Source organism: Apaloderma vittatum, unplaced genomic scaffold, assembly GCF_000703405.1.
Source record: "Apaloderma vittatum isolate BGI_N311 unplaced genomic scaffold, ASM70340v1 scaffold12561, whole genome shotgun sequence".
NCBI lineage: Eukaryota > Metazoa > Chordata > Aves > Trogoniformes > Trogonidae > Apaloderma > Apaloderma vittatum.
Genome location: NW_009700842.1, coordinates 1 through 58,640, shown reverse-complemented (window position 1 = coordinate 58,640; position 58,640 = coordinate 1). Strand labels below are relative to the sequence as shown.

The 58,640-nt window shown below is 43.3% G+C and overlaps 2 protein-coding genes across 4 annotated transcripts; one reads left to right on the top strand and one right to left on the bottom strand.

The window, feature by feature from the left end:
- The first annotated feature begins 13,527 nt into the window (after positions 1-13,527).
- On the top strand, positions 13,528-47,106 carry FAM65B (family with sequence similarity 65, member B). Of its 3 annotated transcripts, XM_009878902.1 has the most exons (22): positions 13,543-13,646; positions 14,862-15,017; positions 15,638-15,716; positions 15,910-15,933; positions 16,962-17,015; positions 19,834-19,983; positions 20,889-20,952; positions 24,961-25,004; positions 26,318-26,443; positions 27,633-27,781; positions 28,954-29,083; positions 29,643-29,789; positions 31,130-31,819; positions 34,413-34,597; positions 36,471-36,639; positions 38,022-38,157; positions 39,603-39,764; positions 40,127-40,285; positions 41,278-41,480; positions 42,783-42,866; positions 45,170-45,260; positions 46,657-47,106. In XM_009878902.1, exons 1-22 carry the CDS (start codon positions 13,546-13,548, stop codon positions 46,755-46,757), a joined length of 3,204 nt encoding a protein of 1,067 aa, XP_009877204.1. In that variant the 5' UTR covers positions 13,543-13,545; the 3' UTR covers positions 46,758-47,106. The 3 variants fall into 3 exon arrangements, with proteins under 3 accessions (XP_009877205.1, XP_009877206.1, XP_009877204.1); XM_009878903.1 differs by lacking the exon at positions 29,643-29,789 and having other exon boundaries at positions 13,528-13,646; XM_009878904.1 differs by lacking the exons at positions 29,643-29,789; positions 34,413-34,597; positions 36,471-36,639; ... (5 more) ...; positions 45,170-45,260; positions 46,657-47,106 and adding an exon at positions 34,963-35,037 and having other exon boundaries at positions 13,528-13,646.
- A 7,179-nt stretch (positions 47,107-54,285) lies between these two features.
- Positions 54,286-58,474, bottom strand: GMNN (geminin, DNA replication inhibitor). The gene is made up of 6 exons (XM_009878901.1): positions 58,418-58,474; positions 56,516-56,614; positions 56,006-56,144; positions 55,298-55,380; positions 55,107-55,217; positions 54,286-54,489 (listed from the first exon to the last, which is right to left on the bottom strand). Exons 1-6 carry the CDS (start codon positions 58,472-58,474, stop codon positions 54,286-54,288), a joined length of 693 nt encoding a protein of 230 aa, XP_009877203.1.
- Between the last annotated feature and the right edge of the window lie 166 nt (positions 58,475-58,640).

The following is a 58,640-nucleotide window of genomic DNA, read 5'->3' as shown; positions in this document are numbered from 1 at the left end:
CAGGAGGAACAAATTGAAGCTGACAGTTCCCTGGAACCAGTGCAACACATGAAGTAGTGACAATAATACATTTTATCTTCCAGCCCTTCTAAAGCATCAGAAGCTCTCTGATCTCTGATGCCTCCAGTAAGCTGACCTTGGCTGGCAGAGCCAGCCACCTCATTACTGCTGTCCCACTGCTCACAGCCTGCCCTCTCTCCCAGCCCTCAAACAGCCCTATTAGCTGCTTCCCAGGTCAGGCAGCCTGCTGGCATCCCCTTCAGTGACACCAGATCTATTTAAAATAATTACTTCTGCAAGAAACCATTTTTTTTTTTTTTAAATTAAAAAAATACATTTAGCTGCAACACCCAGAGATTTGTCAGACTTTTTTTTTTTTTTGTCCTGAAAATGTCACCATCGGGAAAACTTGAAGCCATCCATCAACCCCAAAAAGCAGTTGCAGCTAGTCATTACTGAGGTTCTGATTTTAGCTTGTGCCTTCACCTTTACAAAAGACTGGGCTAGACCGACCATATCTATGGCTATTTAAACCTTTCTGTTTGAGCTGACCAAAGGAAGGAGCTCATTTACAGTGAAATCTGTTGGAGATAGGCAAATAAGCACCTGCAAATAGTTGCAGGAGGTTTGTATTTAAACAGATGGGGCAAGGTTGAGCACCACAGCTTCCTCTCCCCAAATTATCTCCTTACTGTCTGAGCAGCCAGAACAGCTTGATTTGCCCCTCAGTGAGGTGTCTGTCCTCTCAGTTGAATTTATCTTGCACCTGCTAGAAGACTGAGGCAAAAGAGAGGAAAAAAAAATATGGTATGTAACGAATGCATCCTTTGAAGATGTCTCAGAGGGCTTAGGGTGTGGGGCTTGTGCTTGGGGCTGAGCTGGTGTTACTGGTTGTTGATAGTGCCTCAGGCAAGTAGTGAGGTCAATGTAGTTCTGTATGCAACGTGTGATGGATGTTTTCTAATGACATGAGGGAAACGGCCTTTTCCATAATTAAGGAACTTGACATCTTCTGTTGGTATTTCATTTTAAAATGTTTCGGTTTAAAACTTTAACTGTGGTACAGGAGTAGGGGAGTATGTTACAGTTTTGTGCAGTAACATCCCCACAAATAATCCTTGGCCAGGGAATCTCCTTGGGTATGCAGATGTCTTTTTCTCTGTTCATCCCTGCAAACACCACCAGATTACAATACCAGCAGCCATCCCTGTGCGCTTTCCCAACCATGCAGGCGTGTCTGTGGGTGGTGATGCTGTTTGAAAAGTGCCACTGCTCAATTAAGTGTATAATGTGTCAAGTCCTGCATGACTGATTGACCTTTCCTTGTCTTATTTAGTACATCTACAAAATACCTTTTTGTTAGTGCAAAGAAGGACTTGGGTTTTTGTGCAGAGATGCCTGTGGGATAGGAAGCAATTGGCTGTGAGGTGCTCTTTGAACCATGAAGCTTTTTCCTGAATTTAATGTGACACTCGCAGGCTACATCTACTTAGATATATACAAAATCTTACGAATAAGGATAGACATCCGCTAAAGTAAACAGAGATGAATGTTTAGTTTATTAGATGTTCAGATTAATAAAGCCAAGAGCTGGAAATGATCACTAAGTCATCTGCGCTACACAAAGCCAAACTGAAGCCACATTAAAAATGCTAAGACTTCAGCTGAGACTGGAGAATAATCAGCTTAAAATTCTGCCTGCATATACTAGGGTTTTGCTTTCTTTGAAATCAGAGAGAGATGGTGCTGTCATCTCCCCAGAAGGCAGCTGGGCCACAAAGCTTTGTTTCCATGCACGCAGGTGCTGGACTGGAAGTGCTTGCAGTATATTTGATTTCCATGCCCTACGCTGAAAGCAGAAGCTCCCTGAAGGTTAGATAGCTTTTCATCTGCAGTTATCCGGCAAGGGATTGCTTTTTCCCTATTCCTTCCCTGCTCTCCCTTTAGAAAGAAAATAATCCTCCTCCTTCCTGGTAGAGAAGATGGCACTGGTAGATCCAGTGTAACAGCTCCTGTGTGAGCATAAACCGAGTGGTATATGTGTGATTTCTCCAGCCACTGTATTTGTGGGCGTGTCGTGCTGCCACCAAGTGAGAAGGACAATTGCTTCCATTGGCAAAAGGACAAAATAGTTTTCCATCATAATATACAATGATTATGTCCTCCTTTTCCTACATCCAGCATAACAGTCCAGTACTATGATGGAATATGGAAAATGCAGACATCTCGATAGAGAAGGAAAGGAGAAAAGAGTGGGAGGACAGTGGAGGACAAGCTATGGGGTCATTGTTGTAAGCTTGTCATTAGTCTGTGATGGCCTTGGTGAGGTTTTTCTTTTAAATGGCAGACTGTGGAAAAGCAGGGCTGTGCTGAGATGCATGCTGGCTTAATTTGTGCAATGAAAAGGTATGAAAGATAATTATCTTGTAGTTCAGTGACAATAAACACTGTCAGATATGTTCAGTCGGTGCTCAGTTTATCCCTGATGTCACTGTGTCTAAAAGACTCAGATGGTAACTAATCCTATAGCATGGCTGAAATGTATGACATTTTAAATTTTTGATTTTTTTTTAAAGTGTTCACTACAGATAAAATTTACCAGTTTAACCTGACTAAATCTACTTACCATATATTCAGGGGTTTCCTGGATTTCATCAGGTTTGCACCAGCTGTGTCAACTACAGGCATTTGGGATTGTTTTCAGGCACAGACCAGCCTGTATCTGTGGCATTAAAGATCTCTCTTCTCCAAAAGAGCAAAGCACATGAAGACTTGGCCCATGCCACTTCCCGAATGATGCCCAGCAGTTGTGTGGGAGAGTGCTAACTGGCCCAAGCCAAATCTGTGCGAGCAGTTGTTCAGATGGTGTAACCTCCTTTGCCCCAAGGAGCAGAAAGCCCTTGCAGATTCAAGAGGAAATAGCTTTTCCATACTGACAATCATAACATCATAGAATGGTTTGGGTTGGAAGGGACCTTTAAAGATTTAAAGATCATCTTGTCCAAACTCCCTGCGGTGAGAAGGGACATCTGCAACTAGATCAGGTTGCTCAGAGCCCCGTCCAGCCTGACCTTGAATGTTTCCAGGGATGGGGCAACCTGTGCCAGTGTTTCACCACTCTCATTTTAAAAAATTTCTTCCTTATCTAGTCTAAATCTTCCCTCTTTCAGTTGAAAATCATTACCCTTTGTCCTGTTGCAATGGGCCTTGCTAAAAAGTTTGACCACATCTTTCCTGTTAGGCCCCATTTAAGTCCTGAAAGGCTGCTATAAGGTCTCCCCAGAGCTTTCTCTTCTGACTGAACAAGCCCAATGCTTTCAGCCTTTCTTCATAGGAGAGGTGCTCCAGCCCTCTGATTATCCTCATGCCCTCCTCTGGACTCACTCCAGCAGATTCCTTTATTTCTTATACTGGAAACCCCAGAGGTGGATGCAGTACTCTGGATGGGATCTCATGAGAGCAGAGGAGAGGGAAAGAATCACCTCTCTCAACCTGCTGGCCATGCTTTTTTTCAGGCAGCCCAGGATACAGTTGGTGCACATTGCTGACTCAGATTGATAGCTGCTGAAGTTAAACGTGGTTTCAGAAAGCAGTGGCAAAGAGAGCAGTTCTCCATAAAATTCTAGATACATTTTGAAGCGGTTCCTGTAAACACTTCTGTGTCTATAAAGCTGTGCTGCTTTTTTTGTGCTGGTGGGCTGCAGCTGCTTGGTGTAAAAGAGTAGTGTGGGACTGGAGCTGGGATACCTGTGCCTTCTGGCAGTCTGCACCTAGCCGTCACCTCCCTGGTTCTGCTCAGCGGCCTCGTTGGTTGTCAGATCCCTTCACCAGTAGCAGCATCATTAACACAAGCTTTTCCAAGAAGCAATCTCTACCTAGCACAGACTCCTCTTACTTCCTTATCCTGCATCAAATCTTTTTCAGCTGCTTTTTACAGCTCTTCTAGCAATCCTGGCTGGAGAAGGTGGTTGGTGGTTTAGGGAAAGCTTAGGCTGTTAGGTGATATGCACCATTGTCTCCTATACCTTCCAGGGTTTTTGAAGATTAGAATACTTTAGCCAGAAGTATAATAACTTCTGTTTAAAGTTCTAGAAGTCATATATGTAAGGTCTTCTCTAGCACAAATTTCAAGCTTTGAATTTAAACAAACTGAAGCCAAGAGACAAGAGAATTACGTCAAAACACACAGCCTCTCTTGGTTGTCCATGGGCAGTGTTCAGCTACCTCATGTATTAGCAGGCAGCTTCAGACACATTCTATAGCCAAATATAAATGAAGTAACACAGGACTTTTATGGCAGTGCTCTTGAAATGGCCACACTTGTGAGGTGTCGAAAAGATTAAATATCCGTTACTGCGCTGCTTGTAGCTGCGACAAGAACATCCAGCTTTAAAGATCTGTCCTAAAACATGTAGGTTGTATCTTCAATGATATTTTAGTGAGCTATGTGCCATTAAGACACCCCTTGAAATAGAACAATCGTATAAACATGGAAGGCTATTAAAGTCACCCTAATCCCACGTATTTAAAGAGGAGCAGCAAAGTGTTTGTATCTCATTAGCAACTGAAAGGATTTGACAACAAGGATGTTTTACTTTCCTTTCAGGGATGAAAAGCCCTTCTTATTTGTTTAATTTAGCTCTTATGCTTATATTAGAGCATACCTGGACTGGATACTAAGTACAGCTACAGTTTGTCTGTCTTGGCTGAAGCAAAACAAATAGTCTCCAGAGCAGTCTGCTGGTTACCTAAACCATCCTACGTGTGTCTACTTGATCCATTTACTTTCCTGCAGATGCAAAGAGCTAGTAGCCTCGGCTTGCTGAACTTACCTATGCTGCTGCTTTCTGCATTAAGTGAGAGTTGTAAACACCAGAAAAAAATGGTGCAAATTAATAAAGGAAACCAGCACTCTTAAGGATGATTTTATATTAAACACTGCTGGGTCATTGCTTTTCTCGCATGCCAATGAGAAGGTTTTCATGTTCGTTGCTTACGCAGTGTGAGAAGGTGAAGCCACTCTACTGCTTACACTTGACACACAAATGTAGGTCACTGCTTAGAGTCATCATGGAATTTGCCAGAGACTCCCACTAGAGTTGCATCTACTGACATCAGGGCTGACTTACCCCACTTGTTCTCAGACTTTACTCATGGGCCTGTCCCAATGTTACTGTTGGTCGGTAAGGGACAAGGGAGACCACCTTGGTCATTGTTTCCTAGGCCTCCCCTACTGATAATGCTTGCAAAAGTGTGGAATAGGTTGATTGCTTTTTGTGATCGAAGTTGAGAAACTGAAATTCTGCCCAACATGTGTGGTCAGCTGGGCAGTGTTCAGCAGCATATGCCACAAGACATAGAAAAGTATGCAGGTTGCTGCTAGACAGAGTAATTCCCACAGCCCGTTTTGCATCCTGCTAACCTTACTACTTCTCACAACATCGTTCCTTGTAGTTTATCTCCTAATGCAGGGATAGATAACAGAGCAGCACAAAGCCTTCCGCCTTTACTACTGCTGAAATGACGTGATTTGTTACGTGTGTAGGTCAGTCGTGCTGAGCTGCTGTTAAGGATTTAGCACAAGGTGGGTTTAAAGCGCAAGAAGATCGTTCTCAGTTGATTTGCAGAAGTGCTTTTTCTTTAGATTATTTGTGGGAACTTGAATGGCAGGGAGGCTTTGTTTTTAATTAAATCTTTAATTGCTATAAAGAATAATCAATGATGAGCAGAATTGAAGTTGACTTCTAATCAAGGATAATTCTGCATACCAGGGTGGGTTTGAAATGAATGAATGTCAAATCTAATTAGATGGCCGAATTCTGATCCCTCGGCCACGCTCATACGTACTGCTACAGACCAAATTTTGCTTATCTACCCTAATGCCAGCTGAATATGATTGCTCTGTTTCTGGTGCTGTAAGGACAGGGCATTAGGGGAGGCACTGCCTGGGCTCGTGTGCACACTCCCTCCAGCTGCCAGCACGCAACGAATGTTGGAGCTGAAAAAAAGGAGGTCAGCCACACGAACCCATCTGTTGTGCGCGGGAGCCATTTAGGATCAGATTTATTTTCCTTGGGTTCATTAACAGCGAAAATGACTCATTTGCATTTCCCCTTACTTAAGTTTTTGGCACATGCTATACTGAGGGTGAGGAGCAGTGCTGTAGGTGTTCCTTGAAAGGGAGGTTAAGCAGAGGAAAGGGCAGTTGGTACCGAGAGCTCTGGTTAAAGAGGAGCTACACAAAGGGCAGGAAGAAAGCTAATTGTGGTACAGACAGAAGGGGTGCTGCTCTTACCTTAGCCACTGCCAATTTCTGTGCTAGTGAGGTGATGAGAGTTAGAACCAAAGGCATGTTTTACTGTAAAAATAAAAGATGAAGTTAAGTCTCCAACACTGACTTTAGCACCTAGACTGGTGTGAAGGACAACCAATGCTTACGAATTTATGGAGCCATATAGTGGTGGGAGCATCACATATCATGCCCTATACTTTTACAGCCACATATTCTTTTCCATTTTGCTATTGGCCTGGATTGTTAGCTTTTTTCATACTATTACTATTGCTTTTTGCTTTATGTACTTCATCCAGTTTGGGTAGGAGGAGCAGAACAAAGAGCATGAGCTATCCCAGATGGCAATTTATGTTTCTGCTCAGGGTGTCTAGTAATGAGCTAGCAAATACTGTAGCATTTGAGTTGAAAATGTCTTTACCTACAACATAAAACATGTTCTTACAGAAAAGAGACCATAAAGTACAATTCTTGCTATTAGTATCAAGTCTTGAGAAAAATATTGTTGAAACAAAAGCTAAAATTTGGTATTGAAATACCCAAAGCTAACGTTTTCATTTATTAAAAACAGGTAACAATATCTTGTGCTCACTTGCAGGGGTATTTGCACAAAAAAGTAAAGCTCCTGGCTATGGGCTAAGTAGAGCTATAAAAGATGCATGAATTGCATAAACACTTCTTTGTGCATGGTAAAAACTGAATCCACCCAAACTGAAGGTATTGAAATATGACTAATGAAAGCAAGAATCACTGCAGGTGTCACTGACACAGATAAAGCTGTTGGTGAAAAGTGAGCACAAGCCTTTAGAGAGAGATCCTGCTGGACAGTCAGGGGTGATGCTTGGATGTCCATCATGAGGGAAGAGACCCACCTCAGGTCGCAGGATGAGCAGTGGTGTGTTAAACTAAGATTCTTGCTGCTGCCAGGGATGAGGCAGAAGTTTGTATCCTTGTTCTGGGGCAAGAATATGCAGATACCAACAGCTTTGATGCCCACCTAAGCATGACCTCGGTGCTTCCACGTCTCCCATTTGAAGGAGAGTGAGCTGTCTTGCCTGTAGCTCTTTCTCTGTGCAATACTCCTTTCAGCAACCATGCTGGTAGAGCTCATGTGGCTCTTTTTCTGTATGGTAAAATTAGCGTTTGAAGCTCACAGATCTGCTGGCCTTTCACTGTCTGATGTAGGCTTGGGAAGTTTGCTTGTCAGTATAGCCATATGCTGCTATTTAGGAATATCTCGTCGCCTTGGACTTTGATGCAACAAATGCACATGATTTTGTTCTGGCAACCCAGAATAGTTCTTCAGATGGAGCTCACATGTGTCTACAACTCTGGCAAATGCTACCCTGCACAAGGAAGGAGCAGCCCAGTCACTGGGAGCATAAAATATGCCGTGGAAATCCAGATTCATGTAATCCAGTGACCAGTAGAAGACACCCTTCTAGAGGTGCTTCCAGAAGATTCCATCCCACAGAAATGTTCCCGACACATCCAGGAAGCTGTGACCTAATGCCTTAGACTTTTGTCCTAAAAGTGCAAAAACTCTTGTGCAGGAATTAAATTTCTTGTGAAAGTTTTTATAATGCTCTTGAGCACTCTTACCCATATATTATTGTCAAATTTTTATATTAAAGTAACATCCACAAGAATGTCTACATTCTCATCCAAGATGCATACCTCTGTGTCTTCTAGGAGTCTAGGGAACATGGAAACTGTAAATTCCAGCTGTTTATTTGGGCCGCTGGCCATACTGGCCTCATTTTGCCAGGGTGATTCAATTAAGTCAAAAGGAAGAAGTTGGAAAATAAGTATTAAAGATTATTAGATTTTAGACTACAAAAGCAAGTGACACCAGCTGAAGGTATACTGAATGAGCTTAGCATTGAACTGAGCCTGAGTAATTCTAGAATTGAATATGATCTTTGGGTTTGAGTGCAAAGCAGTTGTCTGCGTGGGAGGTGGACATCACTTCCAAGGCATAATCAGTTTCTCCCCTTATTGGTTTTATTCCTTTGGAAATGCATGCTCCTAAATGTGACCTTAATGCAATTAAAAGTTTTCACCTTTGTAAGCTGACCCAGATAGTTTGATAAGCAGAATACAGTCCTTGATATAGATGAGAAAGGAACGTATTCTTTTCTTTCATTTAGGAAGATACTAGTTCATTTGTTAGACATACCCCAGGTTTGAGGGTAAGAAATGTTCCTAGCATGTGAAGCAGAATCAGTTGACTTCTGCAGCTGTCCACTTGCATCAGTTTAGAGGACCCTCTCGGCTTACCTTAACCTAAATAATTATCACCAATTTTTAATGGACAGCCTGCAGACCACAGATCAGCAGAAGAAACAACATACAAACCATCTCACTGTAGGGATTGCAACTCCTTGGATCCAGAAGGATCTTGAAAAATGTGTCACACAAAAAAAAAATAGGAAGAAAGGATTATCAAGGTTCTATTCAGTCATTGAGTTCTACCTCACGTTCCCATTTAATCAAGGATTATATGTAATCCCAAAGTGTCCTCGAAGCCTCTGTTCCACCAACCCTCAGCTGCAGACAGCTCCCTAACCCCCTGCAGGAAACACTGGACCCAGAGCCATCCTCCCAGCTGCTATCAGGAGAGAACAGGAGGAACAGGAGGGCACCATCACCACTGGTGCATTTATTGCAGCTTTACGCGGTGGCTAGCACGTGTTTAGCAAAAGCAACTTCCCCTCACCATGGGGTGAACAAAAAATATCGTCTACGGATTGGTCATGGGGAAAAAGCGAACAAAAAAGGGACTGTGCAAAAGTCAGTCTAGATTAGCAAGCGTGTTTCTGACTGAATTTCCCCTCTCTTAGCTTGGGTTGAAGTGCACGCTGTTTATCAAATATTTCTACATTATGGGAGGTGGAGGTCCATGCTGAGAGTGATGAAGCGAGGGCAGCCCTGTGGAAGTGATGGGCTTGATGGTCCCTTCCCCTCTCATTAGCTCAGGCTCAGCTGTTTCCAGACTGAAAGGAGAGCTGAAAGAGGGGACTTTTATTTCCCCAGGGACAGAGACATCGTCAATTATCTGCCATTCCCTTCTGCTAGAAGCTGTCAGTGAATAGGGCAGAGAAAGAGGACTGATAGGATTTCACCTTATCCCGTGACTCTCTGATGGGCTCATCATTCAACTGCTGTGCACTTAGTACAGGCAGTACTAATTATATTAATTGTGCCCCTACACAGCGCATGCTTATATTAGCAGTAAGCAAACGAGTAATTTTTGAGAATGAGAACATCAGTGGTTCATTAGGTGTATATAGATTTTAAAATGTAACTGTACTCACTGCATCCATGGCTAAGGTGAATCTGTCAAATCGCAAAACATTTAATACTATTGCAGATGTGCAATATGCTTTTTATTGTGAGGAAAATGTGTACTGTTATCTAGAAGACAGTAGCGTTATATCACATAACTACTAAATGCAGATTTAGACACCTGATCGCTACATCGGAGTAGCACCAAAATCTCCTTAGTATTGTTCATCTGTATGGATACCAGTGGGGTCAGCAAGAGATATGGGTAAGTGGTTTAGGGCTGAAATTATGCTAGTGACTATATCTACGTGTATAATCAGAATGCAGCTGTATTATTAAATTCACAGGTAGGTTTATTCAGTTGGTAGCACAGAGGCCTGTGAATGGTTTAAGAGGCAGGAAAATAAATCCTCCTGTACAAAGTATGTTATAATGATGTGACGAATGCTCTTCACTGAAAATGTATTTGCTAGATGTAGGTATCGTAAATAATCCATCGATGTGGTGCCTGTGTGCAGCCACTATGTGTGTCTTCATGAATCTGGGCTAAGAGGCTGCTGCTGCTAGTCAGAATCAGTGTGATTTTTGTGAGGTCAGTTGGAAGTATTTGAGATAATATAAGTCTAAGTTTAAATTTTAAGAACAGATTGTGTTTGTACAGTAGAGTTAGCTTTTAACCTGACAAACTGAAAAGTTACTGAGCAGAACTGTGAGATTTCAGTTCTGACTCTGTGCAGAAATTGAACATACATTAACCACATATATTTTATATAATACATGCAGAGAAAGCACAAGCCTATCTGGGCTCTGAATTCTGACCATTTTATGCAAAAGCAAAGCAAAAGTAGCTCCAGGCAGGTCTTCAATTTGCATTTCAATTGCAAAGTCTTAGCTACTAAAGCATTGCAAAGCCATCTGAGTGCTTGAGCAAAATAAAGAAAATAAATAAGTAAATTCCCCTTCAAAAATTGTTAATTTCTTAAGCTTCCTCAAAGGAAAACTGAAGCACTTCCAGTGTGTCTGCACAGTGTTGCATATGGACACAAAGATTTTATTCAGGGCGAAACCCATTCGTCTTTCATTCATATTAATATAGAAAATATTCATTGTGTGAACGATGTTAGTATTTTGACAGTAGTTTTTAATCTGAAGTAGTCATGTTTTTATAGCCAGTGTGGTCATGATTAGCACCCAACTTCAAGTTTGATTTTATTCCTCTTATTTTTTTTGAGGAATGGCTGATGTTTATACAGTTAAATCTCCTCTGCTTGTCAGTGTTGTTTATATTCTACCTTCAAAGGTCTCCAAGTGCTGTCAGGGTGCATGTTAATCATCCTGCCAAACGATGCAAGCGCTGAATGCTTGGTGATAGGTGCTTTATATATATATATGTATACATAAAGTGCCGAATGCTTGCAAAGGATTTTGCGCTCCTTGGCACTCTGGACCCAACTTTTAATGTAAATCATTGTATGCAAGTGGGAGCATACAGCACACAGCTAACCATCCTAAGGTTATTTGCAAAACTAAAGGGAACTTGCTGCAGAGACTGGTCCCAGAGTACTGTTTCTGCTTTGTCCCTCAGGAGCGGGTTCTTGGTGGGGTTTGAACTGTTAGACATCAGCTGGCATGGGTGGACGCCGAACCATCTACTGGGGTGTGAGGTTTGACACTGGAAGCTGCAAAGTGGATTCTGCCAAGTGCCAGATATCAGCAAGCTTGAGCAGAGCTCAGCCCTGCAGAGGTGTGCTGAGAGCCTTTGGGGCCAGGGGTGAGCATAGGGCCAAATTTGGGCTCTTGTTGACTCTGTGGCAGGAGCATGCTTATCCCTGTGCAAGTTAGCCAAAGTGCATCCTTGATGTGGTTTCTCCTGAGCTTGCAAGGGGTAGTTGCTCCCAAGCTCCTCCTGTTCCTACCCTCTCCCTTTCTGCCACTTCTCTCTGCCCAGCATGGGGGCTCACGGCCCTGGTCTGCCTGAGAGCAACTTCTCTGTCCCAAGGGTTTATCCTTGCTGTGGTTAAACTGGCTCAGCCCTGAGTAGGACTCGCTGCATCCAGGCATGGTGAGGGACACGAACGGTGGAGCACCATTATCTGCTGGTCACGGCAGAGGAGAAAACTGGCTTAAACTTTAGCCTAGGTTGTATCTCCCTTCTGAAACAGAAAGATGTATGTTGTTTTTGTTGTGCAATAGAGAAAACGTCACGCTAGCAATAACGCTGGCGGCGCTGGGAATGGAAGAAGTATTTCTGGCAGAGCTCTTGCAGAAATATTCCTGACAAAGCAGCTCCTCGGGCAATGCAGCCCTCTCCATGGATAAGCAGTAGCCAGAGTATTCAGCCAGCTTAGTGCTACAAATTAAACATAACTGGACGGCACACAATGTTTCCCCACATATTTGCTTTCCCCAGTGAGTGTTTGCTGTGTAGGTACCATGTAGCTCTTGTGCTTATCTTTCATAAATACACTGAGTTGCAAAAACATTGCAAATCTCTGGCCTCTACAAGCGGCTGCTTTTTTGTGCGCTTGTGATCATTCCTCATCCGCAGGGATGAGGTGGTGTTTTAAAATCACTGTCACCCCCTTAGTCCCGTAGGTTACATTTTAACAGAGCATCTCTGCCTTCAGGCAGCTCCAGCCCTTGACATGCTATCTCGCCTCAGCACCAAATGCACCCCTCAGCTCAGCTGTTGGAATGAACCCTGTGGGCTATGCTGGGTCCAGTTTTCAAAATAATGGAAAAAAATTTTTTAAAAATCTCTTTTTGTCAGGTTATTTTTAAGCTGGCTTAGTTTCTCAATCCGCTTCACAGTGCAACAGCATTAGCAGCATGGTGGGGGAAGGAGGGAGATAGTGAGAGGATGGGTGGTGTGGGACAGGAGAGCAGGTCCCTGGGAGCACCTAAGGACCAGTGCCCTCTTCTGCAGCATCCCCCTTCCCCTCCCACTCCCTGCTCTGCTGCCTGGCCTCAGCTGGCCATGACGCACCTCAGAGGGCTCAGTGCGGCTCTTGATCTCACCAGAGCAGCATAAAGCCAAGGCAGCACAAAAAGCTGCTTCATTGTCTGCTGAGGGCAGCAAGCACTGGGATTGGGATGTGGAAACCAACAGATAAAGGAGGAAATGAAGAGGGAGATATCCCCATCTCCCCTCATGGCAGCAGCAAGCTGATGGAGCTGTTGTGAACTACGGCACTTGTTTGCTATTTCTTTATGGGCAGCTTGAAACCACTTTGGTTTGGTGCAGATGCTGAGCTGGGCACTGGAAATGAGCACAGAGAGAGCAAGTGCTGAGCTCCCCTGAACACATGAAATGCAGAGCATGCAGTGCCTGGAGCATCATGGCAGAGAGCATCCCTCTCTCATCACAGCGTGCCGTGGCTGCGTGTACACCCACCACGTCTTCCTTCTCAGCAGCCAGGCTGGAGCAGCCACGGGGAAAACAAGCAAGGATCAAAGGGGAGCTGCAGGACTTGATTCATGCTGAATGAACTCTCTTTTAAAAATTTTATTATACATAATAACAGTTTGTGGTAATGGCAAATGCCCCCTAAGAGCTCAGCACTCCCAGAATAATCTCCAGGACACCTTGATGCAGCAGATGGGGACACCAGGGCTGGGGACAAGCATGCCAGGCATGGCAGAAATCAAGGATGGCGTTGGGATGATCATGCTGAAGCATCTGGTTTCTAGTCCCACATCCAGACCTTCTTCGTGTCTCTGGCACATTTTCAGTAGATCCTGGGCCGTAAGTCAAAAGGGAAAATGGGACCATTTTATTTTTTAGGTGGGATGATTTGGCCATGCAAGTTTCATGCCTTGGCTCATGGCCCCTCATGGGGTTCAGTTGACCCTTGCCATGGCTGATGGACACCAGGCAGTCCTGGCCTCACCACCCACCTCTCACCTTCCCTTTTCACTGACCTGCTTTCTGTTGTTTTTCAGGAATCTCTTCCAGGCTCCCTGAAATCATGTCAATAGGATCACATTCATTCTCTCCAGGAGGTCCTAATGGGATTATTAGAAGCCAGTCCTTCGCTGGCTTCAGCGGGCTTCAGGAGAGACGCTCCAGGCAAGTGTTGTGCTCTCTAAGGAGAATTTCCAAATCGGGCCCTAAAGGAGGGTGAGGGTGGAAAAGAAGCAAGAGAGGACTGCCTTCTCTCTCATTCTAGAACAAAGTCTTCCAGGCTAAAATTTCTCTATGTATTGTTTTTGTAATTAAGCTGTTACCCTCTGCCTTAGCTACCAAGTGCCTGTTTGCATCCATTAAGTCAGGGCTGCCTCACATGTCTCAAAGCTGTGAGAGAATTTCAGAGAATCATTTTAATTGACTGACCTATCCAGTGATCTTTTCAACATGCGAAATGTGCAGGAACATGATATACTTTCCACCGCCCCCAATTTAAGACTGTTGCTACCTAAAAGACATTTTTCTCATTGCCACATTGCTTTACATTCAAAACAGCTCTGTTTCTCTAGCAGGGCTGCCTTCATGTCCTGCTGGAAACAGGGAAGAAGCCTGGCTGCAGAGTCTTTCTGTGCATGGCCCTTTTTCTAGATGGGATTTAGGGCTCTGAGTCAGGCACTTAGCAAGTCATCCAGATGCCCCCAGAGGCTACTGTACAATTAATTTTAACTTGTGTAAAATCTCCAAGTGCCAGACCATCAGTTAGCAATTGGTGAGGAGGAACAGCAGGCAAAGGATCGCCTCGCATCATTAGCTCAAGTCAGTGATGATTATAGATGCTGACCTACCCCCAGCAGAATCACGAAAGAGGCACCCATATGCCGCACAACTACCCTCCCTTTGCCATATAGAGCTACCTATGGTCCATGCTCAAGACGAGCAGTGTGATGCCGTCCTCTAGACATGCTCTCAAAACTGAGCCCCAGTCAGCCTTAGGAGCTCCCAGGCTTTATGGGCTGCACTTTGTTTTTAGCACCTGAATGTAGCTCAGGCCTTTTCTGGCTGTGACTGGGCGACGCGAGGTAGGACAGGCATGGTATAAGACACAGAAATATCTGATGAACCTCTGACTCAGCCTGGTGCTTCCAGACCGACGTTCATATCTCAGTAAGGCAACTGGCACATCAAAAGCAGACAGTGCGTGTCTTGGGCTGCTCAGACCTCTTAACCTGTAAACAAATGCAATCCTTTAACTGGCAGGCACAGAAGCGGTTTCATTTCTGCTAGCAGAGATAATATCAGGAAGTTTCTTCAGGCTATGCTTCTTTGAGATCATTATGATTTATAGGGGTTTCCTCCTCTTTAATGTTCATTTTGCAGGTGTAATTCCTTTATTGAAAATTCCTCTGCACTCAAGAAGCCCCAAGCAAAGGTGAAGAAAATGCATAATTTGGGCCATAAGAACAGCACCACGCCCAAAGAGCCCCAGCCTAAAAGGATGGAAGAGGTCTACCGAGCCCTGAAGAATGGCCTGGAGTAAGAGCCTTTATCCTGTTTGTTGATTGAAGCTTTCTATGACACTTTAGAGCCAAGAGAAACATATCATAGAAACAGAGATCCTTAATGGAGGGGAAAAATACACCTCTTGGAGCCTGGAATTGTGACACTTACAGATCTGATAAATCTGGGAAATGGGACAGAGTCCCATTTCTGCTGCAATTGCTAGGAAACCTCTCAAAAGCTGGAATTTCAACATTTTTTTTCCTCCAAATTTCCTAAAGTCCTATCAGAGGCTTATATCACCTTTAAGATATCATCTCAGATGATAACAGGGCTTTTACCAGCCAGATACAAGGGCAGTGACTGGAAGGCACTAGACTGTAAACTACACAGCAGATTAGCTTACTTGAAACTGGTTGTTAAGTACAAGAAGAATACTGAGCTCTTATACACAGCTAAATAAGTAGCTCCTATTTATTCCCAGAAAGACAGCAGGGAGCTGCTTTTAGGACAGATCAGCGTAAATGAGTTTTTGTCTGAAAATGCATCCAGTGAGGAAAGCCATTTGTTGGGCAGATTTTCTTGTAGCGTGGTCAGCAGCCAGCTCGGTATGTGCTGCAGAGCTCATGCATCCCTTCTCTGGTTTGTGTTTACAGCGAGTATCTGGAAGTTCACCAGACAGAGCTGGATAAGTTGACTACTCAGTTAAAAGACATGAAAAGAAACTCACGCCTGGTACGTGTCATGCTTTTTCATTGTGTGGATGTGCAGTAACTTTCTTAGGGTGCTGGGGCAGCCAGGGGGTGGGAGTTTGCACTGATGCTCTTCTTCCCTTCAAGCCCTGATCTTGTTTGTGATTTCTGTTGACTGGCAAACGTTAGTTTCTCATGGTGCAAAATTAATCACAGTTTCACGTTTTCTGTTGCAGGGGGTACTGTACGACTTAGATAAGGTACGTTACTCCCTTTGACACCGTTTTGGCAAGGAAGTGTTAATATCTCTGCGGCGTATGTCACTGGCATGGGAAACCTCTCTTGGGCCAACACTGTTGAGGGAGAAGTTACCTGACAATTTGCACTTATGAAGGAAGACGTCCTGCTCCCCACCTCTTCCCAGGGGCTCTGGTACCTGTCAGGTACCTCCACCAGCCCACTGTACTCACTAGCTTGGCATCAAACTTACCCCATCAGCCCCTTCCTGGGGTTTGTTGAGTTAAACTGGCTTCAGGACAGGTACAGGAAAGGAGGCAAAACCCCTGCCAGAGGAGGAGAGAGGCAGAGGAGTAAGACCTTATTTCTGTCAGCTGCCAGCCATTAGATCCATTGCCTTGTGCAGCTTGGCCCTGCCAGCTCCAGGCGGGTGGGAGTCTGGCAGGGGCACGCCAGGCATGGCTGTGGGAGCTGGGTCAAGCCCTGGGGGCTCATCCCTGCTCCTGCCAGTTCTGGGGAAGGAAAAATAGAAAATAATTTTTCCCTGCAGGAAAAATTTTGGTGCAACAAAAGGAAAGCTTTCAAAGATGCTTGCTGAACAAATCTGGCTTTTTTTTTTTTTCCTTACCGCCAGTGCCAAGCTTGTGTTTGCTGTCAAAACCAGTTTGTTGAAAAAGAGAATGGGTTTTGAAATGCAGTACCAGATCAGTTTTAATACAGGTTTTCAAAGTACTGAAAATACTGTATTTTGGGCTGAAAAAGCTCTGAATTTTTTTTTTCTTTTTTTAAGAGTTCAACAAAGACAGAGAAATTGCATCAAAGAAAAACTCATCTTTTTGTTTATAAATATATTAGGTACAGAAGTCAGTGAGCTCCATTTTCAGCAGCAGATGGTAAGGTGGGACAGCTAATTCCAGATTCATGGGCAAGGAGACCCTGTGTGTTTTAAGGAGGAATTTCTCTGACTCATGGGGACTAACAGAGCTAGGGTGGAGGTGTCTTCCTGATTTATTTAAATGTGCCTTACCCTTTGCCTCTTTCCTTCTTTCAGCAAATCAAAGCGGTTGAAAGATACATGAGAAGGCTGGAGTTCCACATTAGCAAGGTAATGAGCACTCCTATCATCTTTCTTCTGCATCAGCCCCTATGTTACTAGGAAAACAAACAAACCCTTGGCCTCCTCTGCTGCGGGGAGGCTGCCTTGATGAAGCCTCTCCCAGATTCAGTATTTTTACCGCAATGGGCTGGTGGTCAGAGCCAAAAAAAGGGTTTCTGTGTGGTTTATAGCCCCTGGGGTCCAGCCATGCCCCAAGACACTCCCACCAGCTTTTAGGTAGAGAGAACACAGGGTGAGGCTCTTGCTGGGAAAAATCCATCTCATCGCATGCTTACTGTTAAACTGTAGATAGAAAAAGAGGTGCATCTGAAAGTAATTTAATTCAGCAGTTGTCTCTACCATACTCAGCAGCTAGATTGGATTTATTCCTGGATTTCACTGCTGACACTTTTACTGCATGGTTTAGGGCCTGCACCCACTTGATTTACATCAGTAAGAATATTTAGAAGAGGTACTTGTGATTTGTACTAATACGTTTTAGAGCTGGACAAATTCCACTGTGTGTATGCTCTTAGTTATAAACATATCTGCTAGCGATTAGATGCTTTTCTGAGCCTGACAAAAGAGTAAATTATTTTTGATGGATGAAATGTCTTTTGAGAGTCATTTGAAAAGTGTTCACGCAGCTTGAAGTGCTCCAATTGTGACAACCCATTCAAACCTTTTAATTTCAGTCTTCTCTTACTCTTGAAGCTGGGAAAAAAAAAAAAACAACAAAAGGTGATAGACTGAAATTTTGTTCCCTGAACTACCTTGTCTCTTGCTGGCAACATGAATGGCAAAATTAGAGCTTAAAGAACATTTCCATTCAAGTCCTTCCCACTTCACCCTGCTCAGAGTTAATGCTTTCTGGGATTATAATAGGACTGAAAAGCACCAAATGCAAGAGGTAACACTGGTCAGTATTACTCAAGCTTGCTGAGTGCATTGGTTCACTCTCTGTAACCCACAGCAACAGAGACAAAAGGAACTGAGTTGTGCTGCATTAAAACTTACTACCTTGGGCAGGTAAAGAAACATCTTTGTTTCTAATGATAGAGAAGGTCTTTTTCAGCAGAACAGAATTGGGGCCACGGCAATGCCTTCTGCCCTCTGCCTGCTGTAGAGGGAGCAAAGCAAGAAAAATGGGACGTGCAGCATGAGATCCCACGTATTTAGGAGGGCGGATGAGCAGTTCTAGTCGTGCTCACAGGGGCAGGACATCAGCGCCAGGTTAATGCTTCATGATGACAGCAGAAGTAAGCACCAAGTGACAGCTATTTATAGTAGCTGTCTTTAGCTTGCTAGTATGCAAGAGAAATAGGAGTGGCTATGACTCCAAGAAGCTTTTTTTGTAACTTTGAAATGGCAAAATGCTACCTGTGCCTCTGTTTCACTTTGCAAAGCAGTCCCGGTTTTGGTTAGAGATTCCTCAAGCCAGGGGCTTCAGCTGCCAGGAAGCCAAGTTGGCCTTGTAAAAGTCGACCTAAGGCTTTGGAAGCTATGGGGAAGACCAGTCCCATTCCAAACAAATAAGCAATAGCACTTTTTGTTAGAGGTTAAGCAGGCTTGGAAAATGGGATTTGGAACATGCCTGGATTGTCACATCAGGCTCATCTCTAATGCAGCAACACAAACTCGTAGGCTGAGGAAACGAAGGCACTGGATGCTTTCATAAGAATTTCATAAGAAATTCTGCTGTGAAAATCCACTGCTGAGCAACAAGCACCACAGGGGACAGGGCGATCACTTAATGTCAGAGATAACAAAGGAAAAAAATTATTCTGGGTAAAAGTCGAATATCATCCTGTCTTAGCAGGGACAGCTGCTTCTTTTCCTTTCCTTCTCCCCACCCTGATAAAGTCAAGTTAGAAAACCTTCACACCCTGTATCTGGCAGATTAAGTTTGTATAATTTTATATCACTATATGTAACTGGTATATGTATATATACACACACATATATACATACACACCAGCTATGCCACTGTAGACTCCTACTGAATTGCTCAGATGGTGTAAATGTATACATTCAGTGTGGAGATTAGAGAAGAAAGGGAAACCAAAGCGTGAGACACGTGTCAGTTGGTTGTGCTCTGAAGGTGAGACTTCAGACAGCGTGTGACTGGAGTTTGCAGAACTTCCAGAGTGCTTATGAAAAGTTGGGTGCCTAAAATGTGCTGGAGTTTAAGAAGATGACAGGAAAATTATGTCAGTGCCTAGTGGGCTGAAGTTCAAAAAACCTACTTAATTTGACATCCGCTGTTTCTAAGCCGTTGTGCTAATTCTGGCTATGACTCCTAGTTTCTGCAGGATGGGCAGTGAGAATTCAAAAAATCACTCCCTGCTTCCAATACTGCCTACTAATCAAATACGGCCATTTGCTAGCCTTGATCCATGGCTAGCATTAACAGTACAGAAGACATTGCTGGCCCTCTTAAATGTGCTGTTTAACATGTCCAGTCCCCTTTGGCAGCGCGGATCTTGCAGTTGCCTTTGAAAGAGCTTGTCCACGCTGATACATTTGAGAAGCTCATACCAATTGTACATAGCCCAGACAGTGGGGAAAGGGAGTAGCAATGGCTAAAGGCATGCAGGGGAAGCATATGAATTGCTGGCAGCATCTAGTGTTGCTGTAGTGAGATTTTTACAGTGGAAGTTGTTTTCATTTTGCATTTCTTTTTCATAGGCTGTAACAGTATCACAGCTTCGTTTGCTGAGTTTCCTCATAATGCGGATGACTTCATTGTTTGTTGGGTTTATTTTGTTGCATTCCTTTTGTTAGGTTTCGTGGTTATTTTTCAATTCACCTTTCTTACTCCCACTAGGTGGATGAGCTTTATGAGGCCTATTGTATCCAAAGACGTCTCTGTGATGGTGCCAGCAAAATGAAGCAAGCCTTTGCAATGTCTCCTGCCAGCAAGGCAGCTCGCGAGAGTTTGACCGAAATCAACAGGAGTTACAAGGAGTACACAGAGGTACATCCTCATCGGTTTAGTCTTTCACTCTTACACTGTTTGAAGGCCATGGGAACTTTGCCACTGATTTCAGGGAGAACTTCATCCAGATAAAAAAGCAAACTCAGCAAAGAATTATTATCTGTTTGTCTTCAGGTGACTACTTGATGACTTACAAAGACAGGTTACATGGGCCCAAAGAGTTCATTGAAATAATAATGTTTATGCTCTATGAAAGCAGCATAATACCCAGAAACTGCTGCACAAGTAAAAAGCACAAATCTGCCCTGAAACTGCAAATATTATATGTCCTTGCCACAGATTTTGGTATCTGTACACATGTGGGTTCTAGTCAACCCATGTGTGTACAGACACTTGCTGTATCCTGTCCAGTTTTACTTGCTGTGGTCAACATCTAAACAGGCACTAGATGAAAAAGGGTCTAGTAGTGTTGTAAATGTCCCAGCAGACAAGCTGTTACAACCTTCCTAAATCTAAAGGAAGAACTGGAGAGGGTCCAGTACCAGTCTCTCACAGCATTTTTTCTTAACGTAGCCCACATTTCTTGGGAGATTAAATGATGTAGGGAGCCGCTCTGGCAGGGAGCTGCTGCTGGCCCATGTCCTGGCTGGAGAGGACTGGGACAGTGACCAGGTCACGCTTTATGGGCCCTCTGCTAATGGGAGGATTAAGAGCGCAACAGAAGAGCACGGGGTCACATTCAGCCTCGGCGCGAGCAGGCATAGCTCAGCTGCCATATTTAGGGCCAGACCAAGCTAATCGGCAAGGATGGCTCTGGCAGATTGACTTCATTGCAAAATATTTTTCAGCTGCATAACAGAGTCTTTCAAACAGTCCTTAAAAAAGAAAAAAATTAAAGAAAAAAAAAGACAAAAGGTCACTCACTGTTCTCTCTTCCAATACAGAACATGTGTACCATAGAAGCAGAGCTGGAAAACCTATTGGGGGAGTTTTGCATCAAGATGAAAGGTAATTGCCTTTTCACCTTTCCCTTCTCTCTCCTAAAGAATAACAGTCACTGTGCACGTTAGGGAGGGCATCGAGACATGCCAGTGTGATGTGTATTTCTGATAGGTGTGGTTACCCCCACCACACCCATTGCTGAGCCTTCAGATCTCCAATTTAGACCCCCTACCCAGTGGAAAGGATCACAGAGCCAGGAACATCAAAGCTTACAGAGAGGCTTTTGGAGATACCACTTCTTGTTTCCAAGGCTAATTACCTCTCTCAAACACTCCTCTCAACAGCCAAAGCAATTCAGTTTCGAAGGCTGCTGTACCTTTTGCCTCTATTTCCATAATCCTTTAACAAGATGACTGGGAAATTATGTGAATGCCCAAAGAGCTGAAGTTCAAAATACTTTCTTTATTTGGCACCAGCTGTTTCTGAGTCCTTTACTTTGGCTGATTCCTGCTATTTTTGAATACATGTAAAAAAGCAAAGAGCTGGGGCTAGTTTACCATCGAAACACGTAGATAACTCAGTGGTGGCATTTGCCTTTCCGTTTTATGCCTTGCCTTTATGATGGTGGACTTTGTGGGTTTGAATACAATGGAATCAGTTTTTCCTGAGTCCTCAGTGACTCAGGTATTGCTAGCGCTGTTATCTCTTTAAGAGTCAATGTCTTAAAGCAGAGATTGGGAGGAGGGGATATCTTTTTTGGATCTTCAATCACTGGCATGAAAATAGTTCTCTAAAACAAAATCAGCATCGAAATATTCATGCATGCTTAATTCTTCACTTGAAATCTTGCCATTTAAAAACCCACAGTACTGCTGGTGGAGTTTTTAAAGCTCACAAGTCTTATACAGGGTTTGGATTCTGCCTGCCTTGTCACAGTTGTGAGTTAGTTGTGTCCCATGGTTGCACTGCATGAGATAAGATCTGGCTTAGATTAAGTTAAAATAGTTACTCTGTGCTCCCATTTTAGAGAAAGCAAGTGCAGCAGCTGTTCGAGTTCTCCTAGATCCAGCCCACAGCACCAAACTTCAGTTTTTAAAACCCCTCCAGTAATCTTCAGTACTGGAAAGGCAGTCAGAGATGCATAGATCTAAATTTACAAAATGGATGCACAGAGACTGTACAACACCAGCAGAACCGTGGCATGGACTCACTGAAGGAAACATGAGGTCAGGCAGCATAGAAAGGGAATTGCGTCAGGTGCCCCAGCATGTTTCTTTACTTGCTGTAAATGCAGTGCAATGCACAGTTCCTGACAGCTATTGCAGAAGGTGTCATGGTGTCACAAAGGACTGGGATGAAAAGACCTGGCCCCTTCTCTTTTGTATGTCCAAATACTCCAGCAAAGCACGGGGGCTCTGAAGAAGCAGAGCACAAACCACAAACAGCAGCTGCTTCTGAACGCAGTTCTTGTAACGTAAAGAAGCCCGAGATTAGAAAATGGCAAAGAGAAATGCCATTAAGTATTCTCTAATTAGGACATGTAAGATTTCTATTTAGATAGTTTCCCCTAGGAATAGGAATCCAATAAAATGATCCAGCCATTGCTTTTGCTAAAGCTCACAACAGCTCTAGCACAAAAGCCTGCAGATCACACAGCACGATTCCCCCTTATGTTATACTGCAGCATATCCAGCTGACTTTAGGATCTAATTTAAAATAAAAGCATTCCTATCCCCAAAGCTTATCTGTTCCTAGCCACTCCAGTGAAAGTTATTTTTATTTTGTGCCCTCTGTCACTTCCACTGAAAGCAAGCCAACCTACACAGTGCTGTCAGGAAGCAGGGGATCCACACTGTGTTTTTGTGACTGATTTTTTTTTTTAAAAGCCTAATAATTTTTCAACCTTGCCATCAGGCTTAGCTTACTGCTCAGGATTAATCAGCAGCTGAAATTAAATGGGGAAACCCAGTGTGGACATTTAAAGTTCCTGTATGGAATCTGTGTGTCCTGTACTTCCTGGGGAAGTGCCCCTATACCTGTTGGAAGAACCAGGACAGCAGGAGGTGAAACACTCATGCCTTTCACACAGGGAGAGCCATATGCTGGCCTGATGCTCTGGGGGCTCTGCCACATGGAGCTCAGCACCAGCAACCACAGTCCACATATCCAGCATCCTGTATGTGCTGCATGAACTTCAAGTGGCCCTGCCACCTTGCCAGAGCCACGTATTGACCCTATCCCCTAATTATTTGTGCTGACACTCCTGGAGCAATTTCCCAGAGCAGTGTTCTATCCCATCTGTGTTACAAGCCGTGATTTTACAAATGTCTGACATTTGAAATGGCACAATAGAGCCATCAGCACCTGCCAAGTGTTTAGTGTGCAAAAAGAGACTATGAAAGTACTCCTATGAAAGTACGTATCCCCTGTAATCAAGTCAGTGCTCAGCCTCCTCTTCATCAGGCTGAGGAGACTTGACTGGCCTGGTTGGTCCAGTCACCACTCACAGACCTCAACTCTGGACAATGACCATGTGGAGTTTTAGCTATGTTTTCTCATCCTCCCACCCCATCCACTGAGAAGAGAAGAGGCCTTTTTATTTTCCTCAGATGCTTTCAGTGATATGTCCCAGCAGAGATCAAATTCGCTTATAAAAGCATGGCTGGGGAGACAGAAGAAGCAGGGGAGTGCTAGTAAGCTTAAATTATTTATAAACAGTAAATAAAGTAGAAAGGAATTGGTAATATGAGCTCTGGGCAAGGGCCTCTCTGTTCTGCTGAACAGTAAGAAAACTCTTTTCTGGTCAAAGAAATGGAAGAGGAGAGGATCAGCAGCTCACAGGGACAGCCCATGACTCCATGCTGGGATCTATTTGCTCCTACAGTCCAGCTAGTTCAGCCTGGTAAATAAAGCCAACACTAGGGTTCATCATACTTGCCTTGATTTTAACACACCCATATATGTTCAGTCATGGCATTTTAGGGTAAATGCAGCCCAAAGACCCTGGCGAGTTTGTTTTCATTCCTTTCCCTGCCACAGCCTTTAGGTTTCATCGGGCTTTGCAACACTAGAAGCATAGTTTTAGTCTCACCCATGCAAAGCTGGGTAAACTTATACCAAAACAAGTGCAGTAGCTACCTATTGCGGAGATCTGTGAGAAAGGAAAGGTTCCCTCTTTGGTCAGGTTAATGAAAAACAACCAGTTGAATCCTGTAAAAAAACAGGACGCAAGGCCAGGAGAGGGACAGTAACTTCCCTGGGATTTCAGCGTGGTCCTTCAAGAAACTTTAATTTCATACGTAAAGTGCCAATATAGAAATAGCATCATTGTGTCTTACTATATTTTTTTTTAAAAAATAATTAAATAATGAAGAAAATATATACCAAAAGTGCTTTGCTGCACTGCTTCTCCCCCTCTGGGAAAAGATGGGATAAATCTTGTATTACAGGCATCAGCCATGTTTTGTGATCTACTTACTGTTGAAAGATCCTTGGATGGTAGGGAATTACAGTGTTATGGAAATGCCAAACAGAAGGAGCCCCTCTTGTGTTTCTGTTAGGATGTGCTAAAAAGGAATCTGTGTAACAATGCATAGCTTGATCTGATTAGTGTTAGAGCAGCTCACCTACACCTCATGTTAGTAAGGGCGTTACGCTGAGTTTCTGAAGCCAGATGACATCAGGCAGCTGTTTCTTCATTTTCTGTAATTGTTATATAAGAGGAAACTTTGAGCTCCTGTAGGAAAAAAAGCTGGAAAGTGCAAAGAAAGCACAATTTAATGAATTTTATACAACTACCCCCCAAGAAAAGACAAGAAAAGAGAAAGAAAATTAAGATGGGTTAACTGGGGTTAGTCTGGGTTTGGAGGATGCAGAGGCAGCAATAAGGGTGGTAGGGATTACAAACCTGTCTCGCCTGGGGTTGGTGGAGGGGCTGCGGGGGGCTGCCTGCCTGAGCACAGTCCTGTCACCCTCGGTCTTGCACCCCTGGTACCCCCTGCACCCCCTTGCCCGGCACTGCTGTGCGGGTCAGCCTGGGCCCTCCCTCAGCCCCTCCGTGTATTTCCTTCTCAGGTCTGGCTGGCTTCGCTCGGCTCTGCCCGGGAGATCAGTACGAGGTACGTCTGCGTGGGTTTACGGTTTGTTTAGTAACAAAGGAATTAAAAGCAAGGCAGATTTCTTGCTGCTTTTTACATCACAATGAATAAAATACAGCACCCCAAGAAACAGCTTCTATTTTTAATGTATATGTTCCGAAAAACATTGCAGTTCTCTTTATGCCTCCCTAGATCCAGAATACTGGGGGATGGCTATTCAAATAACTAACAGTTTTGTGGGGTTTTTTTAATTTTAAAATTATAAATTAAAAAACAAACAAGAAAAAACCCACAAAACACATGCAAAACAACCTTAAGTGTCTCCCAGAATAAGGGCATGCTTCTCACTGTCTTATTCATGACAAACATTTCTAATTTCCTTGGAAAAAAGCATATGCCTCATCTCATGCCCAAATTGAACAAGTCCTTGCCAGTATCCTTCACTGAACGTTTAGACTTTACTTAATCATAAAACAGAGTACAGAATAACCATTTCTTGAGACCCAGATGTTACTTGCTTTTGAGGCCATGTCAGAGTCTCTGGTCACTGCAGCATTCAGTTGAGAATATCAAGAGCAGGTTATTTAGAGATGGACTAAAATAAAAACATCGAGCTCTATCCAGAACAGAGCTAACTCTGCAAGAAATTTGCAGCAGCTTGATAATGGATCCTTCCCAGCTGTCTTGATCACTGATTCATTTGTTCCACTCCGGTTCCCCATACAAATCTCTCTTGCCCCTCTCACGCCTGCAAGCAGCATGTGCTTCCTCTGCGAGGCCAGTTAGTTGGTGCGGGTTTCTTCCAGCCAGCCCTGCAGCCCAAAATGGGCTTTGCTGCTCCTACCACTTCAAATTGTTTCAGTGCACGTGTAGGTCTCATTCATTTCCATCATCAGCCAGCCAAAGTCTCACAGCTGGGGAGGCCTCTGGTAGGGGATGGTCAAAAGCTCACTTATCCTCTCTCCTGCCTGGGGAGCAAGTTGTACAAGTTAGGAAGGCCACGAAGCCTTTCATCCTGCCCTCCCAAATCTCCTGCCCACCTCCGCTGCTTTCCCTGTAGACAAAGATAAAACTCCCGCAGCTTCTGTGTTATGAGTCATCGAGTTATGTGAAGGTGAAAGCTGGGGCAAGGAGCTCATTACCGAAAGGAGCGGTTATGAGAGCTGGGAGGCAGGATAGACCTTTTCTTTTTAGCTTGGTGGGAACCAGAAGGGCAGCATGTACACCACTAACCCTTCCAGTCTACTTCAGACCCTTTCCCCAATTCTTTTTCTGGTAGTTGTGCATCATGAGACCAGATTTCTCAAGAAAATAAGAGGATTCTTCTTTTTCAGATTTTCATGCGTTACGGTCGCCAGCGATGGAAACTTAAAGGCAAAATAGAAGTGAATGGCAAGCAAAGCTGGGATGGAGAAGAAATGGTTTTCCTTCCTCTCATTGTTGGATTGATCTCCATTAAGGTACACAATCCAGAATCACATGCCTTCTCAGGCACCATCAGCAAAAATGCAGCAGCAGATCATTACTCTCTTTGGAAATGAGCGTTCGTTAGTATTTCCAGCACACCTAATAGAATGAAATGCTATAGTATTGTCCAATCTAGATGTTACAAGACTAATCGGTTCAGGAGTCCTGTGGGAGAGGTTGTCCTAACTCCTCCCAGACCTTGCCTCACATCACTCTCCAGCAACTCGGATTATTTGCACCAAAGCAAGGCAACATTGGAAACCTGTTTGCTAGCAGTACTCAGGACAACAGCAGCAACAAAAAACCCCAAGCCAAAAATATCCCACTACTGTGAGCTTTATAATACTGCTCAGATAAGAGAGCAGCGTGCACTGATCTGGAGAAATACACAGGTCTCTCATTTGAAGGCATTCAGGGACAGTTGGGCATAAGCTGGACCAGTCCTGAGGTCCAGTCCCACCACCCTGCACCAGAACAGCAGTGCTACACAGTGAGGTAGCGACACTGTGAAGTTTCTGCTCACAGTGAGATGAGGGTGATAGAAAAACCACTCCAGCTTTTTGGCAGCTTCCTAGAGCACAGCAATTCCCAGAATTTCTTAATGAATGTCCCTCTGACTCCATGCGCTGTCCCCAGGGAAAGAACAACTTTTGCAACTCCTAGCAGTCAGCATTGATTTTTCCTCCCAAACTGGAGTCTTTCACCCTCTCATTGCCCTGGAGTTACACAAAACAAAACATAGAGTGCATCTCCCTTGGGAATTACCAAGTAGGCCAGCTACATCAGGAGATTGCGTGACATGAAGATTGTCAGTTGCTGAGAGCATATTAGACAGGAAAACATCCAGTATGCTCTCCTGTTCCTACTCTTCCCTTGGGCTCTGCTTATAGTCACTGCAAAAGACCAAACACAAGGTTGGATAGCCCCTTGGTCTGAGCCAGTATGATTGTTCTCTTCTGACACCCATAAAAACATAAAACATAGAAGCATGATCATATACAGCTGTGCATCTATTAAAAAAAAAATAAATTGAATTTTCGCCTTAGTTATGAAGATGCAAACCCACATATTTTAGAAGCCTTTTAGGAGAGGGTCCAAGACAGAAAATCGAAACTATTGCCTTGTAATTACAGATTGCAATGCCTTGTGTGATCCTGGATATGCTGTTCTTGTCTCTTATAGGTCACAGAAGTTAAAGGACTTGCTACTCACATCCTTGTGGGAAGTGTTACCTGTGAAACAAAGGACCTGTTTGCAGCTCGGCCTCAGGTGGTTGCAGTAGATATTAACGACCTTGGCACAATAAAGCTGAACCTTGAAATCACCTGGTAGTAAGTAGAACTGGTCGGTCGGTCACTGGGTCAAGCAACTGTAAAAAATTCAACCAAAGAGAAAAGGTCCGTCCGTGTGGTCTCTTCTCTTCCTTTTGCTCTCTGCTGCGGCAGATAGGAAGAGAACTGTAGCTCAAGTTTCAAAGATAAGAAATATTTCATGGTCAGCCACAGATTCCTTGTGTTACCTGTGGCAGATGGGGTTGTGCCTAGGTTCCTAGCTGCTAAATCATAGAATCATAGAATGGCCTAGGTTGGAAGGGACCTTAGAGATCATTTAAATAGTTGTGGTGAGTACTGATGTTACGAGGCATGTGAAACAGACAGCAGAGAGAAATCATAGAATTGCTTAAAAGTGTCTACTTCTTGCTCAAGCTCAAATAAAGGGCATAACTGAGTCCTCGTACATTCATTAATTTTTTTTTATATTAGTGTAAAATGCAATGAGGTTCCTCTGGATTTACGCTACCATAGCCAAATTCAAAAGTTGGCCCATCTTTAAAAACTGGCTTTTAAGGGCTTCGTACACCCTGAGGGCAGTGGGAAATCTGGCATTGTCCGTTGGAGACAGGGTGCTTGGGGACATGGTTTAGTGGTGGACTTGGCAGTGTTAGGTTTACAGCTAGACTCGATGTTCTTAAGCGTCTTTTCTATGATGCTATCTGCATTGGTCAAAATAGCTAAGCAGGTGTTAGGATTCAAACCCAGTTTTTTAATAAAATTGGTAACTGTCGTTTCTAAAGAAGCATTGATGCTTTTAGCTTTTGCAGTCATGTATGCCGTTTCTTGTAATGTAATAAACATGAAGCCTGCAGCAACAGCTACTGGTTTCCTTTATAATGCAACAGCTCTATTAATAGTAGAGCACCTTTCTCATTAGTATGTGTGACACTTAAATCCAAGAATACTTTCCATGTGAGAAGAATAACATCAGACTATGCTACATAACTGATTTCTGAGAGTAGAACACTTTCGTCAGAACTGAAAACCACACGTCTGAGCCTGCTGCCTAATTAACAACGTTTTCTTTTAAACGCTTCTGTTAGAAAACCTGCTACCTCTGGGTTTTGATGTGCTAATAAACCACCTTTTCAAAAGTCCTTTCTGTGGACCTCAAATTCCTTCTCACTCAGCCTAACAACCTTTTTTTTCCCCTGCTTGTGTGTCCATAGCCCCTTTGATGTTGAAGACTTGACCCCATCCAGTGGAAATGTGAGCAAGGCATCTGCTCTCCAGAGGAGAATGTCCATGTACAGCCAAGGCACTCCTGAAACACCAACCTTCAAGGACCACTCGTTCTTTGTAAGCTCTGTTTGGCTTCATGTTTATGTAATGAGAAGCCCTGGAGCGGTTCAAATGCTGCAAATCCTTCATTGCTTTACACGTCTCAAGCATTTTTTCCCTGGTTCCAGCAAGTTACCCTTGCAAATACTTACAAAGCAAGTGCATTCCTAGCTGCTAATCCACAAGAAGGTTTCTGTGATCCTAATGTCTTTGAAACCATGTGGCCACTTATTGCATACCTTTTCTTCTCACCTGACTGCTATAATACTTGAGTAAACTTTATAAAACATGTCTTTATTTTGTAATAGTAGTTAAACAACAATTACAGCGCTGGTATTTTTAACCATGATAATATTTGCCCCTGTACTGAAGATGTTCACAGGGTGCTCCTACTTTTTTTTTTGCATGAATTGAATTCTGAATGCTCTGATCAGGACTGTGTATAAAACTAAATAGGCTATCTGTACAGATATTAATTTTACAACAGCTGCATCCCATGCCTGTAATTTAGTACTCTGCTAAAAAGCATTCATTTCTCTTGCCCTTCCTGACACCCTCTTTGCTTTAACTGTTGAAGAAATGGCTACATCCCCCGCAAGACAGGCCAAAGTTGACAATCTTAGATGCTCTGCAGGATACTTTCTTTGACAAGCTTCGTCGCAGTCGCTCTTTTAGTGACCTGCCATCGCTCAGGCTAAGCCCAAAAGCAGGGCTAGAGCTATATGTGAGTCCTGTTTTTTGTTTGGTGAAGGATTTTTTCAGTCCCCATGTGGCATCTCCATTCCCACGCATGCTTCGTGTGCTGCTCTCTGTTGCAACTCACTCATTTTGCTGACTGATTAGAGGGGAGAACATGACTGTGAGCCCATGCTGCTCACATTAAATCAAAATTTCTTGGTTTCTGCAGGGATAATAATCAGAAGGCAACTATCTGTGGGTGGAGAGCAGGGCAGGAATACAAGCCAGCATGGTATTCTTAAATTCGCCTGCTACACTGATTGATGTTATACATTTGCCTAGTAACATGACTTTCAGGTGCTAAAAGCATACTCACATCGAGGGAAAGAAGAAATGAATCTTTGAGTATAATTATGTTTAGGGAGAAGAGCTGCTAACAGCGCTGGGAAAAAAAGATGCAAGTTTTGGACACTTTAACCTTATGCACCTTACCAATATGTGAATGCCTACAGTTCTTTCCAGCAAATTGTCAGCAAAATAGTAGTTGCCTTTCATCTGCACTGTGTATTTCTGTGAGCTGGCTACACAACAAAGCAAGATTTGTAGGCTGGATAGGCAGGTTGTGTCTCCTATAGTGATTTTTCCTCATAGGTCAGTCAAAGAGATGGACATACATATACGCTGTAATAATTTTTGGGCCCATATACACTGGTTTTGCTTCCTACACGATCAATGTCCTGGCCAATACACCACCACACTATTCATTTGAAACTCATGTTGAACAGGACTCCTGTGTAACTCAGTGTTCAGTGGTTATTAGAGATATCCATGCCACATGCAGAACTTACTTTCAACAGAGAAGAAATAACATACTACCATTAAAATGCCATGACACTAGAGAAACTTTTGGAGCAAAAACTTATTAAATTTTAGAGATTGCTACTTTAGTAGTCAGAAAATAGATACAATAGAAATCTATAACTAGTAGAAAAGTGCAAATAAGGTGGCTTAATTATAACCCCACTAAAAAGAGACATGCTGCAGGAACTAGAGCAATGCACTGGAAATGCTTTCTGAGGGAAATGGGTAGGATGAGAAGAATTCCTGTGTTGGCTCTGGGACTTGCTTCCTAGAGCTCTCTGCTTACTAGAAAGATGCTGAGCCCAAGTTTTCCAGCAGTTTTTCTGTTGAAATCAGGAGCCATGCCAGATGAAAGCAGAAGTTGGATTTGAAATATTTTTCCCATCTCTCAAGTCTTGAATGCTTTTCTTTAATCTTTTTCCTTGCATTTTTCTTTCCTGGGTACATACTGTGTTGTTTGTTGTTTTTTTTTCTTTCCAGTGCTGCATGAAAAACATTTTCTCTCTTTCTCTATTGTCTTTTCAGTCGAATTTGCCAGATGACGTCTTTGAGAATGGAACGGTGACCACCGACAAGCGTCCTCTGTCTTTCACTTTTGGTGACCTGCCTTACGAAAACCGTGTGCCCCCTGCCAACACCACAGAGTCATCTTCTGCCCACGTCAGCTCCAGCCCTGACATCACTGTGACCCCCACCCAGCACCGAGCTCTCAAGTCCTCCAAGAGCTCAGGCCTGGACTGTAGCAGCAGTGACTCCCGCAGAGACTCTGTTGCTGAGCCGAAGGACCTGCCATCCCAGGGAGAGGGGGCGGTGGTTGAGAACAAGCCCATCCCAAGAGCAGCTCCTGAAGTTTGCCAAAAAACCTCTGATGCTGAGAGTGATCGTGTCTTTATAGAAACAAGCGTCCCGGTGTCTCTCCTGCAGGACACGGATGAAGGTTCAGAGCTCAAGCCCGTGGAGCTGGATACCTACGAGGGCAACATCACGAAGCAGCTGGTAAAAAGGCTTACATCAGCAGAGGCACCCATGACCCCGGAGAGGCTGCCATGTGAGGGATCAATTAGTGGGGAATCAGAAGGATATAAGTCTTATCTTGATGGAAGCATTGAAGAAGCCTTGCAAGGGCTTCTCTTAGCTCTTGAGCCGCATAAAGAGCAGTATAAAGAGTTTCAGGACCTGGACCAACAAGTGATGCATCTAGATGACATCCTAAAAGTGAGTACATATTTGGAAAATACTACCCTAACGAAAATCTGAGGGGGTAGAATCTCTTCCCCTTCCTCGCAAACATCAAAGCAGGGGGTTTGGAGATCAGTAAAATTCCACAGTAGCAGTAGATTTGCTCCTGCTTGGAGCATCCCTTCTTAGTGTTGCATTTCTAAACTTTTGTTGGCAGTGTGCTTACGGTAGCCTTGTACCCCCAAGCAATGGATATTTTAATGTGCTCAAAACATTAGGTAAAGAGAAAAAGGTGCAATGGCAGAGGGGTAATGAAATTATACCCTTCTCTGAAGAAAGCACTTGCGAGCTCATTGCTTGTGCCGTACTGGAGATCAGATTATAGCCAACCTTCTGCCTTCAAAATCTATGGGTCACATCCTCAGCAGGTGTACTTTGGCATACTACCTCTGACCTCTGTGGAGCTGTGCAAAGCTACATCAGCTGAGGATCAGACCTTGTAGCCATAAAAGCTAAATTTTTGAAATTGCCAAAGAGGTTTAGAAGCACAAATCTCACTGAAGGTTGCCACCCAAATGGCTTCTTCCAAGCCTTTTCCTTTTTCCCTCATCCATTTTAAAATGAGAGACATCCTGTCATTACACCACAATGGACAGAAAATGTTGAAAAAGTAGAAAGAAGAAGAGGGGTTGCTTGTGTTTTTTAATACATTTACTGCTGATCACTGTGACTTGTATATTATTCCCCTCTGAATAATACCTCGTGACGCATTACTGTGCAAAGAGTATTATATGGGAAATAATCATTTCAAATGCTTCATATTCATATGCAAGTTGGTCTACTAGTCGTTTAATCCTCATCTTTCAAAAATATGGCTGAGGAGGAAGGAGGGAACCATTTATTCTTCAGCATTATCTTTTTATGAAGAAGCTTTAACATCCTTGTTTCCGTTGGTATTTGCAGCTGCACGGTACTTTCCCAAGTTAAGTGCTTTTTTGGACAGCCTGCAGCCCCTGTTCCTTGCGCTATTTCCCGAGCAGGTTCATGCAGGCAAAGCTACCATTACGATTCTTTTTTTAACTTTGTGGCTGCTCTGCAGCTTGTACAAAGAGGACTACTATCCATACTGCAGAGGGGCAGCGGAGACTGTTTATTTGCACTCCTTTTATCAGAAGTTACAAAGGGACAGACATGGGATGGGCACGAGAAAGGATGGACGTGTGCAGATGGGATTCCTGCACACTCGAGGTAGACACCTCTTCCAGATCTGCACGTGTCTGCGTGTTGCCTGTTGATCAACTCACAGACCCCCATGGCGTTGCCAGCAGGCATGCTAGGCTCCCCGTGCAAAAGGGTTGAGCTGGAATCCAGCTGTGGCTGAAGAAATCTCTCTTGGCCGTATTAGGTGGGTAGAGAAAAGGAGAAGCCCACCTGTCACTATTTGCTTTCACCTGAAGAAGCTGCGCTACCAGGTCTGACAGAAACGGTGGCTAAAACCATTGATGCTGCCGCAGATGTGTTGGGAAGTGTGTCTGATCAGCTAATGACTGTACGATCAGTTTAAGGAGTCAAGCATCATCCTAAGTGCTAACATATGACTATTATAGCATTGATATTGCATGCAGACAAATTGGAAGCAGAACTCTGAGCCCCCCCAGCTCTAGAGGAGCTGGTGTTGAGTCTGAGCACGGAGGCCAATGCATTTCTTTTTAGAAGCTGAGGCAAAGTCCTGGCTTCTGCCTGGGACTGAAAGATGTTGCTTGTGTAATGTCACTGGTGGCTCCTGGCTGTTTCTGATCAAATAGTCCCATAGTGCTAAAGCTGCTGGAAGTCACTGCACGAACCAGAGGAGGTGATCCCTCAAGTTACATCTGATCCTGCAAGGTGACCCTGGAAGCAACTCTGTGGGCATGCCTGCATGAATCGCCACGTGGGACTGGGGCCTTTCATGCTTCCTACAGCAACAGGAAGGTTTCCATCGCATTTCTCCCCAGCAGTGAGACTTCTCCCCAGCCCTCGCACTGTTAATTTCTGAGTTACAGTACTGCCTTCCTCTGTCACCTAGGAATCTGATGACTGACTGGCTTTCTCTTGATAACTGTGTGGCTTCAAAGGCCAAAAGTACTCTCATCCCAAAAATAGACGGGACCAAATTCAGTCCTGGCTAAGGTCCACTGGAGTTACATCTGGAACAAATCCAATAGTGCCGTTGGATATGTATAAATTGGCTTCTGTAGCTAGAACAGCAATTACAGAACGTGCCTTCCCCTTTCAACTTACAACACGCTACTTACCATCTCTCCTTTTGCAGAATGCTGAAAGCTGCATCACTTGGATTCAGGGTGTACTTCTCACTTCTGCGAATCACATCTAATTTTGCCTTTGAGGTTTTCCTCTGGGGAAGAGAAAAGGGGTAGGATGGGGAGGAGGAATGGAAGGGTTTATCCAGTTCTCAGGCTTTGATTGTGTATGCTATGAATATGAAGGTTTGAAATGAAACACCCAATAAAATGATGTTTTGAAAATAAAATTAAGAATTTGAAAGTTTTAAGCTTTATCATTTTTTTCTTCTTTTCTTTCCGTAGTAGCTAATATCTGGGGTTTTCATTGGTTCGTTCTGCCTTTGCAGTGCAAGCCAGCAGTAAGCCGAAGCAGGTCCTCCAGTTTAAGTCTAACAGTTGAAAGTGCTTTAGAAAGCTTTGATTTCCTGAACACCTCTGACTTTGATGATGAGGATGGTGGTGGTGTGGAGGTTTGTAATGGTGGAGGAGGTGCAGACTCAGTGTTTTCAGATACTGAGATTGAGAAGAATAGGTAAGTTTGTAGTAACTGCCAGCTGTGCTTACGCCAAACTGACACCCCAACTCTTTGTCGCTAACAGGGGATCCCGGTGCACACGTTATTCAAGGAAGACTGATTAATTGTTGATGAGGTTATAGGGTTAGAGGCTTCCCCGTGGCTGCTGCATACAAAATCTTTAGCTTCCAGGATGATTGTTTTCCCCCTATTCAAATACTATACACAATCTGTCCTCCAAAGGAGAAGGGTAAATTGAATTAAGCTGACATCAATACTGGCAGAGCCTCTTCCTTGACATAGGTTTGGACCTGGTTTTCCTTTGATGTAATTACTAATTCCTCTGTGGTTTTTCCCCCCCTCCCTTTGTCTTTTCTCTCTAGCCGAATGAGTCTTTGCAGTGGATTAAGCTTGTCAGTAACAATAACACAGGGCCAGATTTAAGCAGCATGGTGTAGGTTTCCTTTGGAATGTAAGAGTGATGACTGGTACTCTGTTCATGGCCCTGCGTGTTACCTGCCCTTCTTTCATCACTTTTGGTCTTTCTGAGAAAAAAAAAAAAAAAAAAAAAAAAAAGCGCTGTGGTGTTTGTGCCGTGATCTGCCATTGTTGTGTGACCTTAAGGTGCTGTGCTTCAGTCATTAGACCCTAAAAGCATGTTTGCATCCTCAGAGCTGACACGATGCCCAGCAGGCACGTAAGCGGCACTGGAGCTGGAAAAAAAGAAAAGAGCCTGGTTCCTTCACACCCCATGCTTTCCAACCAGGGAGCTATACCTCTCAGCTTATCATGGCCTGTTTGAAACAATTTCGAGTGCAAACACGCGACCAACATGCAATTCCCATCATCTCCCTGCATATCCCCATTCCATGGTGGGAATTAAAATCTGGAAAATTGTGTTGCTTGCTAAACTGGCACTCTGACCTCAGTTGAGTCGGTATTAATTTAAGGATCTGGCTTTAACCAGGCACTTTGTCTTAAATTTAACTTAAGCAGCAAAAATTTAAGTTAATTACAAGCTAACTTAGAAAGCAATGAAAATCTTTTAAGTTAAAATAGAAATTAAAATTTCTTTTTTTCCCCTCTGGCTTATCCCCAGACAGCATAGATTCCTGCCTCCATTTTTACATGTGTAAGTGTGTGACTCAGTGTAAAGATTGCAAGTGTTGAAATTTCTGAACTCGCAGCCAAACACACTTGCCATCTGGGGACTGACCTCGGGCTTTGCATTTAAACACAGGGAGGACCATTTGTACAACCAGACAATGTTGGAAATAACAATTTAAAACACAGTGGGACTAGCTTTGCACATGTCCTGGTTTGAGCTAAATAGAACCAATTCTGTCCAGAAGCAATTGGCCAAGTAAGCTGTACACATTGTGCCTAAAACAGCATATGAAAACATCATGTCTCTTACTCCAGCAGTGGTTTTTCCTTTCCTTCTGCAAGGAGAATTAAATTTGGCAGCAGGAGGTCTCGGAAATCACAGAGCTCTTCTTAGAGGCTCGGTGCTTGGGGTGGCACAAACTGGAATGGTTGTGCTTAACCCAGAGTGACTGGGGAGACGATTCACCAGCAGATGGGAGAAAACCATCACTGCCAAGCGACCATAGCTGCAGGTTTAAAAAGGCTTTGCTGTTGAGGGTGTTGCATTGCTCAAGGCGGAACCAGCCAGGGGAGAGAGACCTGTCCCCTCGGTGGGTACAGCCCTAACGGAGCAGCACTGCTCCTTTGCGATATGATGTGTTCATCACGAGGTTTCTGGCTGCTTTCAGCTCTTCTGCCGTGCTCATTGCTCATCGCCCTGAGCAAGCGTGTGTGTGTGTGTGTGTGTGTGTGTGTCTGCCACAGCACGGTCGGCCCCACAGTGATCTCCCTCGTCCCTCCCCAGTTACAGGACGGAGCACCCCGAAGCCAGAGGCCACCTGAGTGAAGCTCTCACCGAGGACACGGGTGTGGGCACCAGCGTGGCCGGCAGCCCTCTGCCTCTCACCACGGGCAACGACAGCCTCGATATAACCATAGTTAAGCACTTGCAGTATTGCACACAGCTCATTCAGGTACTGGGCCCTGCTCATTTGGGAAATACTATTTTAAGTTTTCTTTTCCTGGAGGGAGTGGGAGTGCAGGGCTGAGATGGCCACCACGCTGGGGTGGGAAGGTGACACCCTTCACCCCCAGTGAGAAAAGCCTCCGTCGTTTCTGTCCTGGTCTGTCTTGGAGCAGACCTGACATCCAAACTATGGGGCGCTTTGCAGGACCAAACAGGCAGCAGAGCAGATGATGGGGGCAGCGCCTGCTCTGGGCTGCATATGTCTGCTGGCTTGGCTGTGGGAGTCCTCAAAGAGATCAGTCCCTGGCTAAGGCAGCCCATGTCTTCAGAGGTAAAACAGAAGCCCCCAGCCCCGCTGTTAAACTGAGCGCCAAGCAAGGCTGCCGCATTCAAGAGCAGGAGTGAATTTCTGCATGGGAGCTACAGAGCCTGAAACACACACGCTTCAAGGCATCAGAACAACCCCCCAGGACACAGAAATTTTGTTTGTGCTCACAACTACCTAGCACAACCTTTTAGAGGGCTCTTTTGAGAGCCCAAGCACACCTCCAGCAAGCCACTAGGAAGAAAGGACATCAGGGTTTTCCTGATGAATCAAAACATACTGCAGCTTCCTCATTGCAGTTATTTGACTCTTCCATCTTATATATGATTGGCTTTATTTTCCCAAAGCCCCAGTGAAACAGTTCAGAGTGATCCTGATTCTGGCACCTTTAGTGCTGACTTGGACACTCTGCTGACTCACAAATATGAGAAAAAAGGGAGGTTTTTTGGCTTAAATACAAGACCACACAGTAAATATGCAGTTGTGGGAGGCAAGCTTGAACTCTTTCCACATAGTGAGTAGATTTGATATGAACTATATTTACATGGACTGCTGAAGAAAATGCAGATGTCAGCAGCAGGGAGTATTAGCAAGGCAAAAGTGCCAAATCAATAAACATATCTGGGTAGTTGATCAGAGCTGAAATGGAGTGGAGAAAGAGCGACCTGTGGTCTGCCTCCAGGCAGGTATGTCCTGAAAGTCCACAGCCTATGTTGTATGAAAGTCAGACTAATAATAATAATCACAGATCCCTTTAGCTTTGCAGAGTATATAAATCAGAAATCACATACGCAGATGGCTGCTTGGATATTCAATTGCCTATATCTGGATGTAGATGTTAAAGATATAAGCAACAATGACAATGAACCAGGACCATAAAATATGCCAGAGACAAAAAACTTTCAAAGTTAAGGAGATCCCATGATACCAGGCAATGAATTTGCCATTGCACTTCTTCAGGTGCTGGCTGTTTTGGAGATTTTTGTTTTCTTGTGAGGGTTAGTTGTTTGAGGTTTTTTTTGTTCAATGACTCCTTCTCCTTCCTTCCCATTTGTCTTCACCAGCAAATTGTGTTCTCCAGTAAAACACCATTTGTGGCAAGAGACCTCCTGGATAAGCTGTCCAGGCAGATCCTAGTGATGGAGAATATCGCAGAAATCAGCACTGAGAACTTGGGAAACATCACCTCCCTTACTGATGGTAAGAGACAAGTTAGAGGGTTTCTTATGAAAAGGGTTTGGTCTGGGCACACGTGCCTGCTGAAATAATCACTGTGCAGAGCTTGTCATCACTGCAGGATATGCCACCATAGTAAGGTTGATTCACAGTGACCAGAAGATGTAGGCATCACCAGAGTTGGTCAGGGGCCTTATTCTAGCTTTAGCACTGGTATCAAGAAATAAGCAGGTGAGAAGAAAAAGGACTTATTCTTATCCTCCTTGATGTGCAGAACATGCACAGAGGTCATTGCTGCAGCACGGTGGGGATGCTGCCACCTCTGAAGAGCCAAACTCTTCCTCCACTTCTCTTTCCAGAAGAAAGGCAGGATCCACATTATACTATCAGGCATACAACTCCTCAAACATATTACCAGTTTTATTTTAGTAATTCTCTATAGAGAATTACTATTTTTCTTGTTGTTGCAGCTATTTTAATACGTTGGAAGAGTTTGATGAACACATAGTTACTCTTGCGAGCACTCTGGCAGGATAGGTAAATACAATATGGTGTATTTACTTTATCAGAAAACTAACGCAAAATTGAGTGATTTACCTAAGGCCACAGAGCAGTGCTAGAAGAGGGACCAGTTGCAGTATTCCCCTCGTATTTCATGGTATTTAAAATGCTGAGACAGCAGCACCCAGAACTGGATTCAGGAGCAAATTTTCTCATGTCCTACCATGGGAAACAGAAAAGACACATTACAAACTTGGGGTGACTACATGATCACACTCTGTGAAGTGCAATCTAACCAATAATAAATCTAACTAACAATAAAGATGTTAGACAATATACAGATATTATACAAGTATACAAATATATTCAAAGATATAACAGAATATGTTAATGTGGAACCCATGACTCCAAGCTGACAACTAGATCCCAAGTGGAAAAAAGTTCCAGACTGGACTCAGCAGCAGACAGGAGCACCAGAATCCAGAGGATAGTCAAAAAAACCCCCCAAATCCAGAAAAGGAGCTATGCTGCTCCCATCCAGAGAGGCGGGGGAAGACAATCTGTGCTGATGATTGGTGCTTCTCTGCAGTGTGAAAACAGGAGACAAGAATACCAGCAGTACAGGGAGAGATGATGAACAGCTGATGACAATCCTCCCAGCACAGCAGGCACAAAAAAGCCCCCAGCCTCTTCTGAGGTGCCTTTATGTACGGAGCACCATGGGAGGGAACACTGTGGTTGGTCCGTTTGGGTTACCTGACCTATCCTCTCCTGCCCATAGGCACAGCTGCCTTCACAGGTGTGAAGGTAATGGTATAGGCATACTATTTGGCAAGTCTGCCAAGTAGTAGTTGTTTGTCAGTGGTCTAGGGTGATATTTCCTCTACTCTTACTATCTCTTTTTCTTCTAGTATGCCAGTGCTTCTAGCATGGCTTTATTTCATTGATCATTTTGTATTCTGTGTCAGCAATTCCAGAGTTCCACAAGAAGCTGTCGCTGCTGGCGTTCTGGATGAAGTGTACTGGTCCTTCAGGAGTGTATCACACATCTGCAGATAAGATGATGAAGCAGCTGGATATCAATTTTGCTACCACTGTGAATGAGGAGTGTCCAGGACTTGCAGAAACAGGTACTAACTGCTGCAAAAATATTGTGTTGGCCATTAAAATGGAGAACAGTTGTGTACTGGGCTTTACTCAGCCTTCATTGCTTTGTTTTCCAACCCCTTGGAGGTCTGTTTGAGCATGGCTTTGTGGTCTCATTTGAAAACTAATGCTCAACTCTTGAAACAGTTTTGGCCTCAGATAAGCAGATCAGAATAGGAAAAAAAGGTGAGACCATCAGAAAGAGAATATTGTTTTAAGGTTTATGAGCTAACTGGAAATAAGTCTAATCCCAAATACAGGTTTGTAAGTGATTGACTGAAGTAGGAATCCTAGCACCTAAAATTTTACATCTATAATGTGTCTCTTTGTTGGTGGCTGCCTGCAGTCTTCAGAATCCTGGTGTCTCAGATCCTGGACCGGACGGAGCCTGTCCTCTACTCCACCATGTCCTCCGAGATCATCACTGTCTTTCAGTATTACAACTACTTTGCCAGCCACAGTGTTAATGACCTTGGAAGCTATTTGCTGCAACTCGCAAAAGAAGGTGGGCTACAAACTCTAGTGGCTAACAGGGGAATACATCAGTGTCCTTCTGACAGGGAAGTACATCAGCACAACAGAGCTGACCCTGAGGTTGATTTTACAAAAGGGGAGAAAGGAGACAAAGAAGAGCCTTGTATACTAAGTCTGAATGCACCTGAACAGTTGTACATATCAAGGGAAAGGAGCTGATACAGATACAACCTCAGTCATTTCCAATTACATATCTTAATGGGAAAAAACTATGTTGGAAGAGTTAATTTTTAGGAAATGTCTGATGGTGGTGGGCTGGACCCAAGGACTGGGAGGTTTTCTGTGCCTGCAGATCGGATGATGTTCTGGTCTTTCACCATCCTTTAGGGATAGACCTGAAGTGCTGAGCTCTTCTCAGCAGCCAGGGAAAAGCAGTCGCTCCACAGAGTGTGCTAGAGTGCAATCCCTGGCCAGCTAAGTCTTCTCTTCTATTTGAGAGGGAGTTTGAGGAACCTTACCTAGTTTTCATTTTTGTTTGAGCATACTTTGTGGAGCTTTTGCTCAAAAATGTGAAAGGAAAAAGGCATTTCAGCCAACTTCTGAAACACGTTAGCCCTGGCTCATGGTGGCAGACATTAATCTGACTAGGAAAAGCCCTCACAAAGGTGCCCTGGAAGTCAATACAGTGGCAGAGGCTATTGGGTTTCACTTTTTATGGGGAGGATTTATGTCTTCCAGCAGAATATGAAGGTTTGAGAGGTAGGCTCGTAGTTCTGAATAGGTGTAAGTGCTGCAGTTGTCCCATCTATTCATCTCCTCCTTTGGAGGAGTGTCCGAAAAAATGGCCCGACTTGAAGCCCAGATAATTCCTCACGCAGACACACGGCTCTGTTGCAGTTGTTCAGATGGGATTGTTTCATGTCTTTTGTGTGTATAATATAAATTGTGGATTGCTAGCAAGGAGCAATCTGAAATATCAAGATGCTAGAATAAGTCACAGGGACCTTTCTCTTGCACTTCTAGCCTCTGTGGTACAGGTGCTGCAGTCAGTGAAAGATGGAAAAGTGCAGCAAAATGTGGCCAAAATAAACTCCAATAACCTTCCACCACAGCAAGAAGTTTTGAGAGCTTTGGCTTTACTTCTTAATGAAAATAAAAATGAAGTCAGTGAGACTGTGGCATCACTTTTGACAGCTACCACAGAAAACAGGCACTTCAGGGAGAAGGTAAGTGGCAACAAATCACCTATTGCATAAGAGACCTCTATCATCATGACATTTTTTCTGCCTGTGTGTCTCAAATATCTACATGCATAAAATATTTGCTCCAAGCTTGATTTAAACTGATCCAGAGGGGTTTCCTGTCTATTTTTTTTGTAAATATGCAGACCTGTATCTGTTGTTATCCCAGTCTGCTTCTACCTGTCAGTAAAATAAACAGGTACTAGCCAAAACTCTGCAAATACTTACCTAGTGGTGTACTCTCCACACTTCAGCATTTCTGCTGGCTTGTTTCAGACTTGGCTTCAGTCCAAGGCTTCAAGGCTACAGTTCCCAGCATCATCAACATGCAGAGGTTCAGGTCTAAGATTTCTTTTCTTTTCTTTTTTTTTTTTTTTCCAAAGGAGAGTGGCATCTATTGGACCCCCCACCATTATTGGAGGGGATGGACTGCCTTGGGCAAGCACAGCTCAGCTGCAGGATCTATCACAGAAATTAAAGAGAAAGGAGAGGGGAATAAGAAAATTAGGGACTGGCTTCTACCCTTTCATGGCAGACATTTCCTTACTATCCTTCTTGTTCCCTGTCAGGGGGGAGCAAAAGAAAAGGCAGTTGGAAGAGGAAGCATGGCAGAAGGGAGGGAGAGGCTCTCTGTCAATCGAGTCCACTCATTGCTTGCCCTCCCACTTCATCTTCCATTTTCGCAGCCCCTCAGTATCTCATACCATCCTTCTCTGTCCCCAGCTTCATGGAGGCAGCATCTCAGGGGAAATCTAACCTCCTCCTGCAGCAGGCATGTGTAGCTGATACCTGGTTCACTGCCTGCAGGAAGGACCTCAAAGTGCCTTGTATGAGGGTGTTACGCAGCCTTACACTGCAGAGGAGTTTGTTGTGCAGCCGACTGATGTTTGCTGCTTGCACTGGTTTTGCTGGCACACCAGTAGCTGTGGGCCAAGCAGTTAACTGGTCTAGTAGCTCATGCTGACCTTTAATAGTTATTTGCAGTCCCCCTGGAGTCCATCGCAGCCTCTTCATTATTATCTTTATCATCAGAGAGACCATCTCTGGAGGCAGCTCTTGAGCTATTTAGTCTCCAAGGCCCATTTAAAGGTCTTTGGTGATTTATGCTGAAAGGCCCTCAAGGGTGCCAGATTGTGCTTCTCACTTTAACATGAACTTTTCCTCACCGAACGCTGGCCTGAGACTACCACTACCCTTTTGGTAGGGTCGCAAGGCCTCCATGTTCCACCCTTTTGCTCCACACAGGCACACACATTTTTATCACTACTCTTCTTTATCTGTTTTCAGGCCTTGATTTACTACTGTGAAGCACTAACCCAGCCCAACCTCCAGCTGCAGAAAGCAGCTTGCTTGGCTCTAAGATACCTCAAGGTAAGAGACAAAGAATTCACTATGGCACTTGGCTTTACTTTAAAGAAAGGACATCTTATAGGTACAAACAGCAAAATAGAAATTGCAATAGCAGCAGCTGTAGTGTTTTTGTTTTGCATTATTGCACTGCATCCTTTTACAGGTACTGTGCTGTTTGGGAGCAGTTTAGAAGTTTTATTGCAAAAGCAGACGGTCTCTGCAATGATGACAGAGTTTCTCTCTTGCGTATCATCTTTTCCTCTCTCTCATATTGACTTTAGGAGACTTACTTCCACATCTCAGAGAAAAAAGATGTTAATCTATAGAGTACTAACTGAGAGGGGAAAAAAAACCCCACCCTTTCCCAGGGTAAAATTAGTTGTAATGCATGTAGGTTGCAGTGAAAGAAGAGAAAGGGAGAGACAGGTCACAGCTCGTTTTGTGACAGAAAAATGGTATGTCTGGACACTACAGCTTCAGCTAGCATCTGGCACCATGTCTGCACTCCCTCCCATGACAGGAAGGAAAAATGCACTTTTGTTCTGACTGTATAGAGCCATGGGAAACAGCGTCTGCCCAAGCCCGACTAGTACAGGACACTGAGGCAAAATATGTTTTCTGTGAGACAGACTGACTGCGGACTGACTCTTTCTCAAAACTGTCCCCCGCAGAAGACAGCTCTAAAGTGTAACTTCATGCCAGCCAGAACTGATACCACCCAGTCCCTAATCCAGTATTGTTTAAATATGAAAAAACTGTTTTCCCTTAAACGAGACATTAGCAGGCATCCCTGAGAGGCAGTGGTGAGAGGCATTCCGCTTCTGCTGTGTGTGGGGTGCAGTAGGGTTTTTGATCTTTCAGGAAAAGGCAGAGTAGGAACCAGTGGAGGGAACTGGAGTTAGACAAGAGCTTGCCCTGTGTCAAGCACAGGCAGCCAAGTTGAAGATGAGGTGGTGAGAATTAATAGCTCTGGTAGCCATGCCCTCATGCAGAACATCGTACACCAGACCTGTGCCCCTCAGATCAACAAGGCTTATACAAATACTGACTCTGGCTCAGTGTCTCTTCCATGTGTCATGCCAGGGCAGTGCCTGCCTTTCCTTTCTCATCTCTCGTTGTATTAAATGGCCTGCCAGAGACATTATGAGACCTGCTCTCCCTAAAGGCCTGACATTTTTGTAGCAGAGAACAGGATCATTCCTTGCTTTCTTCCCAAAAATAGCAGAGGCAAGGCAAAAATGTGGAAATGTTGGTGAGTGTGGGTGTGGGCAAGGAGCCTGCAGTGAGGTGACTGGGCTGGCCAGCCAGCATACCCTGCTGTGCCCCATAGGTAAGCTGGCAAGAACAACCTTCTCAAACCTACCAGGTTTGAGAAGCTCAGTGTGAAACTCATTCCCTTGATGCCTGTCTGCCATTTGTTTTCCTGCCATACCCTTACCTTGGCACTTCATGGCCTTGTCCCATGGCCTGTCACCCAGCCTACAGTCAGACACAGACGATCAGCCAGGTCTGTGCATGTAGCATATTGGGTAGGAAGCCTAGAAAGGGTCCCTACTGACAGCAGAAAATATTCATTCTCCTACATGCTCTCCCTCAGGGAAACCCCATTCCTCATATCACACACAGAATCACAGAATGTCAGGGGTTGGAAGGGACCTCAAAAGATCATCTAGTCCAACCCCCCTGCCAGAGCAGGATCACCTACAGTAGGTCACAGAGGAACGTGTCCAGGCGGGTTTTAAATGTCTCCAAAGAAGGAGACTCCACAACCTCCCTGGGCAGCCTGTGCCAGTGCTCTGTCACCCTCACAGTGAAAAAGGTTTTTCTAATATTTTTGTGGAACCTCCTATGTTCCAGCTTGTAGCCATTACCCCTTGTCCTGTCATTGGACGTCACTGAGAAGAGCCTGGCTCCGTCCTTCTGATATTCAGCCTTTACATATTTACAAACATTAATGAGGTCACCCCTCAGCCTCCTCCGAGATAGAGAGACCCAGCTCCTTCAGCCTTTCCTCACAAGGGAGATGTTCCGCTCCCTTCATCATCTCTGTGGCTCTGTGCTGGACTCTCTCCAGCAGTTCCCTGTCCTTGAGCTGAGGGGCCCAGAACTGAACACAAGATTCCAGACGAGGCTTCTCCAGGGCAGAGTAGAGGCACAGGAGGACCTCTCTCAACCTACTAGCTACTCCACTAGCTACTCCACCAAGGTTCTTCACTTACTTGGAGTAGGAAGGCCAATGCAGAGGATGGTCACTATTTCCACACAAGGTCGTGAAATAAAACCACAGTGCATGGTGCTAATGCAGTTCTTTTTGCACTTCCCAGGCTACTGAGAGTATTAAAATGCTGGTCACACTCTGCCAGTCTGACAATGAAGAGATCAGAAAAGTGGCGTCTGAAACCCTGCTCTCACTTGGTGAGTTGGCTGTTTTAGGGCACTATTTACTTTTCTTTTTTAACAAAGCAGCATATAAGACATCTGAGTTATACAAACGTGAGCCCCTAAATTAAAACAAAACTTTACCTGGAGAGTCAGATGAGTTAAAAAATATATATATTCCTAAAAATAATCCAGTCTGAAAATCATGAAAATGAGCCAAAAAGAGAGAACCTGAATTGTGTGAGTCTGGAGGGGGAAGTAGAAATGTAAAAATAGCGAAGGAGAAGTTGACAAACAGAAATAACTCGTTATGAATTTGAAACCTAAGCACCCTTGAGGAGGCAGGACCGACACACTGCCTGCTGCTTTCCATACACCCTCCTTTTGGGGATCCCCTCCTATCATCCCTGTAATGCCACAGTCACACTCTCAAGAGCCAGTAGCACTGCTGAGTGTTCAATGAATCTAGATTATCTTTATATGCTTCTTTGGAGAGACCCTAGCCTGAAAGTCCTTCACACTGTACCTCAGACACCTTGCATTGAGCTTCATTTGTCCTTGAGACAAGAGATACCCTCTTGAACCTGTAATCTGTCTGCATAGCACCATGTGGTTTCAGGTCACCAGTACTTCATGGCACAGAAAAATTATATTTTTCTGGCCTCTAGGCAAGGCACGGATTTCTAATGCACAGATGCATGTCCAGCTGTGATTTTAGTTATGCAAACTCTCCAAATATACTCTCTCTCATCACCAGTTTGGCAGGAATTCACTCTGCTGTTGGACATGTTGCTGCTCAGTTTTTAAAACAGCTAGCCCAGGGACACTTTTTGAAAATGCAGGGAGATTGTACTGCCATTCTTCTAGAGAGTGCACAGAGACCATTTTGGTTCCTAGTGGCCAGTTCAACATGTTGGGCAGAATGCTGTCTTCAGGTGCATATAGATCACAGTACCCAGAGAAAAGGGTCTTGAGACACACAGGGAGTTAAATTCAGCAAATATACCGTTTCCTCTTTTTCAGTGGTATGTAAGTAAGGATGTGGCTACACGCAGTTTTAAGTGTCAGGAAGTGAGTGAACTTTTATGTTGTCCAAAGTAAACATCATCTGTTTTGACTATATCACAGCTGCAGCTGAGACCTTCACAAGCACCACAGGTCATTTAATAAGAGAAGTGTACAGATAACTGTCATCTAATCATACAGGCCACGTCTGGTTCTGTTTTGCTCTAGAGAAAGCCAGCAAATTCCAAAAGAAAAAAAAAGAAAAAAAGAAGTGAACATTCAGAGCATGCTTAACTTGCCTTCAACAAGAAATTTTAAATAAAGAAGTTACCAGCAGTACTTCCCAACAGCAGAGAATCCAGCATTTTAAATGTTGTACAGCAATGATATAATAATACATTATTATGCTTTAACATTTTGCATTCAGGTGAAGATGGGAGACTGGCATACGAACAGCTAGACAAATTTCCCAGGGAATTTGTTAAAGTTGGAAGTCGCCGTGGAGCTGAAGCTGCCACAGCTTTTTAGGTGGAAAAGAACCTGCCTACATTTAACAGGCATTAAAGTAGGATGGAGCTGCACTTCAGTATGGGAAGCAGAAGGAAGACTTTGAAGCATTCAGTGAGAACGTCCCAAAAATGTAGCATTTTGCAGAGTTTTTAAAGAAAAGCAAAAATCTAAAATCCAGCTCAAGAGTTCCTATTGGCTCCTCTTTGCAGCTCATGATGGAACAGTTGGATGCTGAAGAACAATACTTTCTTGATTCACAACAAATAATGTAATTGCAGTTATTCAGCCTCAACAAACTTCTGTGAGTTTTAAGAATTTGGCATCTTCATATATTTTACCGAGTATTACATTTACTTCCTGGAAGTTGTGAAAGCTTGCGATGTGCGATCCTGTATCTGAGGAGGAGGCTGCCTGAGCAGGACTGCAAAGGAGCTTTCTCTCCGACCCCGAGCTAAACATGTGCTGCCACGCAGTGTCCCCAGCAGCACTCCAGCGGCGGCGAACACCACTTGGCTTTCTCAGTTTTGTCTCAGTAATGAAATATAGAGCAAGTTTCTTCAAGTTTTGCCTCCAGAAACAGCATGATGTAAAACCCTGGGAGGTGTCACTTTGGTGACTCATTCTGAATGCCTCTGCTGGTCTTTTATTTCCTTTCTCTTGCCCTCCAGCAATGAGCCATCATTAACCCAGAGATTTGTGAGGGGGATCAAACAATCACATAGGCTTCTGAAAACTAAATGAAAGGTGAAGCCCGTTTATTTATTCTGAGAAGAAGGAGTGAATACAGCTAATTGCACTGAGTCCCCAAAGCCATTTGGTCCTGTAAGTTGCAGGCAGGATTGGATTTCATACGCTCTAATTAGTGGATCACAGCTTCTATAGAGTGATTTTTCAATATAAAGAACAAGAACAAACTAAAGTAGGCCTCAGAGGCGTAATAAACAGAGGGCGCAGTGAATGCATTTCCCGCTGCCTCCCACTGCAAGGATGAAAGGCAGCGAGGGCTTCGAACTGTTGATTATGAGCCTTAAGTTAACAGAGGAGGTGAATAGAATTTAACAGAAGAGTGTTCCTGTACTGTGTTCATTATGCATGAAATGCTATTTAGATGTCAATTAAAGTATCTGAATTTGCATAGACTACGTAGGAAAGATTGCAAACAATTTACATCAAAAGGAAGCCTTGTGAGCCAAACACATTGGCAGGCAGGGGTGGTTGTGGGGTTTTTTTACTGTGAATGTTACAACAGTGTACATATCTGTATATTTATAAATATATATCTTCTTCCTTTAATTAAAAAAAGTACATTTTGTACAGTTCAAAATGCTTACCCGTTTACTGTTTATAGACTCTTTGCAGAGGTGAAATAACCCTGTTACGGTTTTTATACCATGCCTCTCCCATCAGCTGAATTCTTCCAAGGTGTCCCGTTTGTACTGACCTGTGCTTTTTTTTAAAAAAAACTTTTTGTTTGCTTTTAGTTTTGTGGCATTTGTACTCACCATATTTCCTATCACATTTAAGTTATAATAAAGATTATTTTTTAATTACTAAGCACATCAGTCCATATGTATATTCACTCTTTCTAGCAGCAGCCTCTCCACTGTGAGGCTTCTACAACCTTCAAATATCATGCAAGTCAGGTCCCAGGGCCACAGCTCTAACTAAGCTACCTACTTGCAGCTCGATCTGGGGCAAACTGTTAAGGAGCTGTTTAACCATATTAAAGGATTTTTGTCTTTTCGAGCCAGGTCACTAGGACAAGACTTTACAACAATCATCTCAAAAAGCTTAGCTAAATTATATGAAGTCAGATTTCTTACAGTGGAGAAATCATTTGTTTCATACCATATCAACTTCATTAAGACTCAGAAGAACATTACTGTAAGATCTTATAAAAACATCTAGATTACAGCAAGTGAACGATACCATTAGGGAGGACTACTGCCTGAGGGCAGAGAATGCAACTTCTCGTGCAGTGGGAGAAAATACTAGCTTGTGTTTTAATAGGCACAGCTCTCAGCATTTTCATCTTTCTGCTGGCCAAGGGGGTCAAGTGATAAAGTATTTTAGTAACTGAAATAAACAGGCAAACCACAAAAGCAGGAAAAGTAGAGAAGGGATGAAACTATGCTGGAAACAACAGCTCTTAGTTGTACCTCTGTGACGTAAACCAAAGCATGTTTTCTAAAAAGACAGTTTTAAACTGGAGTGCTATTCTGGAAGCAAGGAGAGGACTGTGCCCTCCCAGTGTTCCTTCTCTGATTGCTTTAATGTGTGCATGCAGGGCCTTGCTCCCATCCCAAAGCATCAACAAGAGGCACACGCTATTTAAAAAGGTGAGAAGATTCCTATATTCCCATATCTGTCAAAAGCTCCTGCCTGTAATACATACCATCTGGCAAAAGCTTGCTAGAAGTTTGCATGTCACAGCACAGAACACGGTTTTGTTAGAGCAAAAGCTAACATGTCATCGGGCTGTGGGTGCCACATTCTGAACTGTCACTTAAAAATGAGGAAGAAGAGCTTACTTTCAAGGAAGTGCTAGCACTCTACATTTCTAGCCACTCCTGATTTAAGTTCAGACCAAGCCAGCTTTTTGTGTCATTCAAGATACTTATCCAGAAGGGCTCCACAAGGACTCACATAAAATATGCTGAAGAGGCTCCAAGGACTGTTACCAAACTTTTGCCAATTACTTCTTCCCTTCTGTGAAGACAGACTCAGCTCGGACAGAGGATGCTCCTTTTCCTCTTTACAAAGATTCAGGCTTACGGTGCCTGCCAAGCAGAGCGCCAAAGCTGCAGAGAGCACAGGGATACAGGTATTGTGCCAAAAGGAGCCTCTGTCTACTTCCATCTCATTGTAGTTTGTGGCCACCCTTTGAGAGGTGTATTAACCTCAGGCTGATCTGCTACACCATTATAACCATTAAAACCCATGTATGCAGCTCATATGAACCAGGTAGGAGCAGATCCTGCTCTCAGCAATGCCAATGAGGAAATTCACAGGAATTTTAGTGGGAACTGTTAGGCCAGATATAGTTCCTATTGTGGTATTCGAGATTGACAAGCTTGAACCTGGCATGTATAGAGGCTAAATTTCAGCTTGACCATTAATACTGTTTTAGAAAACTAAATAAAACAAAGAATCATGTTCTAACATGATTAATGACAACATATATAAAAAAAAATCACATCATTTAAGAACAAAAGCAAACAAAACCCCCTAAGATTCTCCCCTCAGGATAACAAACCTTAAAACTTCCAAAACCAGAAGGTAAATAGAAAGGAACAAACCATATATTTGTCTCATATCTTACATGATTTTTATGCTCACAGAGCTGAAAATGCTGCCCTTTCTACCACGTTAATGCAAGAGCTCTCCTTTGTGGAGCAGGAAAAACCAGTAGCACAGAGGTGCATATCACAGGACACTTACTCACTTGTAGAGAAGGAACCAGCAGGCAGTAATTATAAAACGTCTTTGGTAGCACTGCAGCAGGTTGACTTAAACAAGTTTAAAGGTCTGGGCCACACCAGAAAAGTACGTGAGGGAAGAGCTCCTGTACCAAAATAACTCAGCAGCAGGGCAAGCTGAAGAGATATTGAGCTCACCAGGAAAAACTTGCTCAGGAAAGGGATTCATTTGCCTGGTGGTTTTGTTGGTGGCTTATTCTTACCTCATGCTTTTTGTGAACTGTGATGGTTTTCACTACTCCCGTCACATGGTTATCATCTCTCTGCATTCTGCCTGGCAGATAGAAACACGGTAGTGTCTCGATAGGGCTCTAACAATGGCAGCCACGCTAATTAGGCTGCCCCAAGTTTCACACTAACATCAATAAAACTCCCCCTCTACCTAGAATACCTCCAGAAAAGCTTTACTCTATGCTGCAGCCCATTACATGCTGATTATTGCCAACTAAGCATTCAAACTTAGACGTCAACCTGATTGCCAGACTCTTAAGTATGGGCCTCTGTTTTGCTGATCTGCAGTGGGATTATTCTGATGACAGCACCCCCCTTCAAATGGCTGTGGTGCCCTGGCAGTATCATCATGCCCAAGAGTTTGAGCTTGAACACAGCTGATCACATTCATTAACCGACAGTTGTTGGCAGATTAACAAAGCAACAGCAAATTAAAAGTTTCTCAGAACACCATTACAATTTGCTGAACCACTGCGTTATTACAAGAATGGAAAGAGAGGTTAACAATACACAGTAAGCATTGTCTGCAAAGAAAACGTTGATGATAACAATGCAATTCAGTCTCAACAAGAGAGCACTGGAAACACACAGCCTTGGCAGATTTGCAAGCCTGCTGCTTGAAATCTCAAATCCAGTTCTGAAAACAACCTCAGACGGCCCTTAAGGAAAAGTGAATGAATACACATCCTGCTTCCTCACAAGAAATCGATGCCCAACTTCATTGCTTATGCACAAGCTGCAACCCATGACAGTGCTGCAGGCCCTCACATAAGCAATGCAATGCCAAGCACCAAGCGCCTTTCAGTTGCCCAGCCAAGTAGTTATTATGGTCTAATTCACTTCTCCATGCATTGTCCTGAACACAATAGGTGTTTAAACTAAAGTTGTTATTTTTGCTAAGCCAATTAGAAGCTCTTCCTTGCACAAAACCATCCACAGTTTGCTTGCCTCTGCTAGTCCCTGCACAGCTGTTCTTTTTGGAACATCTGACACCTGCAAATGGCCCCTCTCCCCGCACTTCAGACCCACACATCTGAAGTTAAATCCTTTTAGGACACACACCCTTCATGGAAGAAGTGCTGGGACACAGCAGATGCATCCCCCACTTCTGAGCAGCCTCAGGATCCTTCAGGGGCAGATAAGATCATGGCCAGAGCCTGTGCAGTGAAAAGGAGGCAGCATGATGGTCAAGTTGGTGCACAGCATTTATGGCTTCTAGGAAGGAACAGCATTCTGCAGTTAGGTTCCAGAACTGATAATTTTATTCTGCACATTCCCTGTAATTCAGCTGGGTATGAAATTCCTTTGCCTTTAGTTTATTGTTGATTTTCAGCTATTACATGGCTGCTTCAGTTGTAAATGAGTCTCCCTATATACTTAAACAAAAATAAAAGGTCAGATGGTTGCAAGAGAACCAATTACACAAATCTCTGTATAATTTCTACACATTTGACAAGCCTTTCATATGTGCATACTAAGTTCCTAGACTTACTCTGTAACATGTATCTATTGCATGCATGTTTTAAAAAACACTCAGGAATTTTCAGGACAATAAATGAAACTTGACCCTTTTAGAACATTTTTAGACAGCAATTACTGCAGCATCACAGAACTTCTGACACTGCTTTCACACATTAGTATTTGATGTGACAAGCACAGGGATATGTCTGATCAAGGTCCAATACATCTGTGACAGACAAAGCACACAGAGCTTTTATTCCTATGACACAATTCAGCTCTCATACCCAGTCTTCTCCTGCAGCATGTTGGGTTTTTTCCAAAGGTTTGTACAGCAAACTATTGTTTCTGCTAATGAATTAACAAAACCACAGAAGCATTGAAGAGTTTAGGTGCAAGCATATCTTTTTGATGTAAAAAGTTCTGTTACAGGTGGGCCAAATGCCACAGTACACATCCATCAGCCTACAGAGAGAACTTGCATGATTTTGTACACAAACCAATTCACAGAAGGACAGTCTTGCCTTTGTTGTTTAAATAAACCCAGTTGAGAAAAAGCAAAACATTTAAACCCAATAAGCATTCTTCTTTGACATCTTGATGAAAAGAAGGAAGAGCCAGATGCAGATAATGCATGCAAATTTTGAATTTCTTACCTTCTGGCAGTTGTTTGTTCTAACAACAGCACCTCTATTACAAGAGTTCACAGAGCAGGAGGAGAAACAGTGGAAAAAAGTTGCATTTACTCTCAAGTTGGATTGATCTGCCTGGCCAGTTAACTATGCAACAGCATTTTCTTCCCTTCTGCAGCCTCAAAAAATACAAAGTATTCCTGGTGTTTAAAAATAAAGCCACCTCTGAAAAGTGACCTAACGAATAACTGAGCTGCACTGCATAAGGACTGTTATAACAAATTAAATATGGTTTCCTTATTTACTATTGAAGAACTACTTTGACATGATGCTTAGAATCTAATACAGTAGAGGTTTAAGTCACTTGACAATATTATCTCTTTCTTTTGTACAGAAAACCAAGGTTACTCTGCAAAGCAGTTAACCAGCATCCAGTTGTTTGTCTTAAACACAGCATTAGCCCCAGGACACACCTTTGTCACCATTTCTGCCCTGTGATGACAAGGATAATGTCCAAAAGCATCCTCTGATTTCAGTTGTGAAACATCTGCTAACTTACTGACATCCAGAGAAAGATAAAGTGTGGGAGTGCAAAGGTGCCAGTCTGATAGCTCCATAGACATGTTCCCACACACCCTGAAGGAGCCATTCCAGCAAGGCCTGACAGAGCCATAAACCAGAATCGCCCTGATCATCTCCATCTCCTGAAAGCCACTCAAAGCTCTTCACAAGATACTGCAACAGCCACCATCTTTGAAAGCCTATCTTTTTGGAAGACCTTGTTAACAACTGTTGAGTTCACTTAGGGCTGGAAAATCTCTATTCTACTTCGTCTCCCCTTTCACCTCAGGGCTTTCAACTGCAAGCATTCCCCTTTTCCTCCCTCCACATGGACACCCGATAAGATGTTCAGGGTACTTTTTATTCTTATAAAGACTTCAGAACATTACTCTCTTGGTAAAAAGGTGCCTCATATCTCTGTAAATAGGAGAGCAGTACTTTGAAAACAGACATTGAGTTTCCTTTCACAGCCCTAAAGTATAAGCTGCTGTATCAAAATAATTTTCACTACAGCTGCTGGTTGGAGCAGGAGCTCAGCAGCTTTTCTTTACAAGCCAATAAATGAGACTAATACTTCCTACTCAAGGTCTCATCTATACGTCTTGGAAAAAGCTGCCTTAAAAACCCTAAAGAGCATAAATCTAACTGAACTTTAGATCTTGACTCTTACTACCCATTCTTCACTTTCTGAAGCCTCACTAACAGCACACAAATTTTATTTGGCTTTCCCTGTCCACAAAAAGCACTGTTCTCCAGAATTCTGCAAATCCATGGAGTTAAAAACTGCCCATGCACTCTCTAAAAAAACTTCAAGCCTTTCATCTACAGTAGCTGCACAACTGACTTAGAAACCTTGAACTAGCCACTCCCCACTCAGATAAGAGGCTGTTTTGGTAAGGCAAAAATTTATTCATCAACTTTTGCATTTCAAGTCAGACCAACTGATACAATATTTACAGAAGAGTTTGAAATACACAGTATTTGCATTTTATACAAGCAACTAAGTGCAGCCTGTAGCAAGATTTCTACATAGTATCCAGATACTCCCACTGCTACATAATTCCAGTTAAAAAACAACATCTGTAATGCTTCCACAAGAGTTTCTACACCTGAGAAGACGTGGTATATCCTTTCAAGAGGAAGTCTGCAATTAAAAGCCACACACATAAGCCTATGTAAAAGTTGTCATTCCAGTTGCAAATGATTTTCTTCCTTTGAAGCCAGATCTAATATACTCTCCTGTAAGCCACATAAGACTTGTGATGGCTCTTCTTCAGAAGTGCTGTCTGCAGCATCTCCACAGTTAAGCTCTTCATTTTCTTGTTTGGATTCCTCTAGAGCCAGACTCTTCAGGGTCTCCAGATCATCAGGTGCTTGCCCAGTTAGCCTCTAGAAAGAAAAATAAGACAGTGAACTTAATATTTTTTCTACTTAACAGCCAGTGAAATTAGACTGCATATTGAATTAAACTAATTATCTTCATTTAGGTACTGTTGCTATAATTAAACCATTCCTCAGTCACAAAAACCTTAGACATCCAAGTTTGACTCAAATTACTACCTCTGACTCACAGACTGCATCTGCTTTGTTGACCTGTTGAAGTTTTCCTTAGGTTCTTCGGTAGGACAAGTTTTATCTTAGGCAACTTAAAATATGGGAAACAACTTCTCCAGTTAAATATTACTACAGTACTACATAGGTTTAATTTTTGAAACATTACCATACAACAGATTAAGTTCATAATTTTTAATCAGATAATGAAACTACATTAAGTCTATATGAACTAGAAGACCCAGCAGTTTCTAGCACTTGATGATCAAACTACAAGTTCCTCACCTAACCTGACCCAAAGAAGAAAAATAGGACTATAAGGCGGCTTTTGAGGCTTCCTTTTGTCTGATGTATCACTTAAGGCTCATTTAAAGCCTCAGAAATGAGCAGCTTTCAAGTAATAAGTGAACTTGAATGCTGAGGAACTGCAGAGAAGTTTCCAACTACATTAGTACCTCAATCATGCTGGTCATATAATGCACATGTTCAGCGAGGGACATTAGCTCTTCATTTTCTTCTTTTAGGCGGGCAATTTCACCATCCTTCTGTTCGATTTCTTTGTGCAACTGCATTCGAACAACCAAGTGTTAGAACAGCAAGACAACAGCCAGTGGTAAAAAAAAGTTAATTATCTTTCACTAGCTACCTTTTCATTTTCTTGAAGCACTTCATACAGAGCCTTCCTCCGTTCTTCAGCCACTTCTTTCCAATACCGAGATGAAGGGCTTCCTGAAGTAAGAAGCTACAGTAAGTCTGTGCTAGCCTGAAGTCGTGAGACCACCTTAGGTTATCTAACTTGTATACAAGTGCTCTAGAAACTCTGGTAACAAGAACTCACTCCACAGAGTCTTTTCACAGAGACTAGTTTTAGGTGTACAACTAGAGACATAAGCTTACAGAAAATACTGTATTAATGGCTATAGAGGCAAAGCCTTCAAGAAGCTGCCTCAAGCATGGCAGCAGGCTTTGCAAGATTGTCACATCTGCAAGTGTCAGTCTTACTGCGTACTTCATGGAAGGCAGAAGTCATAACCACTGTCCACAGTGGGTTTAATGGTTCTGAGAAACTGCACATGCAGCACACGATGCCAAAACTTTGCCAAGGCTTTCACTTCAGCGTAATCACAGGGGCTCTCAGCTACTGATTTCCATAAACTCATACTTAAACATTCTATACTACACTTAATATAGAGGAAAAGTATCATGAACTCCTGCTAGGCATTACAAAAAAAAAAACCACCAAAAAACCCAAACCACAAAGCCCTTATTTAACCAGCAAAGGAACCACGTTTCAAGTTATATTCCAATAGCAGCACAGCATTTTAAGTGCATAAAAAAGAAAATCAGGAATTACCTTCTATCATGAGATCTACAGGTTGAACAACATCATTCACACCCTTATTTTCTTGGTCCTTGTCCACAGACACCTCAGCTTTACAAGTCTTTGGGGTGAGCTTGCTATTCCAGAGCTTCCCTTTGACTGAAGATTTCTTCTGCATAAAACAGACAGGTTTAACTTGAGAGCAACATGTCAGCCTTCTAAAAAATACAGTATGTTGCTCACTCATGACTGCAAATGAGTCCTTATAATCCCCACTTTCTTCCTATTATAGTTCTTGTTTACAAGCATCTTCCTTGTTATCTATAGCTTTAACAAAAAAAAAAAAATCAAGCATTTTCCTTGAGTCTTCAGAAATTGCTAGCTTTTAGCATTTATTACCCAAATAATAGTAAGCTTGAGTTGTGTCACACTAGTTCGCAGATTGTGTTTTTTCAGATATATTAGTGTTCAGTTAAAAGCTGAAAAGCATCTCACTATGAGTAGAAATAATCACACATCTAAAGGTTATCTTTTAATTCATACCTCATTACGTCTGCCAACCAGGCAACCTGTGGCTGAGGGCTGAATCATTTTAAGAGTCCGTCTTGGGGCAGCACCGCATGTGGTGTCTGTGAGGTACTTCTAAAAGACAAATATGGTTTCAGATGGTTGCCACTCTTCACTACATGAACTCAAACTTAGGAACTTGTCATGCTTCTGTTAAGGTAACCCACTGTTCACCTTTTCAAGACAAAAAGGTGATACTTTAGTCTACGTTAAGGCTTGCACAAAGATCTGAGTTATCTGTAGCACAGGATGGATCTTATCCACATGAAGCTACGCTCATGCCTCTTAGAAAACCCCTACCCTTCAGAAAGGGACCTGAACAGGTCTTATAGCAGAAATGCTCCAACTACATTTGAAGACCAGTTACAGCATAGTCATTCACAAAGTTTATCTAAGGCTCTCAAAGTTGTATTTGAGAACAGCAGTATGAGACTTTGGGAGACAAACGGTGAGTGCAATTGCAAGTTTATGTGCTAAAGCCCCTATATATCACTTCAGGCAGCACTTGGTTTTGTTACCCATGAACACACCCTCAAGTGGCATTCATTTAAATAGAAGTGTTGCTTCAATTATCCATCAAAATGGACCTAAAGCTTCCTCACCTGGATCCAAAGAGACTATTGTTTTCTATAAACAGTATGTTTATCACCTTTCCTGTCATGCATAAATACCTGTTTCCTGCATTAAAGCTTTCCCATTGGGTTGGTTACACTGCCACCATGGGATAGCAAACAGTGGCAGACAACGAAGCAAGAATAGCCAGAATACAATGCCACACCAGCGTGAGAAAGTTACCGAATCACACCGTACTGCATATGACAAGAGTTCGCCTTTCCCACGGTAGTTTCTGCCACCAATTATCCTACTGTTGAACTAAAGGACAAACACTAACTGCTGTGGGAACAAGAATCACACTGTGTGTCAGACATCACTTGCTGCTATTGAAGGTTAGAGTTAAGTATACTCTGCCAAGAAATTATTGACCAATACTCGAGTTAACCGCTTGAAAGTGCAAACAGCCACGCTGAGAAATTTATACCTTAGAGTTACTATAGGACAAGATTACCATGTGTGTAATTCAGACTTAGCCATTGGTAGTTTTCATTAACACCAGCAATTCTGGTTATAATCACTCTCGCCCTCATGATAGAGGGCTACTAGCCTCTATTTTGTATGGTATTTGCACAATGCTCATTAGAACCTACATTAACAGGTTTAACAAAAGGACCTTGTAAGAAGACTAGAATACGTATAAACTTCAGTAACTTATTAGTCACCTCTTAAAAACGTCAATCCTTTCAGCATTCCCACCAATTCCAAGGCAACTATGGTTCAGTTGGGTGACTTCAGGAGAACTGCCTGCCTAAGTATTTCAGTTAAAGCATGTTCAACTCAAGACAGATTTAACAGGTTAAACATCCTATAAAGGACAGACTACAGAACCTACTCTGTTACCCCTAAGCAGCCAGACTGAATCAATAACTGAACTAAGGAAGATAGCTAGCACCTTAAAAAAAAAAAAAAAAATCACACGGAAAGACAGCAAGCTCAGTGTCAGAGTAACTCACTGAGTAATGAGGGAAAAGTACTTATAAGCACATATGGCCAAGCAGCACAGAGTGTTCTCAAGTCAGACTGCTTGCCAGGAGGTTACTCAAGCCAAGAGGACATAAGCCAGGTGGAAGCAGACTGCAAGATCCCTTTGCATTCCTTCGGTGGGTACAGACTTGTGTCAGATGGACTGTTGCCCCAGAATCGAGCACACACATTGGAAGAAAAAAAAATTCTGTGTTGGAGATAGAAGGTGAAATTTATCAAGCCTATTCCCCACTCCTTATTTTCTCCCCTATTCTACCTCTAAAACTTCAAAGCCTCTACCTGCAAAGATCCCGATGGTTTTTCCACAGTCAGTTTCTGTTTCATTTTGGAATTCATAGGATCACTGTTGGAAAAAAAAAAAAAGGTACAAAATTGGAAGCAGCCGGGTGCAGCTGAAGTTCAGGGACACTACTTACAGGTTATTGCAACTCCAGTTTAATAAACTCTTACGATACCATTAAAAACGCAGTCACAGAGGGCGCGGTGCGCGGGCTCCCCGCGG

What these genes read in the sequence shown, in the direction of transcription:
- GMNN (XM_009878901.1), bottom strand. Translation starts at nt 58,474, where the DNA reads ATGAATTCCAAAATGAAACAGAAACTGACTGTGGAAAAACCATCGGGA. An exon ending in TGTAGATCTCATGATAGAAG is followed by an intron (nt 55,381 to 56,005) that starts GTAATTCCTGAT and finishes TTCTTACTTCAG; the next exon opens with GAAGCCCTTCATCTCGGTAT. An exon ending in TGCTTCAAGAAAATGAAAAG is followed by an intron (nt 55,218 to 55,297) that starts GTAGCTAGTGAA and finishes GTTCGAATGCAG; the next exon opens with TTGCACAAAGAAATCGAACA.
- FAM65B (XM_009878902.1), top strand. Translation starts at nt 13,546, where the DNA reads ATGTCAATAGGATCACATTCATTCTCTCCAGGAGGTCCTAATGGGATT. An exon ending in TCAAGGACCACTCGTTCTTT is followed by an intron (nt 29,084 to 29,642) that starts GTAAGCTCTGTT and finishes TAACTGTTGAAG; the next exon opens with AAATGGCTACATCCCCCGCA. An exon ending in ATCTAGATGACATCCTAAAA is followed by an intron (nt 31,820 to 34,412) that starts GTGAGTACATAT and finishes CTGCCTTTGCAG; the next exon opens with TGCAAGCCAGCAGTAAGCCG.